The following is a 72,089-nucleotide window of genomic DNA, read 5'->3' as shown; positions in this document are numbered from 1 at the left end:
TGAAGCTGGGCAAATTAAAGAGCTGAATTTAAGGGTAGTTAGAAATCAGAGAGGATGACTCAACTGAGAAATTCACAAACGGGATTTTTTTGTTTTGTTTGGTTATTGGCATTTCATTGTTCTTAATTCTGCCAGTTAATTTGTTCCTCGTAATGACCGAATTGATCCTTGGTCTTTTAGCGCTACAGGTTTGGGTTTTTGTTTTGCTCACTTCCCTTTAACAGAGTCCAATGACAGCCCCCAGGGTGGACTTGGAAACCCTCAGTAGACAATGTATGTTAGGGATGTTTAGCAGGGGACTGTCAGCTGGGCAGCTAGAAGTCCACGGAAGCAGTAAAGATGAAAATCAGGGTACAGTGGCAGATGAAACACTGGCGACAACAGGCCTTCACCTAAGGCTTCCAGTGCAAGGTTCGTGTGGTGCGTGTGACCTAGACAGGCTCTCACTGAAATCATTAGGAACTGTGTGTGCTTATTCCTGGGGTCAGTTGGGTCTGGAGAATTAGCAAGATGGAGAGGCACAGAGAGGCTGTTTCACACGGAAGAAGGATAACTCTTTCCAAGAGTAGGAGTAGTCCTTGTTAGATCATCAGCCTTCATTCGTCCCTTTTTCTCCTTCCAGTTTGTAACAGGAGGTTTTCCTGAGGGCATCAGACGTGGGTACCCACCCTAACAACCTCCACAACGCACGGACACTGGGTGAAAGAAGTACTTTGCACCACGATCACAGGCAGATTGGCTTTCCCGGCCTGGCTGGGTATTTCAGTACCCACTTGGCTTTTATTGTGTCCTCTGGGTGGGATTTTCTGGCACACAGCACTGTGTCTTTCACACTTACCAAGCAGGACCATAAATTACAGCTGGAGTCCCTGTAACTTCAGCCCAGTGCCTCCATACTACTGGCGCCTGCTGGGTTGTTGTTGTTGTTAAACCTGCCTCTCTAAGTGGGGAATGTGTGATGTATGGTAGGGTAGGGACCCTCTTAACTCCTCAGCGAAAAGGTCACACGTAGGAAGAAACTGCCGTTTCCTATAATATTTCGCGTGATATAGGCCCTCCAGTAGTGCCACACTTTCCTTCTTCATGTCTAGCATCCCCTTCGAGAGCTCTGCCCCCACTTAATCATCATAAACATGTCAACAATCAGCCCCAGAGGAGGGCTCTGCTGTTTGTTCTGCTGGCTCACACAGAGCAAGCGTGTCCCCACTGCAGCCCACAGCACAGATTTGTCTGTGCTGCACAGGGCCTGAGCTGGAACACATCCATCTTACGGCTCCCAGGCCCGGGGTTTTTTGAGAAAAATGAAAAATACAAATTTGACAAATGCAATCAGCTGCCTGGAACGTGCCTGGGGCCTCCTGCTGCTGTTGATATCAGAAAGCTAGAAGCAGTTCAGTTGTTACTCTCCCAATGAGCACACACGAGCTCCCTTGCAGCTGCCAGATATGACCCGGCATTTCTTTCAAGCACCGTGTCTGCTGTTCAGAGAGCAGGCAGGACATCAACTCTCACATAGCAGATCCCCAGGAGGCACTAGGTGAGGTAGGCTCTCCGTTGGCTGCATCTCCATAGAACTTTCCACATAAAACCCATTTCCCATTGTCTTAAGTTTTCATCTATGCTACCTCATGCAACACACGGCAGTGCCCAAATTCAGCTCCTTACTAGCACTGTTCTGACTGCATCATTTCTAAGTGAAATTCTTGTGTGCTTTTGAAGATGCATTTTGATGGCATTGCCCTTCCAATATATCTTATTTTTCCCTTTAATGTCCTGGCTTTTACACTCCTTACTCGCCACTCAGAAGGACCTGTTGATATTGTCTAGCTGTTTAGCAATCTGTTGATGCACCCAAGTAAAGAGAGAGGGGCTGCCCATGTGCCTGTAAGTCAGTGGGTTAAATTATTGTGCTTGTGAGTGTAAAAAAAATTACAGAAAGAGAAGAAATTTGGTGCCAATTGATGTAACTTCGTAACAACTTACAATGGGTTTATATTATTTAACTGAGAGGACATTAAAGCAATTAGCTGATGCGGGGAGGGGAATCTTAATGGAAGCCATTGCAATTAAGACTATTGTCATAATAAATGATAATAATAACAAACAACAAAAATGTAATGCATATGATACCCAAAAAAAGAAAGATCATACTCTTAATTGTGTTGGAGCTTTTTGCTGCCATTCTCAATCTACACCTACTATTTGCACTACAGATTATATCACCCCGGTCCAGCACCCTCAGAAACTGACTGGTCCTGAAACACATAATCTGCTGGACTGGGGAGGTGAGTGCTGGCCCCCTGCTGTGGGGGAGGATGCTCAAGGGAACACAGGGCAGCTGCGGAGCCTCACAGCCAGGGGCCAGGAGCGCAGCCCTGTGGTCACCGAGCTGACCTCCTGGCCTCTGCTGCCAGACATGGGGTGCTGGAGCCTCCCTGCCTCTTCCCCAAGTGTGTTACCCTACCGTTGCTCCTCCCACTCCCTGCCTGAGCCTGAGCATTGCAGACAAGCAATTTGCGGCACTGGGAAAACTCTGGGGCGATGGGGGAGAAGTTGCTGAACACAGGCCCCTGGCCTTTCGCCACAAGCACTCCAGCCCGAGAACTCCCATGGGGAAGCTAGACCACAGCTTCTGGATGACAGAAATCCAGACTATAGAGGTCAACCTTGTACAGATTTTGAGCTCTGAGATGACCAGACCCAGATACAATACAAAGGAGACTATTTCCTCAGACATGGTGAATGTGATACTGATGAAAGGCAGTAGAAGGGCAATTCTGGAGACTGAAATCCACAGTGTATCCTGAGCACAAGCTTCCCTGACACATTACTAAGCATGAGGTGCAGTGCTGGGCTGCAAGGACCACCTCTCTTGTGAGAGTAGACTGAAATCTTCATGATTTATTTAATCCTTGCCCTGTGCAGTTTGCCAGCAAAAGTGCTAGCTTGGATGCTTTAATTTCAACATGGACATGTATCTGTTGCTTTAAGGCTATCTCACTCATGGAACAACTTTCAATCTCTACCAGTCTGGGCTAAATTCAAATGAGTGAGCAAGAGATTACAGAAAGGTAGGACAGGAAGTGATCTCAATAATCCAGTCCCCAACACTGAGGCAGGACTAAGTACTATGTAGACTATCCCTGATAAGTGTTTTTCTACCCTGTTCTTAAAAGTTTCCAGTGATGGAGATTCCACAGTCTCCCTGGGTAATGTGTAACAGTGCCTAACCACACATACAAGTGTTTCTTACTATCTAATCTGAATCTCCCTTGTGGCAATTTTAGCCCATTGGTTCTTGTCCTGTCCTCAGTGGTTAAGGAGAACAATTTATCACCCTGCTCTTTTATAACAATTTTTTATGTATTTGCAGATTGCTACAACCCCCTTCAGGCTTCATTTCTCCAGACCAAACAAGCACATTTTTTTCAATCTTTCCTCATAGGTCATGTTTTTTAGGCCTTCAGTCATTTTTGTTGCTTGCTTCTGGACGTTCTCCAATTTGTACACGTTGTTCCCAAAAACTGGTGCCCAGGACTGCTCACAGTATTCCAGCTGAAGCATTATCAGCGCTGAGTAAAGTGGAAGAATTACTTGTCCTGTCTTGCTTACAACACTCCCCAGACATCTCAGAATGATGATTGCTTTTTTTGTTAAACAGTATTATATTATTGACTCCTACTTAATTTGTGATCCATGATGACCCCCAGATACTTTCTTAAATATTCCTTCCCAGGCACTCATTTCTGATTTTGTCCTTGTGCAATTGATTAGTCCTTTCTCAGCGTAGTACTGAGTGTAGGACTTTGCATTTGTTTTTATTGAATTTCACCCTGCTTCTTCAGTTTGTCAAGATCATTTTGAATTCTAATCCTGTACTCCAAAGCGCTCAAAACCCCTCCCAGCTTAGTATGACTGGCAAACTGTAGAAGTCTTTCTATACCATTATCAAAATCATTTATTCAAGTATTGAATAAAACCACACCCAGGCCAGATTCCTCAGCTTGCAAGCCCTTCCAGCTTGACTATGAACCACTCCTCACTACACTCTGAGGATGGTGTTCCAGCCAGATGTGCGTCCACATTACAGTAGGCAATATTTCCCTTGTTTGCTTATGACAAAGTCGTGTGACAGTTTCCAAAGCTTTACAAAAATCAACATGTGTCTCCTCTCCTGCTTTCCCCTATGCCCTAGGCATGTTAACCTGTCAAAGAAAGTCAGTAGGTTGGTTTGACATGATTTCTTCTTGACAAATCTATGCTGAGGAAACATTTCATACCTCATCACCATACTTCTGAGAAACCCAAATCCCTCCTCATGCATTCTTCCATTATCAGTATACTTCAGGAGTTTGGGAAAGGTACATTCACTCTTCAGCTAAATTGGTCGAGAAACCATTTCTTTTCCTATAATTTATTCTAAATATTTTTTCTATTTCCATCAAAATTTGTCAATTTCTGGTTTCCATAAAAATGTTTGCTGTATCCTGCAATTTTGCTTTTCCAACAAAACTCCAAAAGTTCTGAGAAAATGAGAAATTTGCTCTTGAAAATTTTTGTTTAATCAAAAATCCACTGTCCATTGTCTTAACCTGAAATTTTTCAGTGAGCAATCATCAATTACACAAATAAGCTTATTGCAGCAACATAAGCTAATTCAGGTACTAGGTGATCAGGGCCGTATAATTAGGTGATTAGAGCCACCTGGATAGACATAAAGAGCACACATGACCTTTGAAGTGCTATTTTACTAAACAAACTCAAGGTTTTGTCCTCCTTCAAAGACAATTAGAAGACATATAGTAAAACTGGCATTCATGTTATGTATCAGCCTTATCCCACAAAAGATGTTAAGAGCAATCAATTTTACCAAACAACTTTAAAAGGGTGATAGAAGCAACCAGGATAGATAAAGGACCAAGACTGAGTGTTGTTGTAAAGAAGGCAGTTATAACCTGAGTGACAGAGATATGCAATCATAGTTCTTCTTCCTACACCATCTACGTGCTGGGGCTTTTCTACAGGGTATATCGCTATCTCTTCTGGATAAGCAAGCACTTATATTCTGTCCTGGGATGCAGACAGATGGCTCTTGTCTTTACTGCAGGGAGCTGTGGGTGAATAACCAAGAGCGCAATTTGCCCCCAGATTTGATAATAAGCCTTTAATCTGAATATTTAGCCCCATGTTTGTTATAAGTACCCCTGTGTTGCAGTTGTGCAGGCCCACCAGTGGAGGGGGACAACAGGCCCAGCTGAAGACCTGGGCCCTTTAAATCACTGTTGGAGCATGGGATGGCACACTCCAGGGCTGTGTCTACATGAGCTCCTTCTTTTCGGAAGGGGCATGTTAATAACCGGGTTTCAAAGATGCTAATGAGGCGCTGCAATGAATATATGCCTTTATATGCCAACAATGCCCTGACACTATGTACATTGAACAGACTGGGCAAAACCTTTGCCAAAGAATAAATGGACACAGAGACAAGAAACATCAAGAAACTCAATACACATAAGCCAGTCAGTGAACACTTCAATGGAGTGGGCCATTCTGGTAAAAACCTGAGACTTTATGTCGTAGAGCACAGAGAATTTAAAAACAGATTACAGAGAGAAATTTGTGAATTGGAATTCATATTCAAATTTGACACATTAACACATGGTATGAACAGAGACGTCAATTACTCACACATTGCAAGGACCGCTTCCCTTCCTTTGATGCTCGTAATTATCTCAGACAGGATAATTAACATCCCCCCCACCCCTCACCCCTTTCCTTCAATCCTATTTGATTTGTCAGTTTTTATTGTGTTTTTTTTTTTTTTTTTAGTTTTTGGTCCTCTGTACTTATAAATGTCAGTCTGTATTGGAAATGAAATTGATCTGATGAAGTGGGTCTGTCCCACGAAAGCTCATCACCAAATAAATCATTTTGTTAGTCTTTAAAGTGCTACATTTCTGCTGCTTTTTGGTTTTTTTTAGCTCAACTAAGACAAGGATAATATCCTAGTAAATCTCTTCCTTTGCCCTGTGCTCTAGATCAGGGATATGTGAAATGGAGAGCAAGCTCCCCGGGTTGCGGGGGTATGAAATTTCAGGGGAGGTGCAGCATGATCGACCGCTGGGTCTCAGGCTCATCCATCTCATTAAAAATGTTGAAGTATGTTCCTGTTTTTATGTACGTGTATTCACATTTATATGCCCATTCATAAAGCTTTTACATTCCACAGACTTATTTTCTTATATGTGCCGAAAGGTTGTTTTTTTGGGGTTTTTTCATATGACCATAACCAGAATTTCCGTCGGTTTGGATTACATGAGACAGGTGGTGGGGGAGCAACTGCCAATTGCAGGAAGGAAAAGTGGGGCCCAATGTAAAAAATTTGCTCACTCCTGCTCTAGATGGCTGGGAAATGGCTCTTTGGCAGAGATGTTTAATAGAGGGGTTTGGAGGATTTTAATTTTTTTTTTTCGGTTTTAATTCTAAAGGGTCAGTGTAACACAGACAAAACTCCCTTAATTATATTTTATTTCAGTCAAGAAGCTGTGGATTTTATAGAGCCTTGGAGGAAGGATATGTGCATTTGAACTACCCACATGACTAATTTTGACTGTGGTAAGACATTTGTAATCAGATTAATATTTTAGCCAAGAACAGTGTTGGCAACTTATTCAACATAATGGTAAATGTTCCCTTTGACACACTGTGCAAAAGTAGGACATTTTTCATAGATTCCCTTCAAGTGCCTCTTCTCAGAGTGTACTTAAATGTAATCACATGTGTTCTATCTCCTTCCTCTGACAAGGAAAATTCCTGGAAAAATGATTCTCACACACTAATCCCTCCACTAAATCTGCAAACTGGAGTCTGTTATTTTTACTCAGTTGACTGTAGCCCACCCCTACTCATTCATACACACAAAAGGTGATAAGTCTCCTCATCCTCTATGGAAAGAACCTACGTGCCACATTTTAGATTCCTGTGATCAAGGAGAGATGGAAATGCCACAACATTGAAGAAATAAATAACTTAAGAGGGACATCTCTAATCCTCTGGCCACTCTATTCAATATATAGCACCTTTAAAAGATATCACCTCACCTACCTTGTCTCAACCATTGAGAGAGGCAGATTTAGCAGGTATCAAACGCTATAATTTGTTGGATGTGTCCATATTATGCTCATGATTGGCAGCCCAGTCTCCAGGCCTCACCGTTGTGTTGCTTTTAACATTGTAAGGCTATGTGTACACAGTAGCATTATTTTGAAGTAAGCTGTTCTGGAAGAGATTCTTCCGGAATAGCTTATTTTGAACTAGCACATCTACACACAAACCCTGTGTCTACATGTGCCCCTTCCTTTCGAAAGGGGCATGTTAATGAACGGGTTCGAAAGATGCTAATGAGGCACTGCAATGAATTAGCATAATGGTGGCCCCGGCGATTCAAAAGTGCGGCTTTCCGAATCGCGCGCCGCCCGTGGAGACGGGACCTTCCAAAAGAACCTCCCCCATTTTTGAAAGTCCTTTTTCCAATCACCAGATAGGTGATATTCACTGCAGTGCCTCATTAGCATCTTTCGAACCCGCTCATTAACATGCCCCTTTCGAAAGGAAGGGGCACGTGTAGACCCAGCCAAAATGTGTGTAGAAATAGTGCTCAGCTTTTTTCAAATAGAGCATCCAGACACAACAGAGCCCATTTTGGATTAGAGCCCTTGGATGCACTTATTTCAAAATGGCCCCTATTCCCTGTCTGCACAGCCCTTGTTCCAAAATACCTCTTTCTGAATAGACACTATTCTTCATAGAATGAGGTTTACCAAATTCAAAATAAGCCAACTGCTATTTCAAAACAGCGGTTGCACTGTTTAGACACTCACAAAGCTATTTCGGAGTAGTGGCCATTATTCCAAAATAGCTTTGCTGTGTACGCACACCATAACGCTATGTCTACACTACAGCAATCTTTCGTAAGAAGTCCATCTGAAAGATCTCTTCTGAAAGAACTTCTTTTGAAAGAGTGCCTCCACACACAAAAAAAGGGGATCAAAATAGTGAGCTGCTCTTTTGAAGGAGAGCATCCTCTCAGCCCCAACTCTTTCAAAAAGAATGGTCCAGGGATTGAAAAATCAGGTGCGAAGAGGGAATGGAAGAGCGGTTTCAAAAGGGGTGCCTCAGTCTTTCGATTTCATTTCAAAAGAACGCTTTTGGTGTGTGGAAGCTCTGCTGGATATTTTGAAAAAGACCCTTCTTTAGAGAAATATTTTGAAAGAACTTGCTAATGTAGACATGTCCTAAGAGTTTAGGACCATACTGGTGGATGTTATTTTCATTTATTGCCTGGCATTTCATATCATAGCCATCTAGCAGGATATTATTTTAGTGGTCTGTTAATACATGGCTTTGGTTGTGAAGCCTGAGTAACCTGTACCATCCAGGGCCTAGATTTATTCACCACTGAAAACACATCTAACACTTTCATAAAGTGACCCTTTAAAAAAAAATAAGCATTAGAGTGAGACCGCAAAGCTTTTCTGTTAATGTCCTGGGGGCGGGGGTTTTGATTAAAGCCTCGGAAACTGAATGGCTGGTGATCACCGAAACATGTAATAAAATCATCGGAAGAAAATAAAATGGGGGGCAGGTTCTGTACCCTTCTATTCAGAGGCTAACAGGACAGGGGTTCCCTGGAGGGGCACAGTTCACGTGCTCCTGCCACTTCCCCTATGCCCCTGCTCTGCCCATGCCTCACCCCTCCCCCATACATACCCCTTCCCCCCATGCATCACCTGTGCCCTGCCTCTCCCTATGGAAGTGCCACGCCATTTCCAGTGCATGCAGGGCAATCCCCCCATCCCTTAGATCGGTGCAGACCGAGAGTAGTGCAAGCTAGGAAGCTCATGCTGCTCTTGGGCTGCACTGCTCTATGGGAGGAGCAGGACTGCCTCCACACTCACTGGAAAAGGCGTGGCATGGGTGGGGCATTCAGGGGGGTTACCCAATGCTGAGGGTGCATGTGACACCTGTGCAACCCCGTGTATTGCCTAGGCTTCTGTTGGGCAAGCCAATGATTTGTACAAGTGTGGCTTAGTATGGGACAGGGATGCAGAATGTGTAGAAACAAGCCTTAATTTAGGGACAAGCATACTCTTACTGGCTAATTCTGCACCACCAACGTCAATAGAACTTTTGCTGTTTACTCCCACATGAGCAAAATCAATCCCTTGGTGCAAAAATAGCCATTGGGTGCTACCCATGGTGAAGGTTCCTTGTCAGGTATCCCTCACTTTTTGCAATAGTAAAGGTACCAAGGGCAATCCTTCCCGTTTTGTGGGAACTGCCTCTAGACACAAGTGCTTCCTGGAACGTTGTTTGGAATTTGTTGCCCATCTGAGGTGGCATTCACCCCTATATGGAAGGCCAGCACAAGACCTGTACCACCAGAGTCCTGAACTGAGGCATGCCTCAGGGCCACCTGCATACCCTTAATACTGCAGAAGGGTCCTTTGCACTAGCCCAGTAAGGCACATCTGGAAGGTAGCAACAGAGGAAGGCTAGGAAAGGGGCCACAAAATATGCATTTACCTAGATCAACCGCCTTAACATGTAGGTGCTTGTCAGTGGCTACTATTCTAACCCAGAGTTTAGAGTAAGAACCTAGACAGAGTGGATTTTGCCTTTTCAAATCCTGTCCCCAAATGCTGGTACTTCAAGTGGCTAAAGGCCAATCACTTGGACTGTCTAGGGATGAAGAAAACGAGTATACTGATTCAAAGGAAATGTTTCTTGAATCAACACCAACATGCTTCTCTAGACAGTACAGAGAAATTCATGAGTCTGCTACTGCCCCCAAAGTAAGGGATTTATTTTAGCTTGGCTGGTAGATGCTTATACTTTTAGACCCAGAAGTCCTGGGTTCAAAGATAGATAACCCATCCAGGGGTATTGTAACAACAACGACTGCCTTTCTTACAAATCCATCCTGTGTAGTATCCAGATTTTTTAAAACCTTAAAGGTAACCTCTATAATAACTTGTATTCACTTACAAATTGAATTACAAAGCTTCTATATCATGAACAATGTGGTTGCACATTTTAACAGGACGTATCTGAAAGTAAAATCTTTGCATACCAGTTCTTTCTTAATCTATTTTTCAAGACCAGGAGCCATTGTTCTATTCTCATGTTAAAATGTGAACATCTCCTTGACTTCCGCAGAGTCATGCTACTGTTAATGAGAGCCAGATTTGGCCCTTTGAGTGCAGAGTGTTGCGTTTCTCCTATTAGAATTCATGGCAAACACTGTTGAAGGAGCAGCAATTTTATCAACTCTTCCATATTAAGTGTATTCCAGTACTAGCTGCTAAAATAATCTTTGAGTTTACAGATGGATGATTTTTTTTCCTCTTGAATTGTCTAAAACAGATTAAACCTTTCAACTGTCTGATTCAACACGTATAAGTATGCACACAAAGTTGTTGCTTACTTTTTGTCATACTTTTAAAAATCATACTTATAAATGATAAAGCAAGGGGGAAAAGCTGCTCAACTGAGAATTTGCCCCAAAAGTTTTTATGGGCCACTGATCAACCCCTGGAAACAGGAGAGTATATGATGGGAATATGAACAGATCCTTATCTATAATATTACAAATGATTGCAAAAATGACTAATATGGAGATTGTAAAATTAAGTTTGGTCTGAACTGCAGGGATGTGAGGATGTGAGATTTCAACAGTGGTAACAGAAAGCTGACTTGGAACAAAACTCTGAAGTTCTTACTTAACCCCTGTGTCTGATGGCTTCAGTGGAAGTTTTGCCTGAGTAGAGATTGAAGAAGGACTTCCAAGTTTGGCCTTTTATTAGTTGCAATGAACTTTCCAGGAAATGCTTTGTAGTAATATGCAGTGTTTAACGGCAAAATTATCCTTATGTCACCTGGTCCACAAATGAATCTCCAAGTGGTCAATATGCTCAGCAATCACAGTTTCTTCCTGCTGTAAGCAGTTCTGGTTCCTGCTATGAAGAATGCACCAAGACTCTGCATCCAGCCCATCAGGATGTTTAGAGTAGCTCCAAACCATGACTGCCCACCACAGGGTAGACAGTTAAAAGCCAGAACACAAACCCCAAACTGAGTGTGTGTTCTGTACTTCGATTTCACCAACTAAGTAGCAAATGTGAACTCTTCGGGTACTGTCAGAGCCTAATCATGGAATCACCAACAGTCGTCTAAGGCACTTCCATCTGATTTGACACCCTGGTTAGCCTGCCTTTGTGAGAGATGGTCACCACAGTATTCAGGTTACTCTCAGTCCCAAAGGACCTGTCCCTGAGTGTCATTGTACCTCAGATCTCAAAGCCAATTCTAGAATACTCATAAAAAATCTATGAACTAAGAAAAAGAAAGGAGAGATATTGATTAGGTTAAAGCAGATAAACCTTCATACACATAAATAAGTGCCAGTCTTTAGTTCCAGAAGGTCATAGGAACTGGTGTGATATGCAAGCTTTCGATTTCCTCTAGAACTAACCCAGGGTAAGCAGCTTGGGAATGGCACACCTATGCTTAGAAATATTGCCCTCTCCAAATTCCAAACAGCACAGCTGTAACAAGTTCTCCTCAATAAGGATTTTAACTCCATTTCCCCAGCATTCAAGCTGTGACAGAACGTGAGTTTATTTACATCTCCTCATCCTGGGTGTGAGGAAAGCAATCAAGAAATTCATTTGTGGGCCTTCTGTTGTAGGTTAGGAGGTGACACCTCTTGTGGTAAACTAGTATTTCACGCTCAGTAATGCTTCTCTTCTGACTGGGGTTCGAGGGACGGTTACAATTTTAGAGCTGTATAGTCACAAGGGAAACATTTGCATCTTATCTCATGCTGTAGGGCACCAGATGTAAGTAAGTTGAAGGCTTGCAGTGACTTACAAGCTTTGCATAAATTCTAACACTAAACTTATTCTTATAACTTAATACCTATTTTTAACAATACTGACAAATTGGTAAGCCAGACTGGCTCCATCTATGTATTTGTCAATGTACAGCAAGGCCTAGGGACCATGGCATGAGCTGGCTCCGGGTCTGCCAGTATCACACACGTGACCTGCTAAAACCCTGGTTCAGTTGTCTGCATCTGTGTCTCATTACAGTCTCCTGAAGCAGCTCCGTAGCAACCAGCCAAGGGAGCTTGTGCCATTACAGCAGACACTGGGCAGAGGGCAGCCTGGAGCCAGTGCTCCCATCAAGTGCAACTGATCCACTGTCCCAAAAGGATTGGAGGAATGGAGACAAAGCCTTGCATCCTTGTCTCCCTATTTGAAGAAGCTACTGCTGTCAGTCTTTGAATCTGGGACACTGTACAACTGTGCAGCTCCAATGGAAGAGTGACAAGGAGCACTGAGCTCCTGAGACAAGGAGTAGAGCGAGCGCTTATGCTTCTGATTCCACCAGCTAGCCAGCCAGTCCCTGGCTCACTCGTTCTCTTCCACTCCCTTAACACTTCCTGCAAGTACCTTTTGTACCCCCTGCACTATGCATGATTTAGCTTCTCAATGCTTCCCCAGCCCAACGCAACAGATCATCTGGGAGCGGTTCTCATAGGCAGCCATGTTCCACCACAACTGATTGGAGCAGCAGTGACCTGAGGGGTGGCTCAGCCCAGCACTCTGCTCCACACCTCCCCTGATTACCTGGCAGTCCAGGCTGGCTCTCTGAACCTTTCAACCTTCTTGGAACTTTCTGGGGAGCTGGTTGGTCCTCCAGGGAGACAAGAGTCAGGAGAGGGACTGCAAGGCTGCTCTACAAATATCCCAATGGAAAGCTGATTTGCTGGCTGCTCTCCCTTACGGTCACCATATCTGAACGTTCAAAAAGGAGGACACCACTGAGAGGGAGTGTATCTGTTTCAGTCAGTATCTACCAACTCACATTGTATTAATGTACTATAGGATATAGATATATTATAGAACATTATTATATATATACTACAGTACATTAATACAGTGGGGCTGCATCTACACTAGTCCCCTTTCAAAAGGGGAATGCAAATGAGGCAAATCAGAAATGCAAATAAAGAGCCAATTTACAGATCTCACGCTTCATTTGCATAATCACATTTTTGAAAGAATCACATTTTCTTTTGAAAGAAAAACTGCAGTGTAGATGGGGTTCATTTGAAATAAAACCCCCCTTGCAAAGCATCCTTCTTCCTCATTGTTTTCAAGGAGTAGGGTGCTTTCTAAAATGGGTTTGGATTTTGAAAGAACCACATCTACAGTGCTATTTTTCTTTTGACATACTCTCTTTTGAAAATGTGATTATGCAAATGAAGTGTTAGATATGTAAATTGGCACTTTATTTGCATTTCCAATTTGCCTCATTTGTATTCCCATTTTGAAAGGGGACTGTAGTGTAGACACAGTCTGTGAGTTGATAGACACTGATGCAGATGTATAATATATATATGCTATAGTACATTGCTACAACATGAGTTGGTAGACATTGATACTTCCTCTCAGTGATGTCCTTTTTTGAAAGTTTAGATATGGTAGACCTAGACTCTCCCTGGATACGTTACAAAGGAGATATGGTGGAAGGTGATAAGGAAAAGCTAATGATGTGAAGATCACAAGCAATGTGAGGAAAGGAGATTTCTCATGAGACCTGCATTCATAATGAAATATGGGTTCAAGTAGGCTTACTTATGGAAATGTTATTATCGCCCCATCTTCTTGATCTACATGCATCACCTTTACTTCACCTTCAGACTCGCATGACCTGTGACCCCCAAGACCACAGATGAATTCAGGTTCCTGCAAGTTGTAACTTAGCATTCTAGCTAAAATCTTATCCTGAAGGTCAGGCTGGTCTGACCTGGCCTACGAGCCAACAGTTGCATATATTAGGAAACCAAAATACATTTGGTGTATTTTGCAAGGACCTGGGAAATTGGTCTGACTTTGGAGGGGCCTGTAATTAAAATAAAGGTCTTAACAACAGCAAAGGGGTAGCCTATTGCCAGGGACATCCTCAAAGGCTAAAGATGGAGGTGAAAATTATGCAAAGCATCCTCCCATCATCTTTTTCTTGATAGTGGCTGGTAACTTTGCTTTTCTAAGAATCCCTTCATTATGTTTTTATAAGTACAGGTTACGCAGTTTCCAACAGAAGGTTGATCATAATGGCTTACATATGGGCTCATACCCTGTATGCTGAAGTGAAGCTTAGCTACAGGGAATTTCCTTACTCTCCATATATTTTGTTGCCATTGATAGGCAGAAGTTTTAAACTCTTCAGAGATTAAGCTATTTGTCACTCATATGAAGCTGTGGCAGTCCCTGACCCCCAATTGCTTTGGTCACTTCAACCTACATGGGACAGAGGACTCAGGAATATGTCATCTGGAGCAATTGTGCAGCAGTGGGGGGTAGACAAGATAACCTCATGGGTCTTTTCCACCTGTAATATCTATGATTCTGTTATTTCCAGTAAACAACAAAAATATTCCAAGAAAGAGCCTGTGCTTCAGCCATGCACAGCTGCCTGCTATGTCAGCAAAGTTTGCTAACCATCTCCGGAGAGTGATTTCCTTTAGAATGTCTGCAGAAACCAGCAAAGCCATACCCAGGGTGATGAAATTCAATGTGCCAAAGAAGCGGGGAATGGAATAGGTTTCACAGAGGAAAATTCAGTGTAGTGGCAGGGAAATCAGAGGATCATCTCAAAACAGGAAATAAATAGCGTTTAAAACTACTAGCAACTAGTGTGTGCCGTGGCTATTTGCAACTATTGGTTATTTAATCAACTCACTGAAATTCCAGGGGCCTAGGATGTTGGTATACTTTCATATCTCTCACACACACACACACACACACACACATTCTTTGCCTTTGGCACAAATTAGTTTAGTTCCCTGAAGGCTGGAATAAATTGGCTTATTCCAATTGAAATACATTGGTCTATTCCAATTGCTTGGTTTGTGTTTGGCCCTTACAACCAACAGGGTTATCTGTTTAACTGTAGATTGTTCTATAGCAGGTTACTGACTATTCTAGAATTTCAAGCAGCATTGGCTACTTCTGATTGGATAGACAAATCACATGGTATTGCTTCTGTTCCCTGATTGGATGAATGGAATTCTTAGACCCAAGTGTTTTTTTAATCAGTTTTAAGGCAGACAGGACAATAATGTTCACTGAAGTCTGATATCCTGTATAACCCAGGCCACAGGTTTCTTCCAAAGATTCATCAATTGAGCCCAACAACTTGTTGCTGAGATAAAGCATGACTTTTAGAAAGGCTTTCAGTTAGGATTGCCAGTTTTATTTGGATGTATTCCTGGAGGTTTCATCACTTGACATAATCTTCAATTAAAGATTAATCTTCATTTCCTGGATACTTCTAGACAATATTGAAAGGCTGTAAATCGTTTATCTAGTTGTGATTTAAAAACTATGTATGGATGGAGCATCATGCCCCCCCATCATTTATGAAAATTGGCTTCTGAATATGAATATGCATAACTTGAAGAAACTTTATGCAAAGTGCATAAAGTTATGTGTCAATGTTAAATTTACAATCTGCTGAACCTGTACTTTTTGTGTGTATAATTTGTGTATGTGAAATTGTAAATGTAAAGTGTGGATCTGTTTATAGTTCAAAACGTGCTTAAGATGGTCATTACTGATCCTTTGGAAACTTAATGGCTTGTTGATCAAGTGAATGACCTGTGAATAGTCTTGTTTGTCCTGTAAGCCCAAACTGTGTTTGGTCCTAGAATGACAAGTAACCAGGATACCTGGGCTGTGTCCACACAGCAGCCTAAACTTGAAGCAAGCTATGCAATTTGTCCTACACAAATTGTGTAGCTTATTTGGAGTGTAATTTGAAATACGCTATTTCTACATTTGGCATTGTCTAAACATTATCAAATGTTAAAATACTGCACTATTTTGAGGCATCCCTTACTCCTCCTGCAATGGTGATTTCAGGGATGCTGAAACATCATGCCTGTTATTTTGATGTGATGGGCACGTGTCAAAGACACAGATTAGATATTTGCAGATATCTCTGGTATGCTGAAATAACTTTGCTGTGTAGACATAGCCCCGATGATGAACCCCATTTTGGATATGGTGATCTGTTACTTTTCCACTTGAGGGGAGAAAAGTTTGAACTGAGCACAAAGAATTCCCACCTTGGTCCAAAAGGATATCATGAGGGAAAGACCAAACAGTAGGAACAGTCACCAGATGCCAGGGGACACACACCCTGCCCCCGCCCCCACACACCTACCACATAAAATGCCTGCTGGGAACATCTAAAACTGACTGGGGAAAGGATTGGGTCCAAGCTAGGAGACTGATTAGTTTGTGAAAGAGATGTTTAGGTCAACTGTTTAGTGTAAGAATTCACATGTAACAAGTTTCTTTTTAGAATCCAAATCTATTAGAATTAGCTGCTGCCCTTTTGTTTATTTTTACTTAGTGGCTTACTTTGATCTGACTGTTTTCACTTGCAGCCATTTAAACCCTACTCTTTTTACTTAATAAAAACACTTTTGTTTATTATCAAGTCCAATATAAATAATTGTTACCGGGGGGTGGGGAGGGCAACCACTGTGCATATCCCCCTTTCATTGATATGGAAGCAGGCTTTATGATCTTTCTCTGTATAAAACTTTTACACAGAGTAGCCTGGGGTTATCTGGGATTTTGGTCCCTTTGGAGGGTTGATTTCCAAAGTGCTGAGCCCTTATAGCTGAGCCCTCCTGTTGCTGAACAGATTCAGTATCTGTGTTGCTCTGCAGGAGTGTACTTACTCCAACTCTCTGCCTTTGCTGGTAAGAGCAGAGCTTCTGACTCAGCAGGACAAGGTGGTGGAAAGCCCCGCAGAGCAGGAAGGCAGGTGTTAATGGCATGATCAGCAAACTGGGGGACAACCCCAAGGGGGTTTCTCTGATCCAATCTGCTGCATGCAGACTGTACAAATCCTCCTGCAAATATTCCTTTAAAATTCTGGAAGCATGGCACTAGATTGGGAACTGACCATGATGAACATGGTTCTTCCACAAACCCAGAGAGACACTGGTCTTCTACAGCCAGAGTCCAAAAGACACATTCTGTGCTGGGACACATGAACTGGGGGTTACAGCCTGCACATTTCAGCACAGCTATACATGCCCTTGATGCAGCACCAATGTATTTTAGCTTGCATGTTCCAAACACATTAACATCCCCCGCCCCCAGGAAGCATTACTCAGTCCATAGCAGTAAATATTCCCAACAGGTGGTGGCCACTGTGCACTGAGCTGAGAGCAGCCAGAATATGGGCTCATACTGGCTCTAGTCAGAAACTGCTCAATGAACCTTCAACACCCCCACCCCCCAGTCCCTGTAAAAACGCTATTCTTGTCAAAATCAAAATGCTTTGAACATATCTATTTCACATAACTATTGTTTAAAGCAGCATGTCTTAAACTTTTTGAGACCACAGAACACCAAACAATCATTTTTTTATGTGGAACACCTATGAAAATTTTGTTCAAAAGACAAAAAAAAAAATGCAACGTGTCAAGCAAAACCAAAATGAAGTAATTTAATCAGGTATCACAGCAATGAAGAAGAAATATTGTATCTGGTTTTAATAACAGAACATATATCATTTAAATCAGTGCTTTTTTTGTGTCTGTACTTGCTGGTACTGAGTACTGGTCTCAGCAGCCCCAGCCATGGGACTGGCTGGGAGTGAGGCAGGGAGACGGCTGAGTATCAGCACTTTTTCTTTTTTTTTTTTTTTTAAACAAAAAAGGCCCTGCTTTGAATTATTTTTCCAAATGCTCGTGGAACACCTGAAAATTGTTCAGGGAACACCAGTATTCTGTCCACGGGACATAGTTTAAGAAACGGTTTAGAGAACGGACCACTTGGGCAATTTCAAAATGTCCTATTCATCATTCTGTAAATGAAACATTTTCAATCCATGTTTCAAACCACTTTTCTAAAGAGTTTTTTATATATATCTATATCTATATATAGATATAGATATAGATATATATAAAGTTTAGAAATATCAAACCTGGAATTTTCAGTTGTATCAAAACTAAATGTTTTGATCCACCCAAAATAATTTTTTTTCCATAATTTTATTTTTTGGGAAGTACTGAATATGTGTTTTTGTTTCATTCCATTTCAGAACAGAAACATTTTGTTCAGCTCACATTAATGCTGCTGTTGAAATATTAGCCCTCAACCCCCTTTGAGTTACATATGTGAATACCTTTCACATATATGACTAACCCAAATGAAATGTTATTTGCATATGTATTTGTGGGATTAGAAATTTATGGCTTGATTTTCAAAGGTGCGGAGTGCTCATACCCACTTCTGACTTAACGGGAGCTGTGAGTGATCAGTACCAGATCATTAAAGTGCCTCCATTTAAAGAGTGTAATTATGCTGTAGTCATGTCCTGAGGTAGAATATGATTGCGGAAGTAGCACAATATCCTGTCATTTATTTTTATGGAAACGAGTGTTGTCATTTAGGTTGGGGAGTTTTAAAGGATTAAAAGAAATGATAGTGTCGATGGTGTAACACCATTTTTTATTTACTACAAAACCCCAGGAAGACCAACAACTTCACCCTTTCCCATGCCCCTATAAATGCTTCTCTTCATCTTTAATATTCCTGATTGATCTGTCCTTGGTACTTTCATCAAAATACAGCTCCCCTTGCATGGTGTTCACAGACCAAGTTAGGACTGAGAGATACATGAGGGAACTAGAACCCTTTCTTCACCAGCTTACTCTCAGTGAGCACATGAAGATGCAAACCAGGTGGTGACAGGGAAGCCTGCAAAATAAAACTTAAAATGAGAGGCTCTCAGCAGAAGTAGAAGTTAGTATTTATCTGTAATGACAGCTCCAAGGAATGGGGCCTCCTCCCCAATAGGACACCTTAGGGTCACCAGGGGTCAGCCAGAGCACCTCAGGTTGGCTATGACCTTGCGGGAGTTCTTGCAAATCACATCTGGAATGTATTTCAACTTCAAGAGTGATAAATGAAAACACTGTACACAACAGGGTCGAGGCAATGTTGTTTGAAAGAAAAGGTAATGTTTTGACCCTTCCTTGGCCCATGACATGTCTGGTTATTTCACCAAGTACTAAGGAAGTGCTGCTTGTATCTCAGAGTCACATGAGCAAGAATGAAAAACTTCTCTGGCATTCCAATAACCCTTTTTCTTTTGTCATCTAATATCCAACAATCAAACAAATGGAAAATGATTAAAATGGGAATAAAAGAAAAATGCATAATAAAACATAACAAAAAGCAAAATTATAAACAGTCTACTAGAGAAACACCTTTCAAAAATTATTTAAAAGAACAATATCAAAGTAAAAATGATGCGCCCTTTCCCAATTCCATTCATTTTTCCACCTAGTATATTATAGTAGTAAATATAGTATGTTATAAACATAATATAGTATCTGTTATAAATATTATATATAAAATAATTATATATATGTATAATAAATATACTATTGCTTTACATTTTGCACTTACTTTAGGCTTTGTCTACACTAGACACAGAAGTTGACCACTGATATGCAGTTTTAGGTACACCAATTGCTTAGCTAAAATCCACTTATCGATGGTCAACTTCCACGCCTGTCTACATAGTGGGAAGTCAACAGGAGCATTTCTCCCTTCAAATTGCCTTATTCCTCGCCTCTCACAAGGAGCGCAGAGGTCAGCTTTGACCGTTGAGAACATCATTTTCTGTGTGTGTGAAACTGAACCCAGAAAATCGATCCTGAGTGGGTCGATCTTCTGCGGTGGTATAGCTGCAGCTTTAGTAATATGGGCAGCAAATGTTTCATAATAGGCTCTCCAGTGTAGCAGACTAATATGTTGTCAAATTTGTTGGAAATTGAAGCTACACAAATTTAAACTGGAAGTTAGTTATACATTTCTAACAGTGAGGGTAATTAACCATGGGAACAATTTAACCAGGATTATGATAGATCATCTATCACGACACCAGAACAAGGTGGTGATGGGCCCATGGCCCAATCACTTTTTATTGTCTGTAAGAGTGATGGAGGGGTGTCAGAGAGGAGCAAGCAGGAGGCGGGGTTCAGGGAGAAGAGGTGGTATAGGGGGAGATCCTCAGGGGAAGTGGGCAGTGAAGTGGGCTTTCCAGGGAAGAAAGGGTGGGGGTTCAGGACAAAGAGCAGCACAGGGAATGGGACCATAGGTCAGGTGGCCCCCTCCACTTTTAGGGAGCTTCCATTGCTCTATGACAGTTTTTCTAAAACAAATGCTCTAGTTTAGTGTTTCTTCAGCTATGTTCCACGAAACACTGGTGTTCCATGGACAACTCACAGGTGTGCCACAAGTGTTCAGAAAAATACACAGATGGTCTATATTTTCTATTCTTAAACCCATACATTACTTCATTGCTATGATACCTGATTAAATTACTTCATTTTGGTTTTGCTGTACATATTGCTGTTTATTTTTTGTTTTGTTTTGGGTTTTTGTTTGTTTGATTTGGTTTGTGAACAGTGTTTTTGAACAAAATTTTCATAGATGTTCTGCATAAAAAATATTATGCTTTGGTGTTCCCTGATCTCAAAAAGTTTAAGAAATGCTGCCCTGGTTCAAACAACAATTATTTTAGAAAGGCTCAATGGCCTGTGTTATATGAACAATCAGAGTAGGTAGTCACAGAGATCCCTTCTGAGCTTGAAATTTGTGAATCTAAGAAAATGAAATGGTCAGTTTCACTTTCTACATGAAGGTAGTTTCACTTTCAGGACTGGTTCCACTAGTACATGCTATCACCCTAGAGTTTCCAGAAGTAAAGGGGAATCCTGAACCAAAGTTAGGAATATTTGCTGAGGAACATTCAGAATCGGAAGCTGTTTTCGCTTCTGTTCCAAAATGATTTTTACAAAACCTGTTTTTTTTTTGCCTTTTAAAACACCCACCTTTTCATATTAACCACTTTCATTTAAAGTGATGAAAGATTTTTTAAAAAATATTGCACAAATGAAACATTTCTTTTTTTAAACAATCCTGATGTTCTGCAATTGATTCAACAAATATATCACCTGCTAAACAGTACCCCTTAAGAGCACTCCACAACTGCGGACAATTTTTCTATTGCCTACATTAATGCATTAGTTGAAGTAATTGAGCTCCATGAATTCCCATGCTCAGATGCAGCCTTGTGCTGTGTTCTTAAACCACGCATTATATAGGTACAGAGGGCGAATCTGTACGAAGTCCCATTGACTTCGATTTTGGTCTGACATTGCAATGAGCAGCCTCTTCAAGGTTTCACATGTGTGGGAATGCTCATGGGTTTGAAGCCTTAGTGCCAACCCAACCCCACTACTCTTGCTCTATGAATCATCCCACTGACTTCAGCAGGACTATATCCCATGAGCAGGGCCCTACCAAATTCACTGCACATTTTGATCAATTTCACATCATAGGATTTTAAAATCCAAAATGTCATGATTTCAGCTATTTAAATCTGAAATTTCATAATATTGTGATTGTCAGGGACCTGACCCACAGGGAATTGGAGGGGTTGCAAGTTGTTGCGGGGCGGGGGGCGGGGGGAGGCGATTGCAAAACTTTTATCTTTCTTCTTCACTTCTGCTAGGTCAGAGCTCGGCATCTGGAGAGTGTACTATACCACTCTGACTTCTGCACTGCTGCCTGCGGAGCTGGGCCCTCAGTTGGCAGCTGCCACACTTTGAATGGCCAGCTCTGAAGGAGGCAGCAGCACAGAAATAAGGATGGTATGGTCTGTTATTGCCACCCTTATTTCTGCACTGCTGCTAGCAGGGCACTGCCTTCAGAGCTGGGTTCCTGGCCAATAGCTGCCAGCCTACAGCTGCCCAGCTCTGAAGTCAGCACAGAGGTAAAGGTGGAAATACCAGCATTGTTGAGCGTTAGATATCACACACAACAAGGGGATCCTGAAACATGCCCTCAGTTTCTCCTTTTCCATCCATCCTACTAGACCACCAATTCTCAAACTGTGGGTCACACCCCTGTTTTAATGGGGCTGCCAGGGCTGGCATTAGACTCACTGAGGCCTAGGCCAATGCACCACTGCCCAGGATTAAAGCCGATGGCCTACAACCCGAGGTGGAAACCCAAGGGATCTTACCTGGGTGATGGGAGTCTGCTTAAAGGCCCCCTGCCTGGGACTGAAGCCCTGAAGCTTTGGCTCAGCTCCCTGCCTAAGGTAATGGGGCTTGGGAGGCCTCAGGCTTCAAATCCCTGTCCCCAGAGTCATTTAGTAATATTGTGTTGTCAGAAAGGTCCCAGTTCAATGAAGTCTGAGAACACCTGGACCAAACCCCCGTGCAAAGGCAGGGGCCAAAGGCAAGCCTTGCATGTCCCAGAGCAGCAGATTGCAAGGTTAACTATGCTACCCACAGGCCCCCTCAACACATACACCCCTCGACAAAGTTTGGCTCATGATTCGTACTCTTTTCCTGCACTGTGGGAAGCATGGCACTTCTCCGAAACCTCAGGCACTGCCCTGAAGATGGACACTTGGGCATTGCCACCTAAGAAGAAAGGACATTTTCTAACTCAGATTCCAAACCTTACACTCAGTTGCTCCAACGTTAATTCAGAATAAGTCCATTGACAACAGTGGAGCCAGGTGGGCCCTAATGGTTTATGTTAGTGTAAACTGGAGCAGTACCAGGTGGTGAGAGGGAACCAGGGAAAAACCTCAGGGAAAAGTGTTTTTAAAGGAAAGCAAGAAGTGTATATCAGAGAAATTGCTTAAACATATGTAGCCCAAGGACCAGTGCTTTCAGCCCCAGCCCTGGGAACTACAAGCTGTGGACTACAAACTCCAACGTGCTGGGAGAACTCCCTAGTTCCCGCCAGGATGTGCACCCTGCCCCCAGCAGGGTCTCAGCACAGGCTGAGCTGAAGCAGCATGCAGGCTGTAGGCAGAAGAGTGGGGCTGCTGAACTGTGATCCTGTTTTGTGTTTTTCTACAGAATAAAGCCTGATCTTGGTGGTTTGTCTGAGTGGGTCTGGTGTGAGGTACACATACACAACGCAGAGCACACTAAGGAGCCTCAGGCCAACTCTCCCAAATTATGTAAGAAATTGCAAGCCTTCCCTATTGCTGATTGACCTCGCACTGGGCTAGTGAACAGGAGGGGGTTACACATATATTTTGAAGTGTCCTTTCCAGCCCATAATTCAGGGGTAAAACTTGGTGGCTCTGGATGTTCTTGTAAGCCGAGTCCAAACTTCCCACAAATCTGGGGCATTCACATACCAAGCACTGGATACAACACCATTTCAAACAAAGATCCCTGCCTTTTATTGGTTACATTAAGAAAACCACCAGCAAACGAGCTTCTTCAAAAGCACGATGTGGAGCATGAAGTCTATGTAATAACGTATTTTCTTTGGGCAGCATTTTCATCCTACAGGATCCCAGGGAGGTTTATAAACCTAGGGACCTGCTAGGTATCCAGGTGAAATCTTATGCATGTGAGAGGTGAACCTGTGCCCAGCAGCCTCGGGGCAAGGTGGGAGGAAGACCTGGCTCTGTGCTCCAAAAGGGGCAGGGCCAAGGGTGGAAGGGGCGGGGCTCAGGGGAGACAGTCCTGTGCCTCCCACCCCATGATCCCTCAGAGCAGGACGTGGAGTGGTGGCACAGCGCTCTGTGGCATTTCAAAGAGAACTGAATCTCCAGCCACCACCACCACCACAGTAGCAGCAATGGCAGCCGGGACTCCAGGACCCTTTGAAACACCAGGCCCAGGGCAAAATGCCCCTTGCCCCGCCCCCCCCCCCCCCGCAACATTGGCAGGCCCGCCTGTGCCTAAATGTCTGCAGGATCAGGCCCAGTATTGACTATGCTGGTAGAAAACCATAGATAACATTTGCTTCCTCTGCTGGTGAAATGCAGCCACTTCTGGAGTAAAACATGGCAGCTGTTTCTCAGTAAACCACAGCATAATCCCCAAATGAAATATGTGCGCCAAACTAGAGCACCCAGAACGTGGCCTGAGAACCAGTGCAAGCTTATCTCTTCCCAGATCTCCGACAGTTAGCAGTGCTTACCACCAACCCCAGGTATACAGCTGTCACTGATAATACAGCATGGCGCTGAGGAGCTCTAGCACATGGCCTGATGCTACAGTGATGCTTTTGTGCTGTAAATCACTTTTTCACCCTATTAATGTCAAGCTGGCTTTTGCATAGAAATATCTACCGTACGTCAGGTTTCAATCGGATTTTTTATTTGACCAGATTCACTGTGTGTCCCAGGTGAAGACAGAGTCTCCGTATTTCTGTGCATTGACCTACAGCCTGCATTTTGCCGGATCATGGCTCCTGTAAAAAAGTATATTTCATTGCTGTGTGTTTACTTACCAGTGGCAGCTGGGAGCTACCTATGGTCTTAAGCATAGCAAAGCAATTTCAATTATCGAGTATGTTTATAAAGGGGTGTAATTTTGTTTTTGGGATGGCAAACAGATAAGATATCTCTTGAGTCTTTATTCTATTCAGTTAAACTGAGTTCATTTACACATTGCCGTTATTAAAATGTCACCTGTAAAGAAAAAAAATGGGTTAATGTCCATTTTTGATCCTGTATCACATACAAAGGAGGTCTGGCTGTGTCATCTACATAAGAAAGTTAGGATTAGGTTGTTTTTCTTGGAAGAATCTACAGATCTCCAGAGAACTGCTGCTATTTATCTATTCATTTATTTATGTTTAAAAATAAAACCTCTAAAATGATTCAGAACCATCAGTTCTGGACCAATAAGTGCTAATTCACCCAAGCACCAGTTTAACATGCTTAATTACTTCGCTGAATCAGGACCACAGTTTGCTTATGGAATCAGGTGGTCTTATCACTGTTGCCCTCAGTGTTTCACCCCTTATTCTTCCTAATGTGTGTCATATTTATTTGTTGCATCTCGACTTATTGGACCTGCATGATGTTATTGGAGCTTGTGCCTAATCAGAGACAGTAGGTGTGTAGAACAGCTGCCATATGTGAAGAGATAAATAAAACTGGGAATCTTCATCTTAGAAAAGAGGAGTCTAAGGCGGGATATGATAGAGGTCTATAAAATCATGACAGGTGAGAAGAAAGTAAATAAGGACATGTTATTAACTGGTTCCCATAACACAAGAATGAGGGGTCATCAAATGAAATGAATAGGTAGCAGGTTTAAAACAAACAAGACGAAATATTTCTTCATGCAATACACAGTCAACCTGTGGAACTCCTCACCAGAGGACATTGTGAAGACCAGGACTTTAACAGGGTTCAGAAAAGAGCTAGACAAGTTCACGCAGGAGGATAAATCCATCAGTGGCTGTTAGCCAGGATGGGCAGGAATGGTGTCCTTCACCTCTGTTTGTGAGAAGCTGGGAATGGGTGACAGGGAATAGATCATTTGACGTTTACCCATTCTGTTCATTCCCTGTTGGGCACCTAACATTGGCCACTGTCAGCAGACAGAACACTGGGCTAGATGGACCTTTTATCTGACTCATTAAAGCTGTTCTTATGTTCTGACTTAGACTAAGTTATTTAGGGCAGAGATGATATTTTCTCAGGTGTTTGTCCCTCACTCCCCTCCAATAGTGCCCTGCTGCTGGTCAAGACCTTTGAGTGCTGTGGGAATACAGAGAAATACTCATTCTGATTATGATACCCCAAGCACACAGGAAGTGAAACTTGACCCATTGACATGAGAACATGGGCAGCAGGTATTGTAGGCAGGGGAAAGCAATGCCTTCCAAGATTGCCTCATCTGGAATTGCCCATGTTCCAGAAGGGGCCATGCGGCAGCATCCACTGGCTCCCTGGAGATTTGGGAGTGAACTGTGCTGAGACTGGGGGCCAGCAGCCCCATTGTGTGTGGGGGTGGGGCTGGGGAAAGGCCAGTGGCCACAGTGAGGGGCGAGGCAGGGCCTCATGCACGGAGGTGGGGCTGGGTGTGCTTCCCTCCCCAAGTCCTGTGGTCACTCACTGCCCATGCATGGGAAGATGTGAGGGGTATTTCTCGCTTGTGGTGGCAAGAGAAGCCAATTACCTTGAGGCTACAGCTGCTGGGGAGCTAAGGGGCAATGATACAAACTGAGGATGAAACTCACCTGAGCAGGAAGAAGAGGAGGCTTCTATAAAGGAAAGCTCCCTGACTGAAGCGGGAAAAGCAGGTTCCTGAAAAAAGCAACCTACAAAGTGGTCCAGGGGAGGGGCAGTAAAGTCTAAGAGGGTGAAAACCTGACCTGACTGTTCCAGGGTTCCTGACCTGGAACCCAGAATAGCGCAGGGATGGGGCCTGGGGTCTCTGACCAGCCTCTGTGGGAGTGGAGCAGTCAGCACAGTGGCTATGGAGACCACCTGAGACGCTCTGGAAAGAAACTCTGAAGAGACCCCAAACGGGAGGACAATGGTGACATGCTGAGAGGGTAAGCCAGGCAGGAGAAGAAATGCAGCTCCTCACTGGCAAGAGAGGGGCTGCAGAGCAAGCAATGAAAGCATCAGGCTTAGTGACCACTGGCAGGGGTGTGGAGAGTGGTGAGCCTATTCCCCAGGGAAGCCAAGAGTAGGCACCACTGAGCAAGGAGTAGTCAACCTCATTAGAGAAGGTCTTTATTGTTGTAAAGTATTTGAGCTGGATTTTGACTTAGATGCCCATGCATAGGATTCATGCTGGGGGCTGGGGATGGTAAGAACCCCATTTTTGTCCTCTATACAAGTTATCTTGGGTCCTGGATCTGAAGCATAAGAGTAAGTGGAACTATTTACCTGCTTACTCCCTTCCTGGATTAGACAGGGAGTACTAATGTGTATACCCACTGGCCAGAGTAGCTGAAACTGCGTGATATGAGCAGGCTGATGGAATAGGTCTGCATTAAGCGACTGCCCCAGGAGCCAGGGAGAAGCAGAGGAAGAGGTGTGTGTGAGTCACAACGCCTCTTGGACTGGGGCCACTAACACAATGTGCACGGGGCTGTGCCCGAAGGCATAATCCAGCCAGCGTTTGGTTGTGAAAGCTGTGTAATGAAGTAGGGCTTGGACAAAGCTCTGCAGTTACCGTTCAGAGAGAGAGTGTAGTCTGGGGCAGGGGGTCTCAAACTTCATTGCACTGCAGCCCTCTTCTGGCCACAAAAGCTACACTATGACCCCAGGAAGGGATACCTAAGCCTGTGACCCACTGCCCAGGGCTTCAGGCTGCAGGGCTTCCACAGGGATGCTCAAACTTTGGCTTTATCCCAATCCCCAGCAAGCCCCAGCCAGCCCTGGCATCCCCATTAAAATGGGATCGTAACCCACTTTGGAATTCCAACCCACATTCTGAAACCACTGATCTAGGGCCCATAGGACATGCTACTGAGGGGACCTTACAAGTGATTGAACACCCTCAGTCACCACTGACTTAACCAGGAGAATTTAGCACCACTCAAGAGACTCTCAGAGCTGCTCAGGTTTGGGTGGTCCCTGGTGAACAGAGCTTGGCACTAGGAGCCAGGAGACCCTGAGTTATCATCTTGATTCTGCCATTGATTTGCTGCGCTACCATGTGCAAGCAAATTTCTCTGCCTCAGTTTCCCCTTTGATAAAACTGGCTCAATATTATTGCATAGCATTTAATGCCAGGAAAGATCCTTTGATCAGCTCGCCTGCCCCAGGCTCAGCTTCCAGCCACTGGTGTTTGTTTAGCCATTCTCTGCCCAGTTAAAGACCCCTTAAAAATCAACTTTCCCTCCCCATGACTTGCCCACACTGTCTCACAGAGGGGGTCTAAGTAATGTTTACAGAGTGCTTTGAAAATGCAAAGGCCACGACAGAACTGAGTGACATTATTTTGTGGTGTGTCAGAGGTACTCCAGATAAATACTTAATGGGCTGTGTACTGCTGCCAGAGAAAACTGATCGTGGAAAAGTTCTATCCCATCCAAAAGAAGAAAAAAAACCCAAAAACCAGATGTTGCCATTCCAATCGATCTTCCTCCAAGACAAAGGAGATGCACTAAATCGATCTTTGGTAAAGGATTTTGTTTGGCTTCCAAGATTAATATCACAGCTACCTGGGAGGCACTTGATCCCAGGGCTCACTGCAGTATCGCAGAATGAGCTAGTGTTTAACATAAATACCCAAGCCAACTATAATTTACTTAGATAAACTATGCCTGAAGAAAGAAAATAAGCTTTTTACTTACAGTAGCATGTTATCAAAACAATCTCTTTCTAACTGTCCCAGTACACAAGAGTTCAACATTCTGTTTCAAAGTTAGTTAAAACCAGGCAATAGCTCTGAGGCTAGAAGCTCTGAAACTGTGGTCTGTAGCTGGCTGGTGGTCCATGGCACAGTCAGTGGTGGTTTTCGCAGAGCTGACTGATCATCCAGGGCTGGCTGTCCTCCTTGACTCCAGCTGCTGAGAGGTGCATTAAAAACACTGAAAAATAGGGAAGATTTCTACATTCTTCCACATATGCAATTACTGTGGGTGCCTAGGTGTGCTATGCATAGACAGATGGGAAAAGAAACGGTCTGCATAGTAAGGCAGGAGAGAAGGCATTTGTAAGAAAGTGCTGCTGTTAAGATGTGAGTCATACTATGAAATGGTTGAGGGCCTTTGTTTTACACCAAGAATTTTATTTGCACAGTAAACCTGGCTCCGGTCCCTCTGGGAACTGCAAATCATGCAGCTGGCCAATGATTTTTTTTTCTTTTAATCAAAGTAGTTTCTAGAGATCTGCAATTAAAGCAAACCCTGCCATCTTCCAGTAAAAAGAACTTGTTCCCATAGACTTTCAACATTGCCATTTATACCATCTTTCAGACTCAACTGAAAACTGAGGTCATGATCCCTTACAAACGTTTATAATCCCAGGCCACTCTCGGCAAGAGAATTATGAATCCTGCTGTCCTGGACAAATTATAGCCTGGGTAATTATATGTTAAATGCTGCTTTTTTTCAACTAGGGTATGGTATTCTTCTCATCCTGTCTTGAACTGTTGTGTACTGTTACCATCCATTAGTGTGTCTCACCCCACATGTCAGCCCTTCAAAAAAGCATGGCAAATTCCAAGCTATACATTTATCTTAGCTCTTCCAGAATGAAAGATGATGTAATGAAACAAACAATTTGCAACCTCTCAGATTACCCATTTCAGAGGTCTCAATTTACGTGCTCGTATTATTTTCAAATGTTGCATTAATTAACAAATTGCAACAAAACTCCTGAAGCCAAGTTTTGGCATACAAAAAAATAGTCTCAGAGGGATAGCCATGTTAGCAGGTAGCTTCACAAATAACATGCATTCCTGGGGCACTTTAGTCTACGTCTAAACCACAAAGATATTCCGAAATAACTTTTTGAGCATCTACACTACGCACATGCTATTTTGAAATAAATTTGAAATAGTAGGTGAGTTATGTTGAATTTAGCAAACCTCATTGCAGGAGGAATAACACCTATTTCGAAATAACTATTCCAGAATAAGTGCTGTTCAGACAGAATAGCACTACTTGGAAATAAACCATAATGGCGTGCAATGGCACTATTTCAAAATAAGCACTGCGGCTGTGTCTACACTTGCATTCCTCTTTTGAAAGAGGCACGCAAATGAGGAAATCAAAAATGCAAATGAGGTGCAGATTTACATATCTGGTATCTCATTTACATATGCTTCTTTCGAAAGAAGAAAAGCCACATAGATGCAGCTCTTTTGACAGTCAAACCCATGTTTGAAAGAACCCTAAAAAAATGGGAAGAACGGTTCTTTCGAAGATGAAGTTTACTTTCAGAAGAGCTGCATCTACACTGCTTTTCTACTTTCAAAAAAAGGAAATTTCAGATGGGACACCAGATATGTGAATCAGCACCTCATTTGCATTTTCAATTTCCTCATTTGCATGTCTGTTTTCAAAGAGGAATACAAGTGTCTGGATATGCTATTTTGAAATAGCTGGATGCTACTTCAAAATGCATTCTTGGAATAGCTCTTCTGGAATGCATTATTTTGAAATAACACTGATGTGTCGGCATCGCCTTAGAGACTAACAAATGAATTAGGTCATGAGCTTTCACGGATAAAACCCACTTTTTCAGGTGAAAAAAAACGGATAGGAGGAACGGAATCCAGGGTTTATATAGCGGGGCAGGAGTGGGAGAAGGAAGGCAAAAAAAATGGGTTACCTGTCACTAGCAGTACCAGTTAAGGAAGCAAATTAAGTAGGTGGTGTTCCATTCCTGCAAATATCAATTGTAATGCAGAAGATAGTTACGATCTCTGTTCAGGCCAAGGTTAAAGGTGTGAAATTTGTAAATTAATTCCAGTTCAGATGTCTCCCTCTGTAATATTGTAAAATTCATTTGTAGAAGAATGGCCACTTTTAAATCTATTACTGAAGGTCTGGGAGGCTAAAGCATCCCCCTATAGATTTATGTGCATTACAATTCCTGATGTTGGATTTATGTCCACTCATCCTTTGGCACAGAGACTGTCTAGTTTGTCCAATGCACATGGCAGAGGGGCCTTGCTGGCACATTAGTGGACGTGCAGGTGCATGAGTCCCTGATGGTGTGGCTGATATGGTTAGCCCCTGTGCTGGTATTAGTTGTATTGATATGTGGCAGAGCTGGCAATGGGGTTTGTTGCAGGGCTAGGTTCCTGGGTTAATGTTTCTGCAAAGTGGCGGTTGCCAACACTCCTGCCCAGAGCCTCGGCAAAGCGGTGGCTGCCAGAGACCCTGCCCTAAGCCCTGGCAAAGTGGCAGCCGCCGGGGCTACCTACCTGGAGCCCTGGTGAAGTGGCGGCTGCCAACATTCCCTGCCTAGAGCTACAGCAAAGCAGCAGCTGCTGGTGCTCCCTGCCCCAGAGAGGCAGCATCTGCGGACGTTCCCTGCCCTACAGCTCTCGGGAAGCAGCAGCTACAGGCACTCCCTGCCCCGGAGCCCCAGGGAAGTGGCAGCTGCTCACGAATAATTGAATTTGCAAATGTTAAAGTCACAAATGTCACAACCTTGCTGTATCTTCTTGAGGCTGGGCAGCTGTCTGTAGGCGAGGACTGGCCTGTCGCCTTTACTTACCCACATAACCTCAGGTATAGGCTGTGTATCTATTTCCATCATTCACCTGGAGAATCTCAAGTATATTCTGTTTGCACCACTCCCTGTCTTCCTGTATCTACGGCCAGGAATACATAAGTATCTATATTTAAAATCAGGCCCAACCCAAACATTTTATTTCATTTGTCCTCACCCTGTGCCATTTACACCAGTGCAAAGAGTATGTAAAAAGCTAGTAAACCAAAAGAGTAGCATTTTGCCTCCATTTCGTAGTGGCATAGATAAGTACCTTGAGCATAAGGCCCAAAGCCTCTGTGTTGGCACAATTATACTGTCAAAAAAGTCCTTGAGACAGCATAGACTATAATACTGGTGAAGCCTTTCTAGTGGAGACAATGCACTAGTGTTGAACCTTTGCCACACAGCTCTTCTTCACTTAAAGAACACAATCTGCTGTCCGAATGCACTCACTAGGGACTCAGTGGTGGATTGAGGCTGCTCCTGAGCCTGACAACCAGTTGAATAATCAGTGAGGAAAGCCTGAGTGACTGAATAAAAGAAAATCAAACTGCTTCCATCACTCCTTTCCTCTCAACTCCTAAGGGAACTCAGCTGAGGCTGGCGAGAGGGAAGCAATGGGTTAGGTTGTTGTGGATGTTGACACATGAAAATGCGCGGGTCTGTTGGCCAGCCATCTTCTGGGCTTCTTTGGTGAGTAAAACAACTTGTCCAACAAAAGCCACAGCCTAGGGCTGTTCCTACAATAAATACAGAAATTCCTCTGAGCTTTGGGCTTGATCCAAAGCACACCAAGATCAGGGACAATTCTCTCTTGGACTTGGAAGGGCTTCAGATCATGCCCAAGCTTCTGCTTTCACCTATTGCAGCAGCTGGTTCGTGGGACCACCTTGCCAGACAACCCAGGATGGGAGAGAGTATGGTGGGGTACACCCTACTGCTTCCTTGGAGCAAGGCCAGATGCTCCCACACTGCAGCATTGGCAGTAGCCAAGGAGGGATCTGAACGCTCTCAAGGATGGAGAGTGGTAGCAGGTCTCTTTTTTGGGGTGTTTTCATCACCTTAAGCAAGTATCCTTGCATGCTGCTGCACAGGTTTGCGGCTCTCTAGTTTACATCCTCACTTTCAGGGGCCTATACAACACAGAGTAGGATGTAGCCAGTCCTCTGTCTAACAGGGTGGAATTCAAATGTGCAACAAGTTACAGCTGCTTCTCCCATCTCCTTTTTACAGCTTCACCATGGGAAAATGTTCCCGTGAACCCTGCCTTTTTTTTCTTTTCCCAGAGGAGAGTTGGCCTGCTCTCTGTGCACGTCTTACAGCATCAGCCATTTGGACAAAAGGTGTGTAGGGTGTTTTCAGTGCACAAAATTTGCCCAGGTGATGCCGTGAGTTTCTGCACCCTGCATTTCATGAGCAGGGTGTAAAAATCATCAGAGAGCCAGGCTCTAGAACTGTGGCACAATAATCAATGGACCATCTCAAGTCAGTCCCCTTAACAATGAAAACACATTTAGCAGTGGGCGGAGTGGGGAGATGGCAATTTTCTAAAAGTCACATCATTTTTATGCTTAGTTGTCTGGAGGCTAACAGATAAGCAACATTGATATAGTGGGTTTCCTTCCTCCTGAGGTGGGAACTAGTCACAAAGCAGCCACTGCCACCCATCCCCATGGGACATCAGTTTCCTTGGGAGTAGTGAGAGAGGATTTAAAAGAAGGGGAATCAAAACACATGGAAATGAAGACATTCTAACTTGGGCCTGAGGCCAGGTTTGCTCAGAGCTCCATTGTCTAAGGGCGGTCCCTTCCCTGCCGCACACAGACGCCCCACAAGAAGTGTTCTGATAAAGGAAGAAGCAATGCAAAGCCACTGAGGGCTTGCAATGAGCAAAAGGCTCAGCAAGGACACTGTGAGTAAATACAGGATATTCCTCTGCTTGTACTGGCTAGGATTTGGTAGTGCCAATAGAAAAGGAGAGGCAGGATGGTGAGATATTGGAAACAGCTTGTTAAAGAGCATGTCAGAGCCACACTCACAGACTATTTAAAATGCCTTGCTTCTCTCCTGCCATAAAGCTACTATCCTGGGCCAGCCGCATGAGAGTGGTTAAGCAGGAAAAAAAAATCTGAAACGCTAGGCAACCAACCCTCAGCTTCACCTGTCTCCCTGGATGGGAGGAAAGGTAGGAACAGGAAAGCCATAAGTTATTTCAAGGTTTGCCTAACTTACTTGAAGAATAGAAATTAGAGATGGAAAAGACATATTAAATCATCTTGTCCTTCCCATAGGGGAATCAAACAACTGTTCCCTTCAGTATATTTTCTGCTCGTTTATGAAGCTTGGTTTTAAATGATGCAAATGATGAAGCTTCCATCATGTCCCATGTGGGACCATTTCACATAGTAGAAGATTTCAGCATTAGGATCCTTTTTACAGATTACTTCCCTTTGCTGTGTTTCATCCCATTACATCTAGTAATAGCCCCTAACTGTTTCATAAATCCTACAGCAGAAGAGAAAATATGAGGCCTTCACTCTCTTCAGTGGGCAACTTTTTGATACCACTCCCCTATTTTTTTCTTTTGTGGCTACTGCAGCTGATTAAGCATGACATCGGTGTTTTTTCCCACAAAGAATGTCTTTTTCAACCATAGCCAGATTTTCAAGAACACTTTTGCTATTTTTAAAATGTTCCAATATTTTTATTTGATGGTGAAACAATTCACAATTTTAAAATGTTCATTCCTGTTGTAATCTAAAAGAACCAAATAAAAAATATTCCATTTTCTTGTGGCTTTTCAGTTCCCCAAGCCCTATGGTTCCTCTTCAACTGTTTTGTCAAAAAGTTGTGAGGAAAATGGATTAAATGAAACAAAAATGAATTTGATCCACAGATGATGTCGTCCAAAATCTGCCTTGTTCCAAAGCTCTCTCTTCTTACCAGGGCCTCAGTGCTGCAGAAATGTCTAGAAAACTGAAAATACAATAAAGCCAGGTGTGACAGAAACTAAAGTTAGGTTCTGAGAAATTGGAGCTCTTTCCTGAGCACTGAGTCAGTCCTCCATACTGACTCACTTTATCCCACGCATATGCTGCAAACACTGCGTGAGGGAATAGGAAAATAAAGAGGACTGCCCTGAGTGGGGCAAACCTAGTAGTACCACACCTCGTCCCTGCTGTTTTGACATTTACATCACTGCCTGAAAACGGGACCAGCCCTCTCAGTAGGCGTCTTTGCTTGTGGGCACATAGTAATAGATCTCTGGTCCCAAAAATATTCATAAAAATATACAGAACAAGATTTTTTGTTTGTTTGTTTGTTTGCTTGTTTGTTTCTTTACAGATAGGTTCAAGCCACAACTTTAGATCTAGATTTCAAACGCCCCCACATTTTTGCATGTTCAGACCAGGCATGTCAACTCCGACACGTCTACATCTGATTTCCAGATTTTAAAAATTAACAACATTTGTATCCAGCCTGCAACACATCTGCTTTCCAAGGCTTCTACAATGAAACCTGAAAGCCTCATTCCTACCAGTAGGTGATTAATTTAGGGTACATCTATTCGTTATGATTGGCCCAGAGGAATAGCCTAGAGCCTATTTTTTGCCTTTGTATGTCATCAATCAAAAATGCATGGTACGAAAACAAAACCATACAGCATTTCAATAAGTATTTACTCCTGTTTGACATTCGATAGAGGATTTTTATCCCTGATGTACACAAGAGAGAGCATTCAGCATGTAAGGAATTCTCAGCTGCTTGCCAAAAAAAGTCAGCTTTCTGGCAAAAAGGACCAAACAGGCATCTGGAAGAGAATGAAGGAAAGATGAAATACTTTGTTTACCAGATCATTATATCACCATCATCACTGGAAAAAAATGTGAGTTCATCTCATTTTGCTGGGTTGGTCCATGTGACCTAAACCATTATCGCTGCTGGATCACACAGCAGTATCCTTTTTTTCCCTGAAGGTTTTGGAACTGTAACACATGTATTAATACACACAAGGGTCTGGTCCAATGACCATTGACTTCAGTTGGCTTTGGATAAAGTCCATAAAGCTCCACATGCCAAAGATCTCTGTAATTCTAGTGGAAACCTTTTCTTTCTTCAACCCCCCAGGTCAAAAACATACTGCCATAGATTTTTTTATGATAAGTTATAGAATAATCTGTATTTAGGGCAGGATTCCACAGGAACAGGGAAGCTTTTCTGCATAGAAAGGCTTCATGTGTATCCATTTCCTTAATTGTTAGCATGTGCCAGCATACGGAATGAAGAAGAAAACAATATACATGGGACTTTTAAAGAAAATAAGTGAATTTCTGCAGAGGAAATAATCACTTCAACTGGCAAACGTCACTCAGGATACACAGTGAGGAGTTGTGGCTGTTTGGAAAAAATATACCACAAGGAAATGTCTGGCCTAATGCAAGCATGTCTAAGTTATCAAGGTCCCCTTCATGCATGGTTTCATTTTCCACACAAAGGTTCAGCTTCCGTAGTAAATGTTCTATTATTTTTATGCATGTATTTATTCTTCGGTAATTAGAGGGTTTCTGGAGCTTTAATGAGACAGCTGGGTACATGAGGACTCAGGGTGCATATATCTGAGAGTTTTCTGTGTTTGCTGCAGTAACCTCAGACCAGAAAGTTTGATCAAAACCAGGTGCTACGTCCCAACAAAGAGGTCTGATAAGAAAATGCGAGGGCGAGGGGCTGGCGAGAGGTCACAAAAAGACAAAACAACACTCTGAGCCGTGCCCTCTCATGCTCCCCCTCCTACAACCTGAAATACAGGGCAGGGCATAGGTTTAGGAAAACAAGTAGCACCTGGTGAAGAAGAGGCTGATTAAAATCAGTCAAGTGGGATGCTCAGGGACAAACTGGAAAACCTTTTAAAAAAAATAATAAACTTTGCTCTCTGCTCTGTGCCTCTCAAGCCTGGCTCTCAAGAGCAGAGCTGGAAGGGAAACAGTCAGTGTTCCCTGTAAAAAGTGAGTGTTTGGGTAGCTGTTCAGGAGAGATTCGGATGCTGCCCAGCTGATTAGCAGAGCATCCACAGCTACCTGCAGTGGGCAGCGTGCGTTTCTACTGGTGTTGTACATCCACACATGACTCAATGCACATTAACTTTATTTTGCCCAATTCGAGGCAACGCTGGCTCCTGTCGCAGGAGGATTAGAGGTTTTGAAAGACTGAAATCTTGAAAATATTCAGGAATCGACAAGCCACATTTTTTCAGATCGGGTCAGTTGAAACCTTTTCATTTCAAAACATTTCTCTCTGGTTTTTATCTTTAGGGTTTTTTTATCTTTTTTAATGTGGTCCCAATTCAGTGGAGCACCTACACCCGTGCCAAAGTCCATCCACATTCAGCAAAGAGCTTAAATATGTGCTCAAGTAAAGTCCGCTTTGGCGTCACCTGATGCCTGGTTATCTTAAGCAAGTGTGACCTGGTATTCAGTAATATGTCTGTGGCAAAAGGCATGTGATCCAAGGCTACAAACCCCTGCCAGGGTAGAAAGCTGCTCACAAATACATGTATGGAGAGCAGTAGACTTGATATCCTTTCCTCTGTGATTAATTGGTGTCAAATAACTGAATTTGGCCCCCATAATTTGGGATCTGTCCTGCAAGGATGCCAGAGCACTAGATTCAATAGCCACTGGGAAGGACCCCTGTTGATTTCAATGGGTCCTGGGTCATTCACTTACTGCCTATAAAATAGTACAACTGGCATCAGGCTCTTTGTGTTTCCAAATACCACTTGATGACTGCTCCAAACAACAAGGTTGTACCTAGACAATGAGAAGATAGATAATGAGATGAATGAACAATTAGGAAAAGGAAACTAGATGAGCAGCCCCGTTGTGTGAATTCAAGGAGCATTCATTCCCTTCGAGGCACAGTCATTTGTTTGATTGATGTCAGGGATGGCAGTATGGAGCTGTCATTTATGACTGCCTCTTGCATAATTTTGGCACCACCCATTTCTTTAAATGAATCTAGTAGGAGTGGGGAATCTACCACCGCCTCATTTTTATTTATTTACCATGGCTTACTTTAGCATTTTGTTTCAGCTGTAATCTGATTTTAGTACACTTGTTGCTTTTGGAAAATCTATCCACACATTACTAAGAGCACATAAATTCAGTTGCTGGCTTCAAAAATAGTCTCACGCATAGGGGCTCTGACATTTCGTAAGTAATATGCCCACTTGTTTATTATGTTTGTTGTGTGACTCAGCGCCCTGACCTTTCCAGAGCAAGTCTTGTTTCTCTGCATAACATATACTGCTACGGCAACCAGATGAGAGCCTTCCTAGAGCTATAAGTTATGGCAAAGCACTAACAATTTGAGGACATATTCTCAAACTGTGAGAAAGATTTAGTCAGGCAACTTTCAGTCACATTACTACAAGTCACATGGCTAAAATATTGATATGAAAATGGGCACCTCACATAGAAACATAAAATCAAAAAGCAGTCCTGTAGCACCTTAAAGGCTAGCAATATCATTTATGAGGTGATGATCTTTCATGGGACAGACCCACTTCTTCAGATCTGGAGAGTCCTGATAACTGAGAGGGAGAGAATTTAAAGAAAAAGCTAGGAAAAAATGGAAGAGAAAAATGAAAGACAAAAAATTTGACAAATCAACCAGCTAGGATAGAAGGAGGGGGTGTTAGTCTCCAAGGTGTTACAGGACTGCTTTTTTGTTTTGTGAAGATACAGACTAACATGGCTACCTCTCTGAGGCATATAAACATCAATATTAAAGGACCCACAGCATTTTTGCACTAATAATGGATCAATCTCATTACTCTTGGTAATTGCCTTTCTGGGTAATTAATTTCTCCCCGCCTAGAATATGTATCTTGGCATTTAGTTTGGATAACATTCTTTGCTCCCTGTCTTCAACACCGGATATATAGCATTATAGGCTCAAAAAGATGCCATGTTACACCATAAAAATGGCTGCATTTAAGTGGAAGACCTCAAGTAATAGTGAGGAAAGGAGGGCTCAGCCCTTTGCTGGGAGATGCAGCATCAGGCCCAGGATTAATAAAGTGCTCTGGGCTCCAGCTGGCTAAGGTAGGAGCCATCGCTATTATAGATTGGTTCAGCATTGCAGACCTGCTGGGGAGACCATATTTGATCACCATGAAACAAATTCTCTGAGAAAAGTATCTTCAAAAGAATCCAAGATCAAAGGCCTGGTAACATTTTAAATGCTGTCTTATCTGATAATGGTATAAATACCGTACTGGATGCTGCTATTCCAACCTGCTAGCCTGTAATGATCAACCCATGAAATGAATGCTAATAGACAGCTGTAGATAAACACACACACATTCACTGGGATAGATCCTCAGCTTCTGCATATATGCAGTGCTTCATTGAGTCCACTTCATCAACAGGGCAAAGCCATTGACAGCAGCTGACGATTGTCTCCATAAGTCTGCAGGGTCCATCATACAAACAGGACAATGTTAACAGCTTTACCAGCATAACCAGATATTTATCTGGGTTCAACATGACAAGATTTAAAAGGCTGATAAAGTAGATCAGAAAAAAAAATTCCTTCTCACTCCGAGCCCTATTGGGCACAGATAATACCTGCCAAGGGGTGGCCAAGCAGTGCAATTGTTGTTGTCCTTAAAAATAATCTAATAACAACAACAATTTTTGTTGTTGTTGTTGTTGCCCAGTACCTAACTAACAGCGACCTAAGGAAGACAGTGCATTCCCTAGTTGCTGTTATTGGGTAAACGAGTCAAAGTTTGAGGGAGTTGTTTGTGTTCATTAATTAAACCTGAACTAAATGTAAAAACAGATTTCTTTAAAAAAACACTCTTTAAGGGAAAATATCTCCACCTCTCTGCAGCAAGAGTTTTGTACGTTTGTTCCTGTGCACAAACTAAATTTAAAGATGTCAAGGAACCTCTTGAGAAAACCTGCAGAGGAAGCTTGAATGCAAAGTGAACTTACAAACAAAAAGCTATTTTTAGTCGGGGGGATGGGGAGCTCCTAATATTGGACAAACAATACAAGGAAGTTACAGATACTGAATACAAGGGAGAATTAATATCCCTTTGTCGCTGACACACCTAGTCTGGATACACGAATGCTGTTGTATTCTCAGGCTTCTCACAGTCCCCACGTCTTTTATCTTTCTTTTGTTCGGTGGAAAAGTTCAGTGGCTGCTTTCAGGGCCTCTGGTGACTGCAGTTCATGTGCATAAATCCCAGTGGTTGCACGAGTGCTCCTAGGGCACAACGTGGCCCTTAACTGGAGGGGTTGAAGCGAATGGAAGGTGAATCAAAACAGGTTGTACAAAGCAGCTGGCCTGGTGGAACAGACTGGGGCCATACAACACACTTTGTTCTCCTGTACACCGGCAGCAGAGGTGCTCAGCAACTCTAAAAAGCCAGGCTCAAATATGGGCATCTAAAACTAGTGAACCCTTTTGAGATCCAAGCCCTGAAAACTTGGCCCTGGTCACAGAATGAAGGTGTGTCAGGTCAAGATTAGAGCACAGGAATTCTCCGCTGTCATTCCTCTGTGCCAACATTTAGACCACACCTAATCCACCACCATAAAGTCCATACCTTGCTAAAATGTGCTGTGCTGGTGGTATTATGTATGCATGATCCAATCATGAGCTTAAATTATACGGTTTCTATCCACAGACTTTCAGATTCTAATGCTTTTCAATGTTCTTCCAAGTTCAACAAAGTACAAGGAAGGATCACATCTTTAGCTGATGTAAATCAGCTCCATCAGTGAAAAGGCTCTTGACTCTGGTGTAACTACAGGTTGAACCTCTCTAGCCCAACACCTTTGGGACCTGACCAGTGCTGAACAAGAGAATTTGCCCAAACCACAGGAGGGCAACAGTGTCTAGCAGTGTTACCAACACTTCCACTGCTTCCTGGGCTCTGAGAAGACATTTAGAGGTAAATATTAGCTAAATAACAGCACAGAACACTGTAAGCCAGGACTGATGGATGGGAACAAACTTTATGGGACCATAGGCAGCTCGGCCACACCCATGATAAGTGGACATCTGGCTAACTAAAATCATGCCAGATAACAGATATTGCCAGATGAGAGAGTGCTGGATTGGAGAGAGGTTCACCTGTAGTTTGATGTACATCTAAAATGAGGAGCTGAACAGCACCTTAAAGATTAACAAACTTATTCAGGTATAAGCTTCTGTGGCTGGAATCCACTTTGCCAGGTGCATCTGAGGAAGTGGGTTCCAGCACACAAAAGCTTATGCCCAAATGAATTTGTTAGTCTTTGGGGTGACTTCTTGTTTTTGCAGAAACAGACAAACACTCCTACCCCTCTAACCTCCAACTGACATCTGTACCTCCTGCCATGGCAAGGTTACTCTTCTTCAATTGCAGCGTTGCCTCAGACATCCCAGTGCTGCTTAGTTTTATAGGCTTGCTGGTTGGCAGCAGAAGTTACCTCTGTTTAGGAACATAGCAATTGACCAACTGGATTGGACCTAGGGCCCACTAGCCCATGCCCTTTCTCTGACAGTACCAGATGGTTCAGAAGAAGGTGCAAATCACCTCTCCCTCTTTGCAGGCCCAGCCTATGCTTCATAGCAGCCAGCATTCCTTTAGAAAAGTATAAAAGCTAAAGCATTCACAACTCTTCCTCCACCCTGTCATCCCACCCCAAGGATGTAACTTTACAAATATTTAGGACAGTTGGGGCACACCCTGCAGTGTAGAGAAAGCATGAGGTTGCATGTCACAGCCTTGAAGTGTTTGATAACATAGATTGCTTCACTGGGGACTACAGTAACACTGCTATTTAGCGATCCACTCAGGAGATGGAGGCTGGTTTAGGCCACAAGTGAAGTGAGTGTATTGGGCTCAGTCCCAAGAAATAGCCCCATTCTGTAGAGGGAGAGTGTCTGCTGCCATGTGGGGGTGTAACCATGTGCAAGAGTGATTACTCGGACGGGGAGGAGGAAGCCACCCATCCATTTTTAAAAAGCACGTGTGCTTTGAGCATAAAGGCCCAAAGACTCATGAGTGACCCAGTCACAACAACAGGCACTCAGGAAACCAGAGTGTAACTCCAAGTTCCATGCCTGTAGGAACCTGAGTGAGTCACTTCAGCAGGGAGTCAAATCCCTTTCCATAAAGTGGGGATAGTATTTCCCTGCCTCATAGGGGTGGTGAGCACAAAAGGCATTAGCAATTGGGAGCTGCATGTCCCAGCTGCACTCTGCTCTAGCGTAATGAGGCTCAGTCTCCCATGGCCCCTCGTGAGTCATGCAGCTCTCTGTTGCAGGCTGAGCCTAGTCACTAAAGTATAAGCTTTCTTCCTCAGCAGCTGTCACAGAGTTCCTGAAAAAGCCCGAGAGCTCATAGTAAGGAATAGCTGTGTAACCCACACACCTGCTGTGCCGCGTAGAGGTTGAACGTCTCTAATCCAGTACCCTTGGAACCTGACGAGTGCTGAACAAGAGAATTTGTCAGACCACAGGAAGTCAGTATTGTCTGGCAGCATTGCCCACACCTCCACTGCTTACTGGACTCTTAGAACACAGTTAGGGGTAAATTACAGCTAAATAACAGCACAGAACCCTGAGACCCAAGACTGGCAGCTGTAAACAAACTTTATGGGACAACAGGAAACTTGGCCACACTCTGATAAGTAGTTGTCCAGCTAACTAAAATTATGCTGGATTACGGATGCTGCCAGACCAGAGAGTTCCGGATTGGAAAGGTTCAATCTGTAGTGACACTTAGACCACTGACAAAGAGCAAGAATGAGTGTCCTCTAAAGCCTTAGCTGAGAGCCAGCTGGCTTTTAGCTCTTGTGGCAGAGGCTCATGCACTAAGCTCCAGAGGTCCCAGGCTTGGTTCCATCTGTCAGTGTTAGAGCCGCATAGCACAAAACCTTACCCACTGGGGGGAAAGTCATGTACAGAGAGGATCAGTGCTGAATGGTGGGTACTGGGATGAATCATATCATTCCACTGACAGAGGTTTGTCCTTGCTACTAGTCTGCCATTAGTGACACGGGAACACTCCACTATTGGTCAGAACTGAGGAGAAATCCTTCTCTCTTTCATCAAGTTTTGTTCTGCAGCACCAAAATCCAAAGGTGAAGAGGGACCTCCCATTTCATGCAATACCTCCACATTTGGTAAGCGGAAAGGCAGCTCCACTAAATGGCTCGGAATAGGCCTCATCCCTACCATTTACCCTCCATGCCTTAGGCCTGATGATTTAACCTACACCCCAAAGTGAACTGTTATAAGAATAACTGATAGTTGGTGTTCTGTTACTGCAGCCAGCATGTTACCTGCTAAATGGGACATTGGCTAGTGAGGTAAGTTACGCATTTGACAAACTGTACAGGTAATTGTGCCAGTGTCTGCTGTTGGATAAATGTGGGAAAGTAGGGGTGGGTGCCTGAGTGTCCAGCTGATTAGGTCACCAGCCTGGGAGATCCTTTAGAGCAGAGTTTGTTGTCCCACATTGCTCACCTCAAGCAGAGCAAGATCTTGAAACTGTGTGTCTCATCTCCCTGGCCAGTGCCTTAACCACCAGGCTTAACCACCAGACATTAGAGAGAGAGAGAGTGGGCCTGTCTGTGAAACATTTTGGCTTCTACTCAGTGAATTTTCATTGCAAATGTTCTGACTGGCTCAATGGTGAGCTGAATAGGATTCCCATGTTAGGGTTAAGCAGAGCGCAGACATCTCTCTCATCCTCTGCAAAGAGGTGAAATTCCATCCTAGAAGTAGAAGCTACTTTTCCATCAGTTGTGATTTAACTGCCCACTAAATTGTGTTCATTCATGAATTTATTGCCTTGTTCTGTTCCCATTGTTTCTGAGTGGAGCCTTATCAGGAGACATAGTTCTATATCTATGACAGGATATCCACCCTAGGTTTACAGTTGCCTTGTTTGAAGTAGATACTTTTACCTTCCATGAAGGCAGCAGTGTAAATCAACAAGAAAATATAAAAATAAACAGGTGTTTGTTTAGAGGCATTTGTTTGCATCAAAACTGGCCAAAGGAATCTTGTCCTGCTGCTTTCATTAGAGGAGAATGGAGTTCTTTTCTTAACACAAACAAAAAGTGTTTCCTAGGAAGAATGAGAATAGCCCTTAAAAAGTTACAGCACAGCTTGCTTTACTCCCTCAGAAGAGAAACATTCATTGACTAATAACAGAGAGGAAGTTGTGCTAGTCTATACACTATCAAAACAAAAAGCAGTCGAGTAGCACTTTAAAGACTAGCAAAATAGTTTATTAGGTGAGCTTTCATGGGACAGACCCACTTCTTCAGACCGTAGCCACACCAGAACAGACTCAATATTTAAGGCACAGAGAACCAAAAACAGTAAGCAAGGAGGACAAATCAGAAAAAGATAATCAAGGTGAACAAAGCAGAGAGTGGAGGGGAGGGGGGGAGAGGTCAAGAATTAGATTAAGCCAAGTATGCAGACGAGCCCCTATAGTGACTCAGAAAGTTCCCGTTCCGGTTTAAACCATGTATTAATGTGCCAAATTTGAATATAAAAGCCAGCTCGGCTGCTTCCCTTCGAAGAACGGTGCGAAAGTTCTTTTTCAGTAACACATGTACCTTTAGGTCATTAATAGAGTGCCCCATTCCATTAAAATGTTGACTCACCGGTTTGCGGATCTGGAGTGTTTTGATGACTGTTTTGTGCCCATTAACCCTTTGTCTAAGGGAGTTAGAAGTCTGTCCAATATACAAAGCATCTGGGCATTGTTGGCACATGATGGCATATATGATGTTAGTAGAGGAGCATGAGAAAGTGCCCGTGATCCTGGGAGTAACCTGGTTAGGTCCAGTGATGGTATTTCCAGAGAAGATATGTGGACAAAGCTGGCAGCGGGCTTTGTTGCAGGGAAAGGTTCCAGGACTGGTATTCCTGGGGTATAGACTGTGGCTGTTAGTGAGGATCCTCATGAGGTTGGGAGGTTGTCTGTAGGAGAGAACAGGAATGTCACCCAGGGCCTTCTGGAGTGTAGCATCCTTATTAAGGATAGGTTGTGGGTCTTTAATAATTCGTTGCAGTGGTCTGAGTTGGGGGCTGTAGGTGATGACCAGTGGTGTTCTGTTCTTGGCTTTTTTGGGCTGATCTTGGAGTAGCTTGTCTCTGGGTATTCGTCTGGCCCTGTCAATTTGTTTTTTTACTTCTCCTGGTGGGTTATTCAGATTTATGAATATTTGGTAAAGATCTTGTAGTTTTTGGTCTCTGTCAGTTAGATCACAGCAAATGCAATTGTATCTAAGAGCTTGACTGTAAAGAATGGATCTAGTCATGTGTGTGCAGGATGGAAGCTAGAAGGGTGTCGGTAAGTATAGCAATCAGTAGGTTTTCGGTACAGTGTGGTACTGATCAGACCATTCTTGATTAGTACTGTAGTGTCCAGGAAATGTATCTCTTGCATGTTGTAATCGAAGCATAAGTTGATGGTGGGGTGTAGATTGTTAAAGTCTCTGTGGAATTCTTCTAGAGTCTCTGTACCATGGGTCCAAATCATAAAGATGTCATCAATGTATCTTAAGTAGAGGAGGGGTAATAGGGGACGAGAGCTGAGGAATTGTTGTTCCAGGTCAGCCATAAATATATTAGCATATTGTGAGGCCATGGGGTGCCCATAGCAGTTCCACAAATCTGGAGGTATAAATTGTCCCCAAATCGGAAATGATTGTGTGTGAGAACAAAGTTACAGAGGTCAGACACCAGACTGGCTGTGGTGGCATCAGGGATGGTATTCCTGATTGCTTGTAATCTGTCAAATTCAGCACATTAACACGTGGTTTGAACTGGGGTGGGAACTTTCTGAATCACTATAGGGGCTCATCTGCATACTTGGCTTAATCTAATTCTTGACCTCTCCCCCCCACCCCTCCACTCTCTGATTTGCTCACCTTGATTATCTTTTTCTGATTTGTCCTCCTTGCTTACTGTTTTTGGTTCTCTGTACCTTAAATATTGAGTCTGTTCTGGTCTGGCTATGGTCTGAAGAAGTGAGTCTGTCCCACGAAAGCTCACCTAATAAACTATTTTGCTAGTCTTTAAAGTGCTACTTGGCTGCTTTTTGTTTTGATATTCACTGACTGATATAGCAGGGCCAGACCAGAACCTGCCCTTAGAAACATCATGTGACACACAAACCAGCAGGGAAACCAATCAGCTGCTAAACCCACAAGTTCAGCCTGAGCTAAGAGGCATGCCATATAGAGGAATGCAAACTCAGATTGAGGCCAGGGCTGGTGTAAGATCTGGGTTTGGCTTGAACTGGCTGCCTCACCAATTTCGACTCCAGATTATTAAATTCAAACCTCTGCAAATCGTGAAGGAGTTTTCTGTGCTGCAACCCAACCTGTAACAGATCACCTTTTGTGAAAGCAGTGTGGACATGTGAATGCATGCTGTAGGATCCAACCAGACAAATTCAAATGGGATGTAACTAGTGGGGGAAGCATTTGCTCTGCCAATAACAAAAGTCCAGCTCATCTGCATGTCTGCTTCTCCCATAGAACCTCTGTGCTCCCTCCCTGCTCCCCATGCATAGGAAAACACACTATCCAAAATCAGAAAGCCACTTTCTTTTTGTCCTTGAAAACCCTCCTCAAAGCCCATCTCTGCCAGGAAGCAGAGAAATTATGCTTGCCTGGCATCACTTGGCAAGTGGTGAACTGAGACTATTTTTCTGTTAAACATCATTCATTTTCTTAGCTGGTCCTCCCAAGCCCCCTCCTGAACATTACTGTATTATCCTCTTGTTATGTCCAGTCTGACATGGACTTTACTTGCTAGACTTTAGAGCTGGTTAGATCTCTCTCTCTCTCTCTCGCTCTCGCTCTGAGGGCACGTCTATACTTATGGGAAGATCAATGCTACAAAGGTTGATCTACTGGGTTCGATTTAGCATGTCTAGTAGGGGTGTGCTAAAACAAACTACCAGGGCACTCTCATTGACTCCACTACTCCTCGTAGTGACAACGGGACTCCCATTGACCTTCCCCAGGGGGCTGCACCGGAAATTTGACTAAAGGTATGCTGACTCCCGCAATGCAGTTCTCATCGCTACAGCTGTACCGTAGTCCTTTGAGTTAGTCAGGGCTGTGTTCCCATGCACCCTCGCATACTCAAATTTTGCGTAACTTGGGGGAGGGTGCTTTTTGCCCTGGCAGAACACACGTTCTGCAGCCAGAGAAGCAGCAGGAGCACCTGGAGCTCTTTTGAAAGGTAAGTGCTGGGCTTGGCAGGGGCAGTTGGGGGGGATTTAAGCCTGGTAGTGGGTTGGGGCTGTGGAAGGCGGGCAGAGGGGTTAAGCCTGGGATGGGTTAGGGCTGCAGAGAGAGCGGGAAGGTGGAGCTGAGTTGGTGCCATGGTGGGGGCAGTGAGCCAGAGCCGCATGCAGGAGGGTGGAATTGAGCTGGAGCCAGGCACAGGGCAGGGTGAGCCAGGGCCAGGCACGGGGATGTGATGAGTGAACTGGGGACAGGAGTGTTTAAACTGGGGCCACGGGGTGGGGCGGGGGGCATTGAACGAGGGCTATGCAGGGCCAGGGGTTTGAGCCAGGGCTGGGGGGAGAGGGATTTTAAGTTGCGCTTAAATCGTTTTTCAAGGGATTACTGTACATCTTAAGTCAATTTTTTTTCGTTGTGTAGACCTGGCCCCCTCCCTCTCTCTCTCTCTCTCTCTCTCTCTCTCTCTCTCTCTCACAAAATTTCAAGTACGGGAAGAAATATTTAGAAGAAATATTTCAGATCTGAAATGTTACTTTGATACCTCTTGGGAGTTATAATTCAAGTACTTCACACTCCCACTCTCCTCTATGGAGTAAGCCTCCATGTTTGGATGGTATTTCCCGTGTTGCTCCAGGGTCTCTGCTTGTAATGAGGGGAGGTGGTGCATTAAGTCAGTTGCATGGCCACAGTGCATCAGGGGAGATGAAGTTCAGCTGCGTAGTCTGTCCACAGAGGAGAATAAGAGCATGAGGCACGTGTGTTGTAACTCATGTGAGACAATGAAGCAGAATTTCAAAATCAAATTATAGTTGTTGGCCAAAAGGTATTTCCATGTTGGCCAAAAACGATTTTTCAAAAGAAAAAATAAAATTTTCCATGGAAATCAGACATTTTTTGTGAAAAACATAATTGTCAAAAGCAGAATTCACCACTGAAAAACAGTATTGACAGAAAGATATTAACCTGTCCTAATTCCTACCTCAGCAGGTTTGGAGTTATCTTCTGCTTTCACACCACTGTCCAGGCTGTTCCTGTGCTACAGACAGAAGGTTTACTCTTCAGGTTATTCTGACTCCTTTTCTGGACATGGGCATTCGGTTTGCTCTCACACATTTTTTAAAGCATTACCCATAAGCTAATAGCACTGTGAAAATATAATTAGGAGTATGTAATGGATCAGCTCCTCTGACTGACTAAATGACTGGTCAGTAATATGAAGTTAATTACTGTTTGAAATTGTTTCTACAGATTCACTGGCTGTGTCTACACGTGCCACTTCTTCTGGAAGTGTCATGGTAATGAGCCTAATGGAAGATGATAATGAGGCACAGATGTAAATTTCCTGTGCCTCATTAGCATATGGGTATGTGTTTTGGAATCTGGAAGAAGCTCTTCTGGACTCCAAAATACACATGCCGATGTGCAGCCTGCGGGGATCTTCCAGAAGGAAACCCTCCATCCAGAAGCTCTTTCTTCCTCAAAAGATCTTCTTCTGGAAGATCCCCCCGGGCCATGTGTCTGTATGTATATTTTACAGTCCGGAAGAGCTTCTTCAGGATTCCAAACCATGTCCCCGTATGCTAATGAGGTGCAGGAAATTCATATCCATGCTTCATTAGCATCTTCCAGATGGCTCATTACCATGCCGCTTCTGGAAGAAGTGGCACATGTAGACACAGCTATTGTGTGTGGGGTGTACATCCCTCTCACACGATCTGGCATTTGTGACCCTAGCCAATTATCAAGAGCTCGCCCAACCTGGGTAGTCAATACCATTGAACATCTCCTTAGCAACTGACATGGGGACAGAACCAGTGAGAGAAAATGACAAACCAACTGTCCACCCCAAGGCTCAGAGCTGACACTGATGCTTTTCATCCTGCACAAACCATTATCCACTTATCCAGTCCACAAGTTTATGTACACAGACACATACAACATTCGCTTAGGCACCCAAACATGGCTGTTCCCAGAACTTGAAGACATCCCCAGTGCTGACTGGACTAAGATGACCAAATACCATAGTTGGTGGCATTTACTATCAAGCGTCACCAAGACGATTTTGAGCATGTTTCATCCTTACAACACCAGATCAGCCCAAGAACTAAGGGTCTTTCTTCACAGACATTACAGAAAACATGACTCTACCCTGTCTCTCTCAGAATAATCGGAGATAGAGCTCCCACATATCTTAACTACCTGAGGAAGGCTGCAACTAAGGTGAGATTATGTAACAATCTTCTAAGCACATAAACTGGCACTTCATGGGAACAAGTGAGTGAACTCTCCAATTACCTCATTTATCCCTCTGTTAGCTCTGCAACAGAACATTCTGCTCCTGTCTGGTGCCATTTGCCTTGCACCAAGCTCGCTGACACACAACTACACTCAACCACATCTTTTGCAACTGAGATGCCTGAACCCACACCAGTGCCCCGGTTCCCTGTGCTAGGCAACATGACTCCACACATCCATTGTGAGGATACTACAGCCAGGATGGTTGTGGAGATCAGGGAAAACCTGAGTCTACCACTATACACTGACCTCTCTAAGCACTCAAGTGTGTGCATGTCAATGAGGCAACCATTGTGTGTGCACCTTCCCTGCCAGATTTCTTCTCCAATGTCAAGGGGGAGTGAAAAATGGGCTGCAGCTCACATCAGGAAACAGTCTCTTCTAACTGATACAATCATGTGGATATGCAGTTTTGTGTTACTCTTGGGCCCTTTTTAACAGGTCAGGGTCAAAGTACCACCAGCCTTCATACATGGGGCCAGAGAGGAGAACCCCCATGCAGCTGCGGCCACAATGTCATATATCACTTGCTGATCACCGTCATCTCACCAGAGTTGATAGTGGTCTGAGGCTCTGCGTTTTCCAGGTGAAACTGCTGCATATTGGTTTGGCAAGCTGTTCTTTAGATAACAAGAACACTCTGTCAGCTATGGATCATCCTATCCATGAAGGGTAACAGAAGTCAGATGAGCCCTGGAATACAATAATCTCTGCAGAAAAAGCTGTAATGTAAGGGTTTACTCATGTCAGTTAAGCAAAACTATCTCCCATGCATCATGAAATATTGTTCCTGTAAGGTTTGTTAAAACAATATTCACCTCAGCTAACAGGCCCAGGGTATGAGTATCAATGATTCTGCATGCCTTCCCAGTCTGAGCTGGTAATTCTAATCTGACTGGTTTCTTCAAACCCTGAAACAGTGACTTTCCCTTTTTAAAATTTTAATTCAGTGTTTATAAAGTATTGTGTGAGCTGTCAACCACAGCCCTGGTTTTCTCCAGAATGCAAAACATTGTAATATATAATATGCATGTCTCCCCACATTGCTTTTATAAAGACCCATGATGGCCAAAACCTCAACCCCCTTTGGAGAACACAGGAGATTGCATTTACATTACATTTTTTCCATCCAAAGGATTTCCTCCCATTAATACAAAGAGAACTAGAACAATCAGGTCCCCTTTTGTTTTCTGAGGACCACAATGTCTGGCAGAGGCCAAACACTGGAACAAGCTGACTCCTATTATTTGAAGCACACACCATCTGTAACAGAAACATGTGTCTTAGAAAGTGATGTTTCACATTCAGATTCAAGGACTGCTTCTTCTCTGGGTTATGCCTGAATTTTATTCAAAAAATTTAAAGGAATTCTGGAAAAACAATTTGAGATCAGGCTATATTATTGTCATGTCAGACTAGCTTACGTTACTCAGGAGTTTGCCCTCTAATTCTGGTAATTATAAATATTACATGGAGAGCAACTCTATACTGTCTAATCACAGCAGATTGATCCTCATTTCCTGCTGCTACAGAGTCCTGACTATTAATATCCAACCTGGGGCCTAGGAATGTAATATATGGGAGATAATAATGATATGAAACACCTTGGAATCATGATGAGAATGTAAAATACATGGGCACATAATGAGATTTAATCTTGATGGTATTCCCTAAAATTGCAATCCTCACATAAGTATTAATATTTGCACCAGCCCTTTAAACTGATAGCACTATGTACACAGACTCCCGCCTGCAAAGGGAGGCCCATGGCCCAAATATATTCAAATGTGACCCTCCAACTGAATACAAGTACATCAGTATTGTCTAATCAAGTTTCTGGTCAACCTAGCAGTGCTTTCCAGAGCATTTGTCTAGACAAGTTGGGGGCTGTACCCGGTCTATAGTTCTTGATTTTTTTTTCCTGCTTTCAGGAGAATTGCAATAATGTGCATGTAGTTGGACAAATGGAATCGAGCCCTGAGGGAGTCAGCAGGAACAGTCTGTGGCAGGCTCCTCACTGGGGGACCTGAACTCAAGGGAGGCCTTGCAAGAAGCAGGCAGCAGCTAGAGAACAAAGTCCACATGGCGAGACGGTCCTGCCATCCCCTGCGCTGCAAAGCCACCACAGGGCCGATGAGGGCCACTATGAGGACAGGGAAAGCCGGGGTTCTGAAGGACCGGAAGCTCAGTGACAAGTCTATCGATGCCTCTGATCCTGGCATTAGATGCTCCATCTTGAAACAAAGGGACCTGGCTGCTTGAGCCAAGATGGCACATTACATACTGGTTAACTGATATCTCTCAAAGTGAGACTGTAAACAGGAAATTGTCATTGATCAAGTCTGTTTTCAGTGGGGCCGACAGGAACCAGTGCTTCATCCTACACCATTTATCGCAGAGGTGGGGAACCTTTTTCGGGTTGGGGGCCACTGACACAGACAAATCGGTCAAAGGCAAAAAAAAAAACAAAAAAAAAAAACCCAGAACACCTCACTGGTGTGGTCCCTGACTGTATGAGGGCCAGAGCTATGAGGTCGGGGTGGGAGGGAGGGGCAGGTGATTTGGGCCAGAGGGTGGGGACAGGGCTAGCTCAATGCCCCAGAAAGGGTAGGGCCAAGGGAGGAAGGGGCGGAGCCTAGGGAAATCAGCCCTTAGCGCCACCTGGACCCTGGCACAGGGACCTCCCCCACAGAGCCCTGCAGAGTGACAATGCCATGGCACTTCAAAGGGGCCTGGGACAACTGCTCCTTCCCCACGTTGGTGGGCCTGTATATGAGGAACAAATATTTAACAACAATCTCTTCTGCCAAGCACAGAAAGGTATACCATCATCAAATGGGTTGAAAATGGAAGTGAGACAAATTCAGACTAAAAATACAAGATACATTTCTTGATAGAGACAGTAATTAACCATTGCAACAACTTGCTAAAAGTCACAGAGGGTTGCTCCATCACAGACAATTTTTAAATCATGATCAAGTATTTTTCTAAACTCTAGGAATCATTCTGGGGAAGTTCTGTGGCCTGTTATACAGGATGTCAGATGAAATGGTCACACTGGTTTGGCCTTGGAATCTATGATTCTGAGTTTTGAGCCTGAAGCCATATCTCCTGTGCCTAGATGAGAACGGGTGCATCCTGTTCTCTTTTGTTCTACTCAGGTAGGCTCTTGGCCCCTTTGCTAATTGTGTAGGCAAAGTTTGAGCTTCTCCCTGTCTGAGAAGAAGTAAGTTTTGTCTGCATTAGTCATTTGTATTGGCAAATATGTAGAAATAGTCTACATATATCAAGGAGAAGAGTTGCTTTGTTTTTTTATTTTTCTGGAGGGTTTTTTTGCAATTGCTTTCTAAGATCAAGATGTAACTCAAATGGCCAGTTTCTCTTTCAGAAGGCTCACACAGCACAAGAATGTTTTTGTTGCATTTGGCACTATGAAAGTCATTCCTGCCACTTACTGAGATCCATATGACAAGGAAAACCTTCTTTGAATAATGCTATAGTGAAAGCTATTGAAATCTGCTCCATTGAGAGAGCAACCAAAGTAACAAAAACAAAGATGCTGGAAATTCTGAGCTAGATATTGAGTGGTCCTGCTTAAAAAGCAAGGAGAGCCATGGAGCTGTGTTCTGACCCAGTAGAGCAAAGTATCCTACTACTCCAGGGGTTATTGGTTAGATTTCTGTCATGCAGGTCCGACTAGAGACACAGTGGTCCCGCTTGGTCTTACATGCTACGAAATCCATAAGTCACTTTTCTATCCATAACAGGTAGGAGCAAATAATAATTACTTGCATGGTCTGGGCTTGTCTACACTACCTTCCAACTTCGAAGTCCCTTTACTCCTCAAAATTTTAGCCGTGGCTATACGTGAGCCAGCACTTCAAAGTTCAACGCTTTGAAGTTGCCACGGGGGAGAATTAGCTTAATGAAGTGCTGCATATATGCAGCACAGCACTTTATTAATGATCTCCTGGCACCCTACTTACAATCTTTCCTTTGAAGTAGGGAGGTAGTGTAGACATGCCCTCTGAGCAGCATAAGCATACTGCAACTCTTCAACAGAGGACCTGGGGCAGAGGAAGAATTTACAGGTCTGTAGTGTTGTATTTCACTGCTGTGTGCAAAGTTGATATGCAGTGGAACAGTACAAACAGCCCAGGACAATCAATCATTATAGAACTTCCTATTTCAGCAAGTGCCTCAGCAATCTTTATGGTTAATCAGGAACATCATGTATTAACCCACTTAATACCCTGCCTAGTGAAGATAAGATCTTCCTTATCATCAATAAAATGATGTGCAGAGTTTTGCGACATTATTCAACAAACAACTTTCAGGCAGAGATTTTCCTGTGTTACCCCGTGTGCTAAGAAGATCTTTGTCTAGTGAGTTGCGACAGGGAGTACCAGGTATTTATGAGTTCTTACCAAAGCCTCTACTGCCTTGATGTACCGAATTCTGAGAAGCGATCCTTTAAGTGAAGACAGAGAGTTTGGACCTCCAGGAGTTGCTTAGAAAGGATGCCCAGGGGTCAGTTACTTATGGAGTTGGCAAGACCCAGTCCTTCAGTAGCTGAAAGGAGGTTAAAGCCAATCAGGGATCAGATGGAAACTGCTTCTCTCAGAGGATAGTTTTGGGTAAGCCCAGGAAACAGAGGGGAGGAGGGACCCACTCTCTGTCTTAAACCAAGAAGCCAGGGTTGGTCAGAACAATGACTTTTGACTCATTTTGGCCGTGTCTACACGAGCCCCAAACTTTGAAATGGCCACACAAATGGCCATTTCGAAGTTTACTAATGAAGCGCTGAAATGCATATTCAGCGCTTCATTAGCAAGCAGGCGGCCACGGCACTTCGAAATTGACGCGTCTGGCCGCCGCGCATCTCATCCCCATGGGGCTCCTTTTCGAAAGGACCCAGCCTACTTCGAAGTCCCCTTATTCCCATGAGCTGATTCATCTGCAAATTCGACGCCCTCAGCTCAGGCTTAAACAAAGACTGTGACTGGCTGGCTAAATACAAAAGCAGCTTCCCCTCCCTTGGTGTTCACACCTCCAGATCAAATGCTGGTAGTAAGCCTCACCCTTGCTGACTGAGCTAACCTTGTTATCCCCACCCTTGCTCTGGCTTATTTATATCTGACCCTGCAGATTTCCAAGACCAGCATCTGATGAAGTGAGTCTGTGTTCATGAAAGCTCATGCTCAAAACTTTTCTGTAAGTCTATAAGGTGCCACAGGACCCTTCATTGCTGTCACAGATCCAGACTAACACAGCTACCCCTCCAATATTTAAAAACAATGTAACTGAATATCTTTGGATCTCAGTTTCATCCTATGGTGAATTTTGATAGGCATTCTAACGTGAGTTTTATAGTTCAAATAACAAGAAGATCCATGATAAACAAGCACCTTCAAGATAAGATTTTAATTCACAGAGAACAAGGGGAAAGGAAAAAATTCAAAATCTGTTCACAGGAAATTCACCCACCTGCGGCTGACTGGTGTAAAACCCACCAATTATTTATGTGTATTATATTATTGGCTCAGTTTCTGGTGCGCAAGGCTCAGGACTGGTCACAACTGAGATTCTCAGGTCACAACTGAGATTGCCCAAACTAAAGCAAACTGTCAGAAAATAGGGCAGTGAGAAGTGGAGCACCAAGGCTGAGACCAGGGCACTCAGCTTCCTACTGCTGCAGTGAAGCGGCATGCAGAAGGCTATGAGAGGGCGTCAGGATGGGGCGAAGCAGATCAGGCTGCTGGGTGGCTCCAGCTAGTCCCACTACGGTGAGAGAGGGAGGGGACATTTCTGTTACCGCCCCTTGCCAGGCCCCCAGGTAATGCCACAGACTGCCCTGGGCATAGGATGGTTGAGGCATCTGCTGCGGGGCCCTCCACAGAGTGGGTCCTGGGGTGGCTCTGGTTGCAGTGAGTATCTCTCAGAGGCTGCACACGTACGATAAAGAAGGCAACTACCTTCACTCTGCCCCCGACGGTCATCAGGCACCAGTTATCTTCGGACTTTAAAGTAACTGAGAAAGGAGCCCCTGATCTTGAGGGAAACATCAAAGCAGTTGCTCTTGGCCTGGAAGAATGTCCAGCAGTAACCCTGAAAGTTACATAAAAGACTAGATTAAATTAGAATGAAGGACAACAATAACCTTTGAAAATTCCTGTTCTCCTGGGACATTCTGCAGACATCACAGAGTGTTCTCCTCTTTCCTAATCGTCTCTCACCGGAATTTTGACTCCTGATGCCTGCAGCCTTCATGCAACTCCAAAGAGATTGGCCACCTGCCCAAATGTCATGGCATTTTCATTGCTATGGGAAAGTCATACTGGAGAGTAACTTTTGGTTCAACACTCATTTTTAATGAAGTGGCTGCAGCTGGCTTAATATTTAATCTGGGATACTTTGTGCCATTTTAAGCCCATGACACCATGTGCGTAAAGAAATATAATCGAGGCCGAATAATGAGTCATAGCTGAACTGACGCACAACATGGAAATCTCCAAGAAGCAAATGTTTTTTATGTATTTTTTAACCACTCAGTTTGTTACATAAACTTCCAATGCGAATAACCACAGCAAGAGATTTGAAAAGACATTTATTACTAGTGTAATACTGACATTTAAACCTCCAAACAGCTGTTGTGGACAAATACGCAATAAAAACTAAAACCAATTCAAAGCTGATACTCAGGAGCAGAAAATAGTTGGACCATTTGTATTGTGGACTATATTATGCTGTACAAATAACAAGCAATCCCGTGGCACCTTAGAAACTAACAAGTTTATTAGGCATGAGATTCTGTAAAACCCACGAAAGCTCATGACCTACTAAATAGTAACAGAGAGATAGCCATGCTGGTCTATATACTATCAAAACAAAAAAGCAGTCCAGTAGCACTTTAAAGACTAACAAAATAATTTATTAGGTGATAACAAAAGCTCATCACCTAATGAATTATTTTGTTAGACCTCATAAATGTATTAGTCTCTAAGGTGCCACAGGATGGCTTGTTATTTATGAAGCTACAAACTAACACAGCTACCCCTCTGAGATTGCATTATGCTGTGTTTAATATGTAGACAAATCATTCATACAGCACCTCATACACAGAATTCAGAGCGTTTGATCACAATTTTCCAGCTTGGGTGCATACCATTTATGTGCCTAACTATGGCTATAGACACCTAATAAGTGGTCTAAATAAATTGCACCCGCCTTTTCCACTCATCTTCATGCTAATTTCAAAGTAACCCAAGTACAGCATTTGACCTTTATAAACAAACAATAATTCAAACTTGTTGTATTATTGTGCATGATTTAGTGAAGGAAACCAGAGCCAGAATCTATTCAAGATTTTATCAATGACCTGGAAGAAAATGAAGCCATTGTGAATAAAGCGTGTAGATGACACAAAATCAGAGGGACTGGTAAATAATGAAGAGCACCAGTCACTGATTTAGAGCAAGCTGGACACTTGGTAAATAGGACCCAAGCAAATAATAAGCATTTTAACATGGTTAATATAAATGCATACGTCTGGACCAAAGTATGCAAGGTACGTTCACAGCATGCAGGCCTACAAACTAGGGTGCAGTGACTCTAAATGGATTTTGGGGTCATGGTGGAAAAGTAGCTGAACATGAGCTCCCCATGTGATGCCATGGCCAAAAGACCTAATGCAATCCTGCAGTGCACAAACAGGAGAATCTCACAAAGGGGTACAGATGTCATTTTACCTTTTCATGTGGCACTGGCATAACCAACATGGTGTCCTGTTCTGGAGACTATGATTCAAGAACTGTTGGTAAATTGAAGAGGGTTCAGAGGAGAGAGGCGGGAATAACAGAAGGGTTGGGCAGTATGCCTGGCACTGATAGACTGACAGAGAGCAATCCGTTTAGTTTAACAAACAGAATGTCAAGCGGTGACTTGATAGAAGTCTGTAAGTAGCAACTGGTGAACAACTAGCTACCATTCTCAAGCAGAAAGATACAATGTGATCCAGTGGCTTCTTGAAACAAGACAAATTCAGACTAGAAATACAGTGTACGTTTTTAATGGCGAGAAAAATTAACCATTGGAACAATTTGGCAAGGAGTGTGATGGATTCTCCCTCCTTGATAATTTTTTAATCAAGTTTGGATATTTTAATACACTCTTAGAATTATGTTGGAGAAGTTCTACAGCCTGTGTAATCCAAGTGGTCAAAGGAGATGGTCTCAACGATCCATTCTGGCCTTGGGATCTATGAATCTACTAACCTGACACCTACTGAAGTCCAAGACTTTAACAGCATTCAAAAAAGAGCTAGATAAATTCATAGAGAATAAGTCCCTCAATGGCAATTAACCAGGATGAGTAGAAATGGTGACCTAGCCTCTTTGTCAGAAGCTGGGAATGGGTGACAGGGCGGATCACTTGATGATCATATATTATGTTCATGCCTCTGGGACACCTGGCATTGACTACTGCAGGAAGACAGGATACTCAGCTAGATGGTCCTTGGATCTGACCCAGTATGGCAATTCTTAGGTTCTTATCTGACTCTGCAAATAGTATCACTAATTTCAACATGAAGAATTTTGGCAAACTCATGTGCTTTAAAATTTCTTCAAGTCAGTGTGGTGCTGTCCATTGAAGCCAATGGGTTTTGCATAAGCCATTAAATAATTTGCCTAAAGTTCCAATGAATGTGTAGCAAAATGAGAAACCCGTGGTGAAATCCTGGCCCTGTTGAAATTAATGGGAGTTTTGTTATTGAGGATTTCATCCCAGTAGTACTGAATCCCAACCATTTGGATTTATTCACTCATTAATGTTTGAGAAATTTTCCATTTGGGATGATATTTTCTGCAGCTGATCTGTCACCCCAGATGACTTTTTTTCTGAAGATTGAAGCAGATCCCATCAAGAGTGCTGATCTGTGTGACACTCTTCCTGCTTTAAAAATGTTCCTTGTTCCCTTACCCCTGATCCAAGGGAGGTAACTCATTAATAGATGGACTTTGAGAATTCAAACTTGGCGCTGGATTAGTCTTTAATATGGAGCGGGTGCTTACTGGTGGCTGGGAAATAACAATCAGCCTAGTCCATGAATTTTAGCTCCATATGCATAGAGTCACTCTGGAGTGGGTGCATAGGACCCAGATGAGGATGGAGGTCTGTAGGGATGGTTGCTCCAATCCCCATGTCCCAAACATCCCATTGGAATAATTTTAACTAATAAAGCTTAAGTCCCTGCTGGGAGCTCTCACCAAAAGAGGGAGCCTTCTTATCCCATCTCTGGAATGCAGGGACAAAACATGGTCTCACTGAACAACAAGGAGTTTTGCTGTAGAGCCAAATTCCCAGCTGATGTAAATCAGTGAACAGTGCTCCGCTGATACCAGTGGAATGCATACCAGTTCACGTCAGCTGTGGGGTGAGTTCTTCAGTGAGACAGGATTGGGCCCTGCACCTATCAAAATAAACTACCCAACAAATTGTTTAGTTGGTGCTGTGCATGCGGGGTTGGTGGGGCTGTTTTTTGTTTGTTATTGTTTTGGGGGGCGGGGGGGTTGGTTAAAGCTTCATCTTATAAACAGTAACTACAGCAGTGTCCTTGGGTTAGCTGTGCCAATATTAATAATAATGGACTCTAGAGAAGAGCATCAAAGTGCTTGGTTCCAAGGACTTTGCCAAGACATCTGTACTGTTTCGGAGCAGTCATGGAAATGTTTTAGTCGCCTGAGGAGAAAGGAGAAAAAGTTTCATCTGTAATGCTCTGTAACAAGTATGTCCTAGCATCCTGTGGAGGACCAAGTATCTTGCACAAGACTGCTTACGGTTCTGAGCTACATTGCCAATGGTCGAGTACTTTTGCTGAATCAGGTGAAAGAAACCCAGAGCTGAAAGGGCTTTCTCAGTGAAGTCTGAAACAAACTGAAAAAACAATCACATGAGGACAATGAGAGGGTTCAGCTTACACTGGGACACTATAAAAGCAAGATGTATGCAGACATACACACAGAGTTCCCCATGCAGCCTAACCCCCATTCAAAGCCATTGCAATTCACAGAAGAGAGTGGCCTCTCATCTCACTGACAGGCCCCAAGCTTCCATGTGGAGCAACCAATACCTGCTTGAGTCAGACTGCAAGCCTGGAGCAACAGCTCCCACAGTGAGTCACAGAGCTAGTACACAAACTAATGCTGCCAATACAATCAAGATGCTAAACCTGGGTGGCTTTGAACTACCATCCTACATCACAGGCACAGGCTGCGTCTACACTATGAGACAAATTCGAATTTATGGCAGTCAGCTCGATATTACCAGGTGACTGTCTTCACTGAAAATACCATGAGCGCAATTTAGGGAACCCTAATCTCCAAATTGCAAAATCACAGTTACCTGACAGGTACAGAGTCAAGCTTCAGTTGAGAAGTTCGATAAAAGGCCAGTGTGGAAACGCCACGTCCTAAAATCAAATTTGTCAGCCTCCGTGGGTGTCTATTCCACAAAGCTGTGCATGCCGCACCTGGCTCCCAGCTCCCCGCTGCTAGCAGGAGGTGGGAAACTGAACAGGCTGCTGCACTCCTGTGGCAGGGGCCAGGCACTCTGCGGCCAGGTGGCTCGAGCCACCTGAGGGGGCAGGCATCCCGCCACCTGGCTGCTTGAGCTACCCATGCAGCCACGCACCCTGCCGCTGGGCAGCTCAAGCCACCTTGGAGCCAGGCACTCTGCCGTCAGGCTGCTGGAGCCAGGTGCGGGACCAGATGCCCATGGGCAGGCATGCATCCCACAGGTGCCTGTGGCCACCTGCAACCAGGCGCTCCCAGCCAGCAGGCTCCAGCAGCTTTTCCACCAGAGCCAGAGAGTGGCAAGTGTTTGGGGGTTTTTAGGGATTTTTTTTTTGCAGGAGAGTGGTTTTGGGTGGGTTTTGGGGGGCTTGGTTTTGGGAGGTTGTTTTTTGGGGGAAGCTGGAGTGGGATTGGGGCTGGGGGAGCCTCTAGGCAGGGGGATTAAACTCTCACATTGAAGAGACTATGGGGAAGAATGGACAGCCCTATTAGTCCAGTAAACGGAGGGTTTACTGTACTAGCAGGAGCCAGGAAGTTCACCAGGGCTGCTGCACTGTCAGTTTCCTGGGTCCCTCAAGCTGCTAGACCTGGGAAACTGACACCGCTGAGGCATCTGGCTCAGAATGCAGGGCTGAGGGAAACTTGGGATAGGTTCCCACAATGCACTGCTGCACCAGTCAATGTTTGGCAATTTCAGCATGGAAGCAATGTGTCAAATTTGCTGGGAGCCTGTGGGAAGTGAAGATACTCAAAATCGAATTCAGAAAAACCAGCATCATAAAATTGATTTCAATAAATTCAAATTTATTTTGTAGGGTAGACGTAGCCACACTCACCTCCTTCCAGACCGTATCTTCCATGCCTCGTCTAAAAACTCCTCTGGGTAGCCTGCAAATCTTGATCTTCCCTTTCCAAAACCAGGAACATCACATACCCCTTAACACACACACACACACACACACACGAGCTGTCATGTGATCTTAATGTCACCATTGCCTCTGGCCATGTTTGCTTTCTAACGTATGTCCTACCCTGTCATTTTTTGTCACAACAGTCTTTGATGTTGGCTCTTTTGGGGTGGAGGACACAAAGAGGCCTTGTCTTCACTTGTCTATGAAAAGCCATCTATATCTAAAGAATCATAGCATGTTGGCATGCAAATAACACTGAAAATATCTAGGTACTGACACAATCAGATACCTGGAATCTTCCCTTTGCCTAACAGTTTTTCTTCCTTCTATGAAACAGTGAAAACTACCTGCTCAAATGCTCTCAGGAGGAGGCCCAGAACTTGCAGAAGCTCTTTGACCGCTGTGCTTGAGAGGCTGTGGAGGAATTGAACACCATAAATTTGTATGTGGATGCTCATGAGATAAGGTTGGTGGGCATCCTCCCCTGTCTGTGAGGGTTCCTTATTTCTAGCTGAGCCTTTAGGCTTTCATCTTCCTTACCCAGTACCCTGGCCTGCTGATGGGGGTACGGGGGTGAGAAAAGGGAGCAGTTGCACAGGGGCCGGGTGTTTCAAAGGCACCCAGAGCTCCAGTCAATGCCACTGCTACTTCAGCTGTGCTGTGCTTTGAACTCCTGTGTGGCTGGAGGAGGAAGGGGGTCCCAGCACCCCCTCCCACTAGGGCAAATGGCTGATTGCCCGAGGCCCTGCCCCTTCTGGGGACATGGTATTGGCTCCCGTCACACCTTGCCCTGGGGCCTGCAGTGGCTGTCCACCCTGCTGCCTTAGTAAAATTGCTTTCATTAGGGTCTCCTGACTTCCAGTAGGAGTCAGATTAGCAGATTCACTTTGATCTCGTTGCTCATTTTGATGCAGTTCACCATCCCTTTCCTTCCCTTCTTTCCTTCAGTTTTCATGATCCTCCCACCTCACAGACCGTCCTTTCTGCATCTCCTCCCTCTCTTCCCCATCATGTGTCATCATAGTTCATGAGCAAGCAGGACTGTCAATACCTGGGGCCAAATCTGAAACTAAGCTCCTTCCAAAAAGAGGGTGAGGAGTCAAAGAGGGAGACCACAGTATCTCTCTCTACAATAGCAGCTCAGTCCTTGTCCTGTGGGGCTGGGGCTGGCTCCCCACTCTGGGCATGGTGACCTCATGCATCTGGTCACAGCACCGCTTAGGCTTCACCTAGCAGCCCTTTTGTCAAGACAAAGGGACCACCAGGCCAAATTTCAGTGAGTAGCATTGCAACCTGTCTGGGTCAACCTAGACCTCACAAGCCAGGTCATCGTGTCACTTAACAGGAGGGCCTGGGGCAAACTACCCCTTCCTTTGGCAGCCCCAATGAAGAAGGACCTCTTGCTGCTAACCTGAATCTTTATTTCACTTTGGCTATGTCTATAGTAGATTTGGAAGTTGATCACAGATACACAATTTTAGCTGCTCCAATTGCCTAGCTAAAATCGAGGTATCCACGCTCAGCTAACTTGTGTGTCTTAAGAGGGAAGGTCAAGAGGAGGGTTTATCCCTTCGGCCTTCCTTATTCCTTGCCTCTCACAAGGTTCACAGGGGTCAACTTTGACCCCTCAGAGCTTGATTTCATGGCTGATGTATGTTCAAATGCTGATTACCAGGGCATGTATTTTGTAATCCAGTCTTTCTAAACTCCTATTTCCTATCTGAGAGTTTGGTAATCCCAAAAGACAACACGAATAAGGATTACTCTTAGCTTCCTATGAATCATCATCAGGACTGCATTACTGGATCAGACCAATGGTCCATCCAGCCCAGTATCCTGTCTTTGGACTGGCTGATGCTGATTGATTCAGAGGGAATGAACAGAAAAAGGCAATTTAGTGAATGATCCATCCCCTGACACCCAGTCCCAGCTTAAGGCAGTCAGAGATTTAAGGAAACCCCAAGCATGGAGCTGTGTCCCTAACCATCTTAGCTAATAGACATTGATGGATTTATCCTTTGTGAACTTATCTAATTCTTTTTTGAACCCAGTTATACTTCTGTCCTTCACAACATCCCCAGGCAGTAAGTTCCACAGGTTGTGCATTGTTTGAAGTCATGCTGCTGATTCTTGTGTTGGGTGATGCCTGTGAAAACACTGTGTTATACAAAAGGATAAGTCCTTATTCATTTTCCCAAACCATTTGTGATTTTACTGACCTCTATCATATCATCCCAGTCTTATCTCTTCTACGTTGACCAGTCCCAGTCTTCTTAACGTCTCCTCATGTGAAAGCTGTTCCATACCCCTAATCATTCTGTCACCGTCTCTGTAATTTCTCCATTTCTAAAATATCTTTTTTGAGGTGGGGCAACCAGAACTGCATTCAGTATTCAACCAGAACTGCATTCAGTATTCAACGTACGGGCATAGCATGGATTTAAATGGGGACTTTCATCCTCTTCAACAGCACAGAAGCTGTTAGATTGGAGGTAAAGTCACTCTACAATGTCCTGGAAAGTCTTAGCCATTAGCTCTTCCAGTTCAGACATTTTGGTCTCAAGAAGCCACATTCAGTCTCTGAGAGACAGGAGATCCTTGTACCTCATGCAAATATCCATCGCTTGCCTGCAAAACTGGCTGCATTCAGTGCAATAAATTCGATAGCACACCCCCCCCGCCCCGTTGCATTTCTGCCCGCCTTATTTTTACTTTCGCAGGGTGATTTTATGTGTTTGTGTGTGTTCATTCTGTGTTTGTGGTTTATTTTCTAATTTGTACAGGGGGGTTTCTTTGGCCTAAGTTTAGAGAATGTTTATTAGGTGTATCTGGCTATCCTGCTTCCATTCTACACTCCCTTCAGAATTCCCCGGCTAGCTGCTTCTCTAGTTACTAATCACTAGTTCTGATTGCTTGGGACCTGGCTTTTTAAATCCCTGTCCTCTCCAAGTTAGCTCCACCCCCCCGTCAAGGAATCCTAAAGGGGTTAGCAATCAAAAATAAGTAAAAGCTGTGTCAGTGACATAACAGTTCCTTGCCCTTTTGGGGGGAAAGGGGTGAGGTTAGATGCAACAGATCCAGCCAAATATCACACTCATGTATAATAACCATTTAACAGGAATTATCAATGACATCTGCCACTAATTTCATGTGCTCTTGCCCAGTGCTATCTAACATGTCTCAGAGGAAAAAAGGAAGTGCCAAGTCTCAAAAAAGATAGCACTGCTAAATGTCAGAGCTCCCTGGTGAATCTGGATGTTTGAAACATTCTAAACAGATGACTCACTGAGAAGCTCACAGCCCATCCTTGTTGGCCTGCTTGGACATTTATGAGAGCGATTTTATTGAAGATCCTCTACTGTTACTGGTATTGCAGCAGCACCTAGAGACTTCAACCTAGACTGAAGGAGGCCAATGGGGTGGCTTTGAGGACTACAAGAGGGACAATGTCATTCTACATTAAACTAATTTTTTGCATAGAATATTTTTCAACTTCTATCCATGGACTTGATTTTTCAGAGTTCAACTGGAGAGGAATTTGGCCCTATATGCCTATCTACATATCCACACACTGCACAGAAATACTATGAAGAGTCACATTTCACTTTAGGTATAATACAATACTACATCTATTGCAAACATCCACACTCCATATCTACTTTCCACTGAAGGTTCTATGGCTAACATTGTCCACATCCAACCTCAGCTCTCTGTTTCACCTGTGGCACACTAATTTCTCCCACCACACACCGCTTTTTGGTCCCCTCTGAGTTTGCTACCAAATCAGATTTAATGGTCCTGTCAACTCTAAAGTCAAAGAAAGTTTTGCCACTAACTTCAGGAGATTGTTGAACTGGGCCTCCCAAAACATGGCTGGTAGTTCTGGGGGTGAAGCCCTATGGTAGGTGCAGCCTGGTGTTTCACATACCAGTATATCCACTTCACCCCCGGCCCTCCAACTTCTCTGCTTGAAACAACAAATATTTTACTCGTGATTTATTGGTTTTCAGTTCGCTGAAATGATCGTCCAAACAAATGACGTTTTAATGGCAACAAACGCCAGCCGCAGCACATTAGAAAATATAAACAGCGGTGAAGACCATTCAACAAAAATCACTTAAGACATGGCTGACATGTCACTTAGTCATAGCCTTCATCTCACAAAGCCATGGCTTTTTAGAGGGTCAGCATTCAGAAAGATATTCCTTGGGCCAGCTCTGCCATGGTTTTGATCTAATGCTGTCAATAAAACCAATTAGAGTTGTAACAGCATCTCAAAGCTCTTCATCAGGGACCAGGACCACACCTGTAATACCGGGGGAAAAATGCAAGGTAAAGATGCAGGTTCTATCTGGCTCCTGCATGAAAAAATATGCCAGGCCTGATCCTTCATTAGTGCAGCAATCTCAGTGGCTGAATTCTAGCTGCAGATCTGTCCCATGGTGCGTTAAGAAGCACCACATACAGTACACAAGGCATTTTAAGGTTTTGTGTGTAAGTTTAGCTTCTGTCTTTGAGCTCCTCTGTTCCAGTCATGCTTCCACTGTGATGGAATATTGTTTGTCAGACACCCACATGACCTTGCAATGGCCTTCTTGATCCTAAGGAGCAAATAATTAAACCAGTGGAAAGACAGTAGGTGCCTCTCTTTCATACAAATTTTGGGGCAAAACAACAACATATTTGTGCCCCTTCCACACTACTATAGGGCAGGTACCTTTCTAAACAGGCCCAACAGAAGCTGGTATATGTAATAGCCTGGTGAGCCTCTCACTAAATAAGGAGGGTTAGCATCTGATTTCCATTGCACTGAGGTTGTGTAATGGAAGATTTCGTTGAAATTCTCCAGCTTTACCATGGTGCAACAGGGATTTGAAACTGGCCCTGAAAGAGGCCAATTCCCCAGCTAGAGAGACATGGCAAGATCTTTTCAATAACATTGAGAGAATAAAATTCAAAACAAAGAAAACTGGAGATCTCTCCCAGCAGGAAGATCCCTTTTTATCAGTCTCAGCCCAGGTAAATTTTCTGCTGTACCGAGTTCTGTGGGTTCAGTCCACTATTGTTTGCTCTTAATCCTTTGAATACTACCAACTGAAAGCCTGGTTGTGCCTTGAACTGTTAATGCCACCTTTCTTTTGTTCCAATAGACAAAACAGCAAATAATGTGATCCAGGGACTGGGATCAGGATGTTTTGATTTGTGATAAAGTAAAGCTTATGTTGAGTAACCAAAAAACTTCTCAGGAAGTAAGTGATTCAAAGCATTTTACTGTAAATTAAAAAGCAAGTGATTATGGTAAATAAACCATTGTTTACTGTTTACATAAGAACTAGGGCCGGCCATTATTTTATCCAAACATTCAGATCTCAGCTGCTTAAGCCAACAGCGAATTCCCCTTCCAGCAGCTGAAGACTTCATTCATGAACCCTGGCCTGGATGAAGTGCTGTTAATTTATTATTTGTAAGAATTTGAGCATTTTATCCATGCCATGTGACAAGCAGCATTTAGAATTATATCAGAGTACCACATTTCTCTCCCACTGGATGCACTAGCATCAGCAGTAGTTTACACAGAGAGGCTAGGTGGGGTTTGTAATAGGACAGGTTATAGATACCCAAACTGCAGCCCTTTTTTTTTTTTTTTTAAACTTTCCCCTGGATTCCAAATTTTTCCATAGGACGAATGGCAAATTACCAGACTCCCATGTCCACTCTTTGGACCTTTATTCAGGTCAGTCGACATGCGGAGGGGCACTGGAGCCAAACTGCCCCGGGACTGACAATTCAAAAGGGCCTGCTCTCCGGGCTGCTATGTGGCAGTGGTGGCAGCTGGAGGCCCAAGCCTTTTAAATCACTGCCAGAGGAGCACACTCCAGGGGGTGCTGAAAGGCTGGCAAATGGATGGCTAGACCCAGCCCCACCCCTTCGGCCTGAGGCTCTAATTCCTGAAGGAGCACACAACCAGCTCCACCCCACCTGACCCGGGGCCCAGCAATTTTGTCAGCCCTGTTGCCTTTATTAATTTATTATTAATTATTATTGCTATTATTATAGTACTTTCATAAAATTACACAAGTTAGTACTAGTGTACAGTTAGAGTGCATGTTTCTACCACCTCCTAGTGCCTGGTGTACAGATAAAAGTCCTGTTGCTCCTGACAACGAAGAGAGCATCTTTAATCTTGAGTATTAGTTTCCTGTATTTTTGGTCAACAAACAAACAAACAGGAGTCCTGTAGCACTTTAGAGATTAACAGATTTATTGGGGCATAAGATTTTGTGGGTAAAATCCACTTCATCAGATGGAATGGAGTGGAAATAAAAAGCAGGCATATCTGGTGAGATGGGTTTAAAGCTTACGTATTTATCCATAAAACTGATGTCATATATTTATCCTGTAAACTCAAAATAAGGGATGATTTCAGGCAAAGGGTATGACAGTGAACTGGCAAAATGAGTAAGGACCAAACCAAATCCATCAGGAGGAAAAGTGCTGGAAAGAATGTAAATCTATTCATAAACGACCAGGGGATTGTACTTATGAATGACTCAGGATGCCGTACAAATAACAAGCAGTCCTTGGAACCTTACAAACTAACAAATTTATTAAGTCAGGAGCTTCCTTGGGTAAAACTCACTTCCTGAGATGAATGGAGTGGGTTAGTCGACATTCCTGTATTAGCACAAAGGTTGATTAGCCAACACATGGCTTGTTGGCCAGAACTCAGCCCATGGAGCCTTGTCATCCAGCCCACGAAGCTGGCAGTGACGCCATTTTGATAGCCAGCTATGGGGCACCAGGTTGGCAACCTGCAGCTCTGGAGCTGCATGTGGCTCTTTAAGGAGCTATTTACAGCTCTGGACACTGCCGTCACTGACTCCTCCTCCAGCTCCTTGACCTGCTGCGCCAAAATAATGGACCTCAATTTAGTTGGAGTAATGACTGGCAGGATGGTGGGTGGGATCCAGCCGTTAAACCAATTAAATTGAGTTCTCTTATTTCAGCTGTGCAGGGCAGGGAGCTGCCTGTGCCACACGTGGGGGGGAGTGAGTAGGACAGCTGGGCAGAGCTGCCCAGATGCTCTGAGGAGAACGCGGTGTCTGCAGGGAAGGAGAAGAGGGGGTGGGGCAGCAGCAGCAGAGTGTCACACTCGTGTCTCAGGCAGATTAATCCTGGGTTTGGGGCTGAGAGAGGTTAATGCTGGTGATGGGAGGGCCAGTTTGGAGCTGTTTTGTGTTTGGACCCCTGGAGCATGTAAAAAGTTGCCATGTGGCCCCCGATGAAAAAAGGTTGACCACCCCAGAGCTAAACTAATTGGACCGTCCCAACTCAAACACATATGGGATTGATCCAAAGCCTACTGAAGCCAACAGGAGTCAGATCAACTTTTTTCAGCTCCTATGAGCCTCTGATAAGCAAGATTTTTCCCACTGAACATTCAGTTTGCCACAAAATCCTTTCTGATTCTTTACACATTTTTCCACCATTCTTAATAAATCTGTTTTCCTGTGCTATATTAATAAGAAAAAAACCCTTCATAAATACACAATAAACCCTGAGGTAATTTTCCTAAAACATTTTAAAATAAACAGCTCTATATGAACTTTAGTCATTTCAAAATGTGCTTTGAAACTGAAGACTGTGGAAAAGTTAAAGATGTGATTGCTCATAAATAGTTCCATATGATTTATTGGATATAATATCCTTTCCTCTACAACAGAATGCTGCTTCAGATCACAGATTGCATGTTAAAATAAGTGTGTGGAGGTTTAATAGTCTTTTTATGTGCTAGAGAACACACCAAATGCTTATTCAGAGACAGAGCCCCCCTAAAACATACACAGGATATTCTGATGCATATGTGGTATAGTAAATATCGTGTTCTTATCAGTATCAAACCTATTCACTATTAATAAACTTTGGCAAAATCCTTTAGAATTAAACTAGAATGAAACTAATGGGGTATTATAGAAAGGACTCTAAAACCTATAAGGCTACAGAATGTTTTAAATCTTCCTGTAGAAATCCTAGGGTGGAGATTATATGAATTCTTAAATCAGTTCTACCAGATAGTTCTCTAGATCCTCCACTAAATTCCATGGGAACTCTTCCAGAAGGGCTTGATGGAGAACAGAATTTGAGGTAAATAAGTACGCTATTCAGACAGGAGATGATGTAGAACAGCGGTTCCCAAACTTTTCCAGACTGGGACCCATTCTGACAATTCAGGAAGACTTGGTGACCCAAGGCAATTCAAAAATGAGAGGATGGGGAGAGCAGAGCCGTAACTAGCTAATTCTGCACCTGAGGCAAGAATATAAAATTGTACCCCCTCGTGTTTATATAGTCATAATAGTTATTTCATAGAAAAGGGAAAATACTAATATAAAAATAACACTACATTTACTATAGTTAGTCAGACTTGTGGTGATGGAAAGGCACTGATCCCCAAACTGCTCCCCCGGGCTTACGCCCCACACTCGGGGGCTAGGAGAGTCACACTCAACGGCTGGAGGGGGCTGGAGGAGTCACACTCAGGGGCTAGGAGTCACTCAGGGGCTGTAGGTGGCTAAGGGTGTCTCACTCGGGGCTAGGGGATTCACTCACAGACTGGAGGGAGGTAAGGGAGTCATAGGTACCCCCATGACTGGAAGTCGGCTGGGGGGTGGTGCTCTGGCCAGCTGTGCCAATTGCCTGGGTGCGGGAGGAACCCCAATCCCTGCAGCTGGAAGCCGGCTGGGGCACAGAGCCCTGACGAGCAGCGCCAGCTGCGGGAACCCTGCTGGGGTCAGCGGGGACCCCACTTCCTGCAGAGGCTGGAAGCCCAAGAGCTGATCAGCTCTGCCATCCCTCCCAACCTCGGACTCAGGCCCCCACCTTACCTGAGCTGAGCACTACTCCTCAGGTATGCACATCTCTGCCCTGCAGCTGAAAAGGTTCTCAATTTAATTGATTGACTTAACTGCCTGATGGCTGTTGATCCAATTGAGAAGTTGAGAACCATTTCAGGAGTGTGAATAGCTTCTTAAGAGCCACCTGTGGAGCTGCCAAGCCCAGCCGGTGACGCTTTTGGAATGTAATCATGACCCATATTTGGGCCTTAAATATTGAGTCTGTTCTGGTCTGGCTATGATCTGAAGAAGTGGGTCTGTCCCACAAAAGCTCATCACCTAATAAATTATTTTGTTTGTCTTTAAAGTGCTACTGGACTGCTTTTTTGTTTTAATAGTATATAGACTAGCACAGCTTTCTCTCTGTTACTATTTGATATAGAGGGAGTGTAATGAAAACTATCTTAAAATTAGGAGCTATCGCTTTAATGCATAGGGGTTTTATGGCCCTGCTTGTCAGCTGTGGGATCTGAGTCTTCAACCTGTGTCAATCTGCAAAACAGCCACTCTGTCTTAGGAAGCAGCCTGCTCTCTGTCTTTCTGTAATTGGTTGTTGTCCATTAGATTTCTGAATTCTAAGGAGTAAAGCAATGCTAAATTTCATCCTTTTAAGGAAGAGCATAAATATTTATTTTCTTACGGTATGTGTGTTCATGCTAGGAGCATAACAAATGGGTTTCTGTTATGTGAGCCATTGTTAGTGGCTGTGAGAAACAAAGTAGCCTCTCAGAGTCCATGTACATATCTCCAGTTTTAGGCAAGTCAATAGGGTCTTATAGTTTATAAACATTCTGATCTGGAAAAATTCAGCCTGGAACTGAGCACCCTTTATAATTTGTCTACATGCAGAAATTGCCTAACTTAATGCAGTTTAAAAACTCCCATTTGGAGTCGCACTTTCGTTTCAGGTTGGTTACCTTTTGACTTTTAATTTATCATCTCTAGTTACAGTGATATTAAGTTTAAACAGTTACAAGCTTGTCCACACACAAAATTGCTCTAGTTTAATTTCATCATAATTCAATTTAAACTTGTGCAAGTTTGTATGTCAACAAGGGCCTTTGACTTTAGGGGAGTTCACATCTGCATCCCAAACTGTGAAGCTTGGCCTATTGTTAGTCATTTGGTTGAGTGACTGAATCTGTGCAAAACAGAAAAGGCATGGACTCCGAATGGGGAGTTCTGGAGCCTCAAAGATTATTTTAGAAGATCTCAGAGCATCTGGTTGTACATACATAGTCTGTTTTCTAGTATCCACATGGTCTTCTTACTTGAAACTTCAAGAAGCCTAAGCCTAATAAGAGCTCTCCAAAGTTCTAAACAGGAAACAAATTCCTCACACAAGAAGGGAAATGTCATCCAGCAGCAACAGCAGATCTTCTTTGCACATATGCGGAGTGGATGCCAGGCCAGCTGCTTCCAGGTGACAACACATCAGCTGCACATCCAAACTTTCAATGCAAAGCAGAACAAGGCAATTAAGCCTGAACCCACCACCATGCAGTCTCAACTGAGCAGACAGAACAATGATGTCAACAAGAATTCAACAATAGTGTGACAACCACCATCACATACTGTTGGCCTAGAACAGGTCTGATATCTGACACTCCTTCCCAGAGGCGCAAGGGAAGGAGGGGGTTTAAAAGCTGATTTGCACCATGTGGTTGCTGCTCTAAACCTGAGCTCCCTCAGCTGCCCAGCACTTCCAATGTGACAACCATCCAGCTTCTGCACTGTGTTCTATCTGTACATCCAGACCCACAGCAGTGGAACTGCACTGATGTAAGCAGGAGCCAAGTTCACCCCCACTGGCCTCTTTAAAGGCAACTAGATATCCAACTAGATAAAGAGTGAAAGATTGATGCTGATGAACATGGTGAGAAAGCTGGAAAGATATAAGATGGTTTGATGACCTGAGAATTAGTGTTTGTTTGTTTGTTTGTTTGTTTTGAAATGTTTAGGTTCTGGGCAGTCTGTTTTGAGCTTGAAATATTTAGTACTATGCAATATCACGTGTGAAATCCTTAACAGAAGGTCCCATTTGAACAGTAAATGGTACATTTAGTTAGTCTGTAGGTATGCCCTAGAGTACTTGGCCAAAATATTTTCTTCCTCAACAGATGACTGTGTTTCAGAGATGCTGCACAGAATAAGCTTTGGAGATGAACAGTGCCATCTAAATGAAGCACTATACTTTGTGTTTATACCACATGATGATCCAATGCCTATTAAAATCACAGAATCATAGAAAACTAGAACTGGAAGACACCTTAAGAGGTCATCGAGTCCAGCTCTGATGAGTGGGCCTTTGCCACAATGCCCATTACACTTGGCTCTCTGGTTGTTGTGCTATCAACACTTGCCTAGGCAGCATCCATTGAGCAAGCAACAGACATCTCAATCATTAAAAGGAACCCCTTTGCCTCCCCCATGCCCCTTTGATTCCCCAGTGTAGCACACTATCTACAGCCAGGGCCAATGGGGGGCTGGGCAGGTGGACAAGAGCTGTGTTCCCTTTAATTTTTACATCGATGGGCAGAATAAATGCTGTTACATGCACCAAGGCATGTGAGAATGTGCACCAACAGTAGACACACATGCTGCTGACTACATATGGCTACGGATGCTCTGGTAATCAAATGGGTGGCACTTGAATCTCTCCTGGGTGGCTGCCCAAACACTCAGCTTACAGGCAACACTGGCCAGGAGGTCCATGTGGCCTTGGCTTCCAGCTTCTTCCTCAATAATTAGTGCCTTTGCCCAGAAAAAGGCTAGAAAACAATTTGTGAAATAAAAATATTCACATTGCTGCACCTATTTTGGTATCTTATTTTGTTTTCACATATCATTTTTTATTTTTACTGTGATTGGGGGCCTCAAAAGCTCAAAGCGGCCCAAGTCTCTCCTGACCTCTGAGAGGGCCTGACTACAGCATATCCTGCACTGGGCAGGCTTTTCCCTCTGAGTCACAGGGTCTTTAACTACCTTCATTCCTCATGT

The sequence above is a fragment of the Carettochelys insculpta genome, chromosome 9 (assembly GCF_033958435.1).
Source record: "Carettochelys insculpta isolate YL-2023 chromosome 9, ASM3395843v1, whole genome shotgun sequence".
NCBI lineage: Eukaryota > Metazoa > Chordata > Testudines > Carettochelyidae > Carettochelys > Carettochelys insculpta.
The sequence above is the reverse complement of the archived record's forward strand: the minus strand, read 5'-3'. Positions refer to the sequence as shown.